At 44.2% G+C, this 72089-nt stretch overlaps 1 protein-coding gene across 2 annotated transcripts; it reads right to left on the bottom strand.

Annotated features, from left to right (window-relative positions):
• Positions 1 to 13746: 13746 nt before the first annotated feature.
• Positions 13747 to 66770, bottom strand: TRANK1 (tetratricopeptide repeat and ankyrin repeat containing 1). Of its 2 annotated transcripts, XM_074150464.1 has the most exons (24): positions 66637 to 66770; positions 64574 to 64697; positions 63052 to 63202; positions 61952 to 62070; positions 59000 to 59083; positions 54192 to 54330; positions 52749 to 52880; positions 49595 to 49762; positions 47385 to 47394; positions 45856 to 46001; positions 45231 to 45482; positions 43804 to 43980; positions 39205 to 42084; positions 38410 to 38609; positions 37782 to 37919; positions 33958 to 34098; positions 33095 to 33251; positions 32477 to 32565; positions 27559 to 27662; positions 24755 to 24887; positions 23702 to 23847; positions 18862 to 21938; positions 16248 to 16346; positions 13747 to 14649 (listed from the first exon to the last, which is right to left on the bottom strand). In XM_074150464.1, the coding sequence occupies exons 1-24, from the start codon at positions 66768 to 66770 to the stop codon at positions 14540 to 14542; spliced, it is 8910 nt and encodes a 2969-aa protein (XP_074006565.1). In that variant the 3' UTR covers positions 13747 to 14539. The 2 variants fall into 2 exon arrangements, with proteins under 2 accessions (XP_074006565.1, XP_074006564.1); XM_074150463.1 differs by lacking the exon at positions 47385 to 47394 and having other exon boundaries at positions 45856 to 46014.
• Between the last annotated feature and the right edge of the window lie 5319 nt (positions 66771 to 72089).

Genomic DNA, 72089 nt, shown 5'->3' with positions numbered 1-72089 from the left:
GCAATATTCAGGTAATAAGCTGTTAACACATTTTAGCAGAAAATATCATAGAATCATCGAATGGTTTGGGTTGGAAGGGACCTTCAAGATCATTGAGTTCCAACTCCCCTGCCATGGGCAGGGACACCTCCCACCAGACCAGGTTGCTCAAAGCCCCATCCAGCCTGGCCTTGAACCCCTCCAGGGATGGGGCAGCCACAGCTTCTCTGGGCAACCTGTTCCAGTGTCTCACCACCCTCACACTAAAGAATTTCTTCCCAGTATCTAATCTAAATCTCCCCTCTTTCAGTTTAAAACCGTCACCCCTCATCCTATGGCTCCATTCCCTTACAAAGAGTTCCTCTCCGGTTCTCCTGTAGGCTCCCTTCAAATATTGGAAGGCTGCTGTGAGGTCTCCCCGGCGCCTTCGCTTCTCCAGGCTGAACAACCCCAGCTCTCTCAGCCTGTCTTCATAGGGGAGGTGCTCCATCTCTCTGATCATCTTCGTGGCCCTCCGCTGGACCCGCTCCAACAGGTCCATGTCCTTCCTGTGTTGAGGACTCCAGAGCTGGACACAGTACTCCAGGTGGGGTCATGCATGACAATGGGCCCAGTTGCACATCTTTTTTGAAACCATCATTGTTTTATTCTGTCTTTTCACACCAAGGCAGAAAAAATAAACCCTCAAACTTACATTTTAGTTTCTTTTTTAATCTAATCCTAAATTAGTTTGGAAATGGGTCAGTTGATGGTCTTTCATCCTGCTTAAGATAATTTTTTTTTTTTTAGAAAACCCTTTTGCTTCATTTATTATCTCTGTTTGTAAAACCATTTTGCTCAAGGCTCTCTCTCTTCATATCAATCAGCCAAGACTAACACGTGTGACAGAAAGTAGGACAGAGATCCTCAAAGAGGGTCAAAAACATGAGATGACAAATAAGCTGGAAAAGATGTAGGGTCACTTCCCTTTCAGCCTCAGTGAAACACCCTGCTTTATGAGTCAGCACTGAGGACACAAAATGTTTGCAATTATAAAAACAGCAAGATGATGAATGCGTTTAAGAGCCGCTTAGATGTGGTCTTGGGGGATATGGTGTAGGGGAGAACTTTGTAGAGTAGGGTTAATGGTTGGACTCGATGATCCCAAGGGTCTCTTCCAACCTAGATGATTCTATGAACATCAGACAGTTATTTGCAGGATGTATTTCGCTACCCCAGTGTAGCAAGGCAGGAAGAAACAGGACTGATTGGTCTGGAGATATCACAGTTAAAAAGCATAAAGGAGCCGAATCCGTGTTTTGGGTACCTCATCAAGCAGCCAGAACACCAAGCCCTTGCGCGACAGAGGCAGAATCACCTCCCAAAGGAAAACAGCCCAGAAGTCTACGCTTCAGAAGCTTCGCTTAAGAAATTCTCGTAGGCACAGAGATACGCTCTCCTAGACGCAGAAATAAACACTTCCTAGAATCCGAGAAAGGAAGCAAAGGGTTCCTTGCCCTGTAGCCTTCACCAGGGGTTCAATTCTATCAGTGTCCAGTCGAACTGCCAAGAGAACATCCCAAGCAGGTCAGAGCGGTTCAGGAGGCCCACCTCAGCTTGTACATTGAGACCGGACTGCCCTGCACTAAGACATGAAGAATCCGACTCCGGTTTTGCTTGTTTTCCTTTTATACCACTGAAATCAATCTGATTTTTTACAGGTTTACTCCACTTTCTCAGAAGCGTAAATAAGATTTAAAAGTGTCTGCATCCTGTGTAACCTGCTCTGGGTGGACCTGCTTTGGCAGGGGGTTGGACTGGATGATCTCCAGAGGTCCCTTCCAAGCCCATGTGCTTCTGTGACTTGTGCTGGGTGGAATTACGCTCCCACAGCTACTTCCAGTGCAGGGAGAGCAGAACACACAGATCCCTTGGAGCTCATATTTCAACATTTCACCAAAATTCCTATCTTGATATAACCACGATTCGAAACTTGCTTTAAAACAGCAGTCCTTGTTTGAGGAAACAGGGAAAGCTAATTAATTTGTACCACAACAGATTATCAGAGATGCTTTTTTGCCCCCATTTAAAACAACTGTTGAGGGTGAAAACCTAAGATTTTGCAGGTGGAAACAGTGATTACAATCTCAATTAGTGATTCTCTCCCTGCCTTTCTCAGATGAGAAAATCCATTTTCCAGGAGAGCTTTAAGGTCATCGGTTCTAATGAAAGCGACAGGTAAATTAAGCCGGATCAAGGAAAGTAACCGACAGTGTATTCCAGGAGAAGGCTGGGTCAGTCACGCGCAGAAGTGTCCATGTCAATGCCAGGCAGCTGGTCCGAGTCTGACCAACACATATAGGGACTGGGAGCAGAAGACGCTGGTAGCACAAGGTCCAGCCCTACAAGTCAATATTCTTGTGCACCTAAAGCTTGTCATATACTCTCTATTCCCAAATTTTTCTCTCTCTAAGTAAGAACGATCGATACATGCCCACTGGGATATCATCAAGCTCAGCTGCCTAATGTTTGTAAAGCATTTTGACAGTCCCAGATGGAAGCTGCTCCATAATTGCTTCTACTTCCTTGATGCTGCTGCACTTTTTAATCCACCCTTTTATCGACTGGTATTTCATGCGCCCTCCCTTGCAGGAGAAGCAGCGAGCGAAGAGAGATGACAAAGTGCACTTCCAAACTTCCCTCCCACTCACCTCTCCTCCATCTGTTGCGAGAGAGGGATTTTATTTGCTGCAGAAGCGCTGTCTGGCTAAAAATGTGAGCACTTTTTACAGCACGATCCCACTCTCTCCTCCACACACACCCACTGCCCAAGTGCTTCATTTTAAAATACGACATCGCTTCTTAGCGAACACCCTGTGGAAGAAGAGGCTTCTGCAGCCCGTTTCATCAGGTGCTGACGGAAAAGCTGCTATAAAATCCCTGTGGTGGTTTGGGCTGGGTTGGTCAATGACGACAGAATCTCCCCCCCCGCACCTCTTGGCTCCAAGGAGAGGAAGAAGAGAGATGAAGAGAGCAACGAGAGAGGAAAAAACTAAAGTAATGAAATATTAATAATAAAATTAAAATGAAATAGAGCTATATATAAATATATACAAAACCTTACTAAGCTCCTGGGGAGATGTCACCAGCAGGCACTGGGGAAGTTCCAGAGCGGACTCAGTGACAAACAGGAACTGGATTCCGGAACACTCTGGTTAGGATCAAAGGTAGACAAACTGACAGGGTCCTCCTCAGACATGAGCCATCAAAGAAAGAGAGCAATTAAACAAGCACCCTTGAAGAGGAGCCAACCTACCCCCCACTTTGGTCCCTCAGCTTTTATACCGAGCATGGCAGATGGGAGGGAACACCCTATTGGTCAGCTTGGGTCATCTGGCCTGTCCCCTCCTCCCCACAGGTGGGACCCCTCCATGGGGTAACCTATCAACTCAGCTGAACCCAATTGGCACGGCAACGAGGATAAGCAAGAGCCCCTCTCACGGAACAGAAAGCTGGTTCTGCTCCACCCCAAACCAGGACATTCCATCCCTTATCCCATACCATTTGCATCACGCTCAGATCACTAATACATCCTACCCATCAAATATATACAGATATACGTGTGTATATATATACAGATCAGCCATTTATGATTTATCTTATACACAAGAGTTCTTTAAGTCCCTTTAGTTCATAATTGCAGAGTCTCATCTATTACAGCAGACCCAGGATTGAGTATTCTCACCCTGACAATCCCACGTGGTGTTCACTGCTGATCATCTCCAGCCTACCTCCTAGGAACGGAAAGGAACAGAGGATATCCAACAATAAAGACTATTTTTCTTTCTCTTTTCCCTGTCGCAAACAGTCCAATCCGGTCGTACGCCTCCCTATTTCCAAATTTTGAGGCTTAATATTGAGTCTTATCACCAATTGGCATTTCACTTTAATACCTGACTCCCGGGAGGAAGTTCTCACTTCAGACTTTCTATTTCTTCAAAAGGAAGAGCAGTGAGTCGAGCACTCTTGGCTGGGGAGGAAAAGTAGGTTTGACTGAAGACACTTGGAATCCACACCTGGAGTATTGTGTCCAGTTTTGGGCACCTCACTACAAGAGAGATATCGAGGTGCTGGAGCGGGTACAGAGGAGGGCAACGAAGCTGGTGAAGGGCCTGGAAAACAAATCCTATCAAGAGTAGTTGAAGGAGCTGGGACTGTTTAGTCTGAGGAAGAGGCGGCTGAGGGGAGACCTCATCACTCTCTACAACTACTTGAAAGGACACTGTAGAGAGGTTGGTGCTGGTCTCTTCTCACAGGTCATTAATGACAGAACGGGAGGGAATGGCTTCAAGCTCCAGCAGGGTAGGTTTAGACTGAACATTAGGAAAGAATTTTTCACAGAAAGAGTGGTCGGGCATTGGAACAGGCTGCCCAGGGAGGGGGTTGAGTCACCATCCCTGGATGTGTTTAAGAGCCGTTTAGATGTGGTGTTGGGGGATATGGTATAGGGGAGAACTTTGTAGAGTAGGGTAGATGGTTGGACTCGATGATCCCAAGGGTCTCTTCCAACCTCGATGATTCTATGATTCTATGAAAAGGTTCAGAAAACAAAGGTATGTAGAAAGCATCAAAATTCCTTAAGCACACAACATAATCCTCTGGGAATAAGCCAGTGTGCAACACTTTGAGATCCGTGGAACTGGCACTATGAGGAGTGAGGAAAGCTTGTGGCCATGAATACAAGATTATCCACCACGTGGAACTAAAGGGAATATAAAAACCTGTGTCCAGACAGTATTCTAGTCCAGATCTCAAGGACTGGGCTTGATGCTGTTGGGCTTGATCCTGTTGAAAAGGAAAGTACAAGAGTAATTAGTTGAAAAAGGGAGATACTGCCTCATTTATCACTGTGGTAAAACTTCCCACCTTCATTCTTAACCCAAATACTGCAGCCTTCATAAAGGAAAAATTTTGTACAGTTTGGGATGTTTTTGAGGTTGTTTGGTCAAATGAATTATCTTTCCCAAATATGTATAATGGTCTATCTATCAGTCGATTTAGGTAAATAGATAATTTTATCCCACATTTTCACATATTTTTTTAGTAAACTTTTCAGCATGAATAGAAAGTGGGGATGGTTGGAAGATGAGCATCAGACAAGAAGTGGCATTTTCTCTTCTCTCACCCCAGGTTTGGTTAGAAGGAATATGGAGATGGAGGTCCATACAACAGCTTTGAACCAGGAAAGATTGTGTCCTTTCTTCTATAAGGATGCAGGTTCTTCAGATCATGATCTAGGAATTCCTGCAGGTCCAGAGAAGGGCAACGGAGCTGGTGAGGGGTCTGGAGAACAAGTCTTGTGAGGAGAGGCTGAGGGAGCTGGGGGTGTTCAGCCTGGAGAAAAGGAGGCTGAGGGGAGACCTTCTCGCTCTCTCCAACTCCCTGAAAGGAGGGTGTAGCCAGGGGGGGTCGGTCTCTGCTCCCAAGTCCCAGGCCATGGGACAAGAGGAAACGGCCTCGAGTTGCACCAGGGGAGGTTCAGATTGGATATTAGGAGAAATGTTTCCACGGAAAGGGTTATTGCACATTGGACTGGGCTGCCCAGGGAAGCGGTTGAGGCACCATCCCTGGAGGTATTGAAAAGATGGGTAGACGTGGTGCCGAGGGACATGGTTTAGTGATGGTTTGGATCAGAGTTAGGTTGATGGTTGGACTAGATGATCTGAAAGGTCCCTTCCAACCTGGACAATTCTATAAAATTCTATTAAAAGGCTTCAACCAGAAAAGCAGAAGGCCCACACTACATTACCAGGTGATTACAGTTCATATTAAAAGCTCATTACTCCTAGAAGGTAACATTTTCCAGTTGGGGAATACGTGCCCATAAGCCTTGGACAAGCTTGAGTCAATCCTAACAGTTGCTCAACAGAGTTATAGGTCCTCCTGGCCACTGGGGGTTCTCTAACCTTGGTCCCCAGAACACTACTTACTGAAGATTCGGCATCTTTATCCTGATGATTCACAAGCCACACGAGTTTCAGAAAGAGCCTCCTGCAAAAATAGGCAGAGAAAGCTATTTCTGAACCAGGCAACACAAAAAGGGCAAGGTGAAGGGATGAAGAAGGACTGAAGTCCTTAGGGCTGGTGGTGGAAATAGGCAAAATTCTCCTCTCTCCATACGTGTATTCACAGTTCAGTAACAAACAGCGATCTAGTTTTAATTCCCAAGACAAAAAATTTTCCACACAACCGAAGTCTTTTTCTTCCCCCCGCCCCTACAACAAGGCTGCTGCAGAGCACGGGGCTATAAATATCCCAGCCGTAGGTACAGTTTATTGTACTGCAAGTTTGTTCCTATTTTAGACATCAATGACACCTCCAGCCAAAGTAAAGAGCGGTGAGAAACTGTGAATGTAACACTGGGAAGTTCCTTCCTATTAGCTGGTGTTGAAGCTCGTCTGAACAGCATCGGATTGAAGAGCAGACACATTTGAAGTGACAGGGTCAAGAAAAAGTGAGAGTTGCCCACGCATATTATTTTCAGAGACAAGCAGGGTGACTTGGAAGCTGACAGTTTGTTTCATTACTTAGAATCATAGAATCATAGAACTGTCCAGGTTGGAAGGGACCTTTGAGATCATCTAGTCCAACCATCAACCTAACTCTGATCCAAACTATCACTAAACCATGTCCCTCGGCACCACGTCTACCCATCTTTTCAATACCTCCAGGGATGGTGCCTCAACCGCTTCCCTGGGCAGCCCAGTCCAATGTGCAATAACCCTTTCTGTGGGAACATTTTTCCTAATATCCAATCTGAACCTCCCCTGGCGCAACTTGAGGCCGTTTCCTCTTGTCCCATGGCCTGTGACTTGGGAGCAGAGACCGACCCCCCCTGGCTACACCCTCCTTTCAGGGAGTTGGAGAGAGCGAGAAGGTCTCCCCTCAGCCTCCTTTCCTCCAGGATGAACAACCCTTATTTACTCACTTAATCCCTTTGTTTTTATGCAGGTCTCCAGCCAAGAGTTCCTTGTTAATTGCTAAAGTCCATTGTTAAGGAAGCTTGACCATGTTTTTTCTAGGAACGGTGGAAAATGCAGTTCTGCATGATTCGTTAAAACAAGTATTTAATGCTTTATATCTGCCCAATAATCATGGTTCAAATAAATTCAACAGCGCTGATAACCTACTCGAGGACTTTTCAGTGAATATAAGATTGCAAAGAACCAGCCGTCCCACAATCTCCCAAATCTAAAAATTAATGGAGTCACGTAAGCAATATTAATATTGTCCATTTACTCGACACACGGGCAGGAGTAGCCTCATCCCCATGGGAATGGTCCGTCAAACAGCCTTCCTTGCCTTGAAGGTAATGCTTGACGCTGTGAAGGAGCGGACTGGCTGGGGGAAGGGAAAGGGCTTCAGAAGGATTATTTCAGAAGGAAATGGGTGGGATTAGCAACCCAAGATATCTGGCTGCACCACCCTTGGTCGGGCTCAGTACCTCCGTTACACACCCAGAACTGCTGTATTTTGACAAAGTTGAGCAGCTCAGCATGGTACCCACCTGTAAGTCCAACCACGATCCAGAAAATCAGCAGTTCTTTCTCATCTTCTACCTTTGTCCAGTAAAGTACTCCCCAAGGTTCTTGCACACCATGGGCATCCCCATAAAACATAGAGTAGTCGAGATTAACGAGTCTCTGAATCAAAGCGTTCTCCCAGGAAACAGGAGATCCAGGTTGACAGAATCACACAATGATAAGGGACCTCTGGAGATCATCTAGTCCAACCACCTGCCAAAGCACGTCCAACCAGAGCAGGCCCCACAGGAACGTGTCCAGGCAGGTTTGGAATGTCTCCAGAGAAGGAGACTCCACCACCTCTTTGGGCAGCCTGTTCCAGGGCTCTGCCACCCTCACAGGAAAGAAGTTCCTCCTCATGTTTAGGTGGAATGACCTACGTTCAAGTTTGTGCCCGTTCCCTCTTGTCCTGTCACTGGGCACCACTGAAAAAAGACTGGCCCCATCCTCCTGACACCCACCCTTTAAGTATTTATAGATGGTGATCAGATCCCCCCCTCAGTCTTCTCTTCTCCAGACTAAAAAGACCCAAGTCCCTCAGCCTTTCCTCATAAGTGAGGTGCTCAAGGCCCCTCATCATCTTTGCGGTCCACATCACCTAGAGTTTAACTCGATGTCAAGCCGGAGTTTAGTGGAGGATGAGCCTGGCTACCGGGCTGCTGGCATTTTCACCTCTCCTGCTGCAGCTGTTTCACGGGGCAGTGAATTCAGCAGTCACTTATCAGAGAAAGGGGACTCAAACCTGCTCTGGTGACCAAGCACCACGAGCACTGGAGCTACAGGTCCCCTTCCAAGGGCTGGTTGTTTTTTACACATAGGGCTACTAGCGTTGACACCCGCAACTGCAACGCATGTCTTCCCTTCCCGAATGTTTCCATCCCTCTTCCACCCTCTTTCTGGTCCCCAAAAAAACCTGAATTAAGTCACCTTCAGCAGCAGCTGCAGTGAATGCTGCTCTAGGCAAATCAGCACCTGGCTCACAGCATCCTCCTGGGAGGGATGAGTTTGAAACCTGGCCATCTCAGCAGCCTGGAGAAGTACTCCAGCCACCTGGCTGTCACACAAGCGCTCATCACCACGTCCTCCTCCAAGTAAACCTTTTCTGGCTGGCTGTCTTGCTGGTGAAAATAAAGAACTCCAATCCGTTCTTTTGACGGAGAGACTACTGAACGTTTCCAGACTGCCCACTTCACTCTCCTGCTCCCAGATTCCCCCAGTCAAAGCTCCAACAACACAGAGGGTCTGAAACTCACCTCTATTCAGCGTTTTCCTTTTCTGAGTGTCTTCTGTCATCTGAGACGCCATTTCAGATCGCCAGCACCTCTCAGCTCAGTGCGCTTTTGCTCGGTGCACCACACTGAGGTACCCAGCCTTCTCCAGGAAGAAACAGGCACCTCATCCACTTCTGCTTCAGGGTCCTTTTTGGCAGCTCCATGTTCAAGGGCTTGTCTCGTTTTGGGGACCCTGTCCAAGACTGCTAGAAACGTAAACCTCCTCAGAGAAAGGCTGTATCATAGAATCACAGAATGGTTAGAGTTGGAAGGGACCTTAAAGATCATCGAGTTCCAACCCCCCCTGCCATGGGCAGGGACACCTCCCACCAGACCAGGTTGCTCAAAGCCCCATCCAGCCTGGTCTTGAACACTTCCAGGGATGGGGCAGCCACAACTTCCCTGGGCAACCTGTTCCAGTGCCTCACCACCCTCACAGGAAAGAATTTCCTCCTAATATCTAATCTAAATCTCCCCTCTTCCAATTTAAAACCATTACCCCTTGTCCTGTCACTACATTTCCTGACAAAGAGTCCCTCTCCGGCTCTCCTGTAGGCTCCCTTCAGATATTGGAAGGCTGCTATGAGGTCTCCCCGGAGCCTTCTCTTCTCCAGGCTGAGCAACCCCGGCACGTAGAGTGCTCCAAAGCCCACGGACACTGACTTTGACTGGGACGTCACTAATACTGGAGTAACTCGAAGCTCAGCATCGCTAAGCCGACGAGGCAAGTGGGCAGCAGATCTCCCTGTAGCATTTTGTTTTAACCCGTCCATTTCTCAGGAAGCGGCCAACTTTTGAAAAAGCTTGAATGTTCCATCTCTGATTGTTTGAAGGTAAAAAAGCTCATCCCGTGATTTCATAAAGCACATCTAGCACAAGACAAGCAAATGTTACAATGAATGGTTTGCAGAGAGAGGCATACGCGCTGCCCCGGCGTAACGCAGCTTCAGGAAAGACCGACTCACCCCTTCACAAAATGGATTTGCAAGCATTTAGTTCTACAAGATTTAACGAAAACTGCTTTCTGGCATCACTATTATCTATTTTCCTACAGAAAGTCTCAGAGTTAAACCTAATTCTGTCACTTGTTTGCTATTTCAGCACTGGCATACACAGGACTATTTAGAAACCAGTTGATCAGAAGCCCAATGAAAGTAACTTATAGACTCATAGAATTGTCCAGGTTGGAAGGGACCTTCAGGATCATCTAGTCCAACCATCAACCTAACTCTGATCAAAACCATCACTAAACCATGTCTCTAAGCACTATGTCAACCCGGCTTTGAAATACCTCCAGGGATGGGGCCTCAGCCACTTCCCTGGGCAGCCCATTCCAATGTGCAATAACCCTTTCCATGGAAACATTTCTCCTAATATCCAATCTGAACCTCCCCTGGGGCAACTTGAGGCCATTTCCTCTTGTCCCATGGCCTGGGACTTGGGAGAAGAGACTGACCCCCCCTGGCTACACCCTCCTTTCAGGGAGTTGGAGAGAGCGAGAAGGTCTCCCCTCAGCCTCCTTGTCTCCAGGCTGAACACCCCCACTCCCTGCCACACCAGCTCTTATAAACGGGCATCAGGGAAAACACTCGAAATTCCTGACATCTACGACACCAAGATAAAGAAGTAAAGAGTACGGGTGTTGCCTGGAACTTCGCTAACGCCTTTCCGAGTTGCACGCTAATTAAAAACCTGAATGATAGATGGTGCCATAAATCTAACTCACAGCAAGACCCGGAGATGCTTCAGTGATTGGGGCGTGAAGGTTCTCATGAAAACTGAATACTCCAGCAGCAAAGGCGGACGCTCAGCAGCAACGGCCGTGGTCCCCTTTCATATAAGGAAGGGTGCTTTTATAATCACTATTTTCAGCAAATAACGCCACGGGGATGGCTGGCAGGAAATCCTTTCATTTTATTTACACTGAGGTAAGACAATTTCTTGCCTCCTACGTTTTCAGAGAGCATAAAGGCAAAAAGGCTTCCCTTTTGCCGTTTAGGAATGGAAGCAAATACTTAAAAACCAGCAAGTATTTACATGTTTTGCCGAGACAGAGTTTGTAACAGCTGATTATTAGGGAAGTATGATGGAGTAAAACTGTGGGCAATATTATGAAGCGATGCTTTGAAGAGGAATAAAGGAAAAAAGCGGAAAGTACCCACCACTTACCACCCAGTTCCTTTGTATCCATAGGAGGTTCAAGGCAACAAGAGAATTTTCTTGAGGAGTTTGAAATCTGGAGAATTACTATCTTTCAGTCCACACCCCTGTCTTCCAGCTACAGGAAACTGATGGTTCTTCTTCTCCATGTAGATGCCATTTTTGTATCGGCAGGGAGAGAGATTTTAAGTCACCAGTTCCTGCGCTTTTGAAGCCTTTTCTCAAATTCTTTTCAATTCAACATGGCTTCAATTCAACCGGCAGAAGTGGGTGGATAAGCCCGACAGCCTGCATCCACTGCTTGGTTCCAAGGTTTCGGTGCAATACGCATCTCGCACGTATCCAGGCACCTGTCGTGGCTCTTAAGCCCTTTGAGTCAAAGGCATCAGCCGGTGCCAGAACACTGGAGCTTCCTTCAGAGGGAGAAAGATTTTTAAATAAACAAAAAAACCCACCCAAGGGTATAGCTGGACAACCCTTTTTTTTGCTAATTAAACACTGAAATAGGATTAATGCACAAAGATCATTATTATCTGAAGAGACTGCCACGGAAAAGAAAGGTCTGTGTTTATTTATACACACCATCATAGGGGAAAAAAACCCTTTAAGTACTGGTACTGGACTGGAGATCCAACTAGATTTCCCATCTCTGCTTGAACATTATTGAAATCTTGGCTTAATATAGCTCTGAAACCATGAGCCCTGAACTTTGAATTGCCATTAATTTTGGCTAGCAGTCAGTCTTCCACATGCTGTTGAAGTAAGTTATACCTGGGAGTGCTGATTCCCAGAATCACAGACTGATATGGGGCTGGAAGGGACCTCTGGAGATCATCTAGTCCAACCCCCTGCCAAAGCAGGTCCACCCAGAGCAGGTTGCACAGGAATGTGTCCAGGCAGGTTTGGAATGTCTCCAGAGAAGGAGACCCCACCACCTCTCTGGGCAGCCTCTTCTAGGGCTCTGCCACCCTCACAGGAAAGAAGTTCCTCCTCATGTTTAGGTGGAACTTCTTATGTTCAAGTTTGTGCCCGTTTCCTCTTGTCCTGTCCCTGGGCACCACTGAAAAAAGACTGGTCCCATCCTCCTGACACCCACCCTTTAAGTATTTATAGGTGTTGATCAGATCCCCCCTCAGCCTTCTCTTCTCCAGACTAAAAAGACCCAAGTCCCTCAGCCTTTTCTCGTAAGAGAGATGCTCCAGGCCCTTCATCATCTTTGAAGCCCTCTGCTGTGCCCTCTCCAGCAGTTCCTTGTCCTTCTTGAACTGGGGAGCCCAGAACTGCACACAGTGCTCCAGATGGGGCCTCCCCAGGGCAGAGTAGAGGGGGAGGATGACCTCCCTCCACCTGCTGGCCACACTCTTCCTGATGCACCCCAGGATGCCATTGGCCTTCTTGGCCACAAGGGCCCATTGCTGGCTCGTGGTCATCCTATTGTCCACCAGAACTCCCAGATCTTTTTCCTCAGAGCTGCTCTCCAGCAGGTCAGCCCCCAACCTGTCCTGGTGCAGGGGGTTATTCCTCCTCAGGGGCAGCACCCTACACTTGCCCTTGTTGAACTTTTTCAGGTCTCTCCTCCTGGTTCAACTCTCCAGACTGTCCAGGTCTCGCTGGATGGTGGCACAGCCCTCTGGTGTGTCAGCCACCCCTCCCAGTGTTGTGTCATCAGCAAACTTGCTGAGGGTACACTCCATCCCTTCATCCAGGTCATTGATGGATATATTGAAGAGGACTGGGCCCAGCACTGAACCCTGGGGAGCACCACTTGCTGCAGACCTCCAACTAGACTCTGTGCCACATTTGGAGTCAAGAGAATGACCAGTGGTTTGTACTGAACCATAACAAAGATGATAGGCCCCTGCACCATTGGAAACGTACCCAAGATGAGGTTCTTGATGTAATACAACTTCTGCTATTACTTCTCCTTCTTTATTTTCTCCTTGCTCGTTGTTTTGCAATAATGTTTTTAAAACTTCATTTTTCCCACAGAGAGAAAGAAGTATGATCAGTAGATCTTTAAACTGTGGACAGCTAGGATTTTTAAATTGTAATTTTCCTTAGAAAGCTTAGGTAGCATTCACCACCACAAATATAAATAATTAAGCCGAGAAACTAATCAGAAAAGTTTCTTGGAGTCATCTCAAATGCAAAACACACACCGTTATAGAAAACGAAGCCAAAGAAGTTACATTAATGATCCAACTTTCTTCATTCTTGATTTTTATACAGTGCAGGTGACTAGCGTTACATTTCCTCAATGTATGTTGTTAAACTATCTTCTAGATGCTGGCTTAAGCCAGGTTTCTTTAAGAAGCACTACTTAGTAAAGAGTCCTCTGGCAGCCAAGGGCAATTCCAAGGCAACAGGTAACTATTACTGCTACCCACGTTGCTCCGTTCTACAGTAGTATCTCGTTGTTACCCATGTACAATGTCCCACTTCCCCGACATTGAGCATAATAACAAGTTATCAAGGTTTTGGCAAAAGGTAATTACAGAAGCAATTTGTTACGTATACAAAGAGGCTCCCTTTTCAAGACAAAATACTTCAACGACTAAATAACACTCTAACTAATTACGTTTACCGTGCAAATACGCTAATGTAAAATCTTACTAAAGGAGACCACAGCGCGTTGGAGACACTGAAATCCCAGAAGTAAAACGGCATCGGTGCGAAGCGATACTCTGGACTCAACCTGTAAATCTCACTCGTGCAGTCAGTCCCAGACGGCTTTCAGAAAGCATTCCAAAAATAAGACAGGATCAAGGGATTTTAAAAATCTTACAGGTTTTATAAAAACATTATTATACATTACAAAAAGCCTTTTATCGATTAAAACTTACAAAACGCTTAAAATTTAACACGCTTTTATAGAAAGATTATCTATATTTCCATATGTACAGGTAACGGTTTATATCAAAACTCGATCAAATAGAAAGCAATTCATAACCTTCATATCTATCTAATCACAAGTACGTACGCTGTCAAAAATATGAATGTGTTTAGAAATTACTGTTCTTGTCTATAAAAATAGAAAAGAGAGATACTCTAAGTACCTCACTTGAAGACTCAAAAATTTCCAAAGGTAACGAGACATAAAATACAGCAGGTTTACAATGGTAACCTAAAAACACCAATTAAAACCTCTTAAAATCAGAGAAACTATCCTTCTATTTTTATGAGTATTCCAGCTCAGAAGAATGATGATGTAAATTAACAGGGAAGAAGAAAAAGAAGACCGAGTGGAAAAATACCCCTGAGATAAGGCAGAAACATTATTATTTTTTTTCCCATCTTTGTTTCTTTGGCTTTTTTGTCATTTTCAAGCTATCGCATCGATTTAAAAAGAAATTTGTCCTGTCATAGGTTTTAACAACTACATCATCACCACACAGGAAATCATTCTGATACAAGTGACAAAAAACCAACAGCGTAAGTTGCTATTTTTCTTCAGGTTCTTCCCATTTCTGACCCCATCCCTCTATTTCTCTTTTTAACCCTTTTTTTAAATGATAAAATTCAATTGTTAAGAGGATAGAACAGCCACCTGTACATTTTTTCTAATTACTACTTCCCACGTCTTCCCTTTTTTCTTGAGGGTTTTTTATAGAAAAGTTCTTCAAAAGCCATGCTTTCATCTTCCACTTCATTTTCGAAGTCTCTATCGTGCACACAGCCTGTATTAAAAACAAGAAATTAATGCAGGATAGAAACCCCCCAAACCTTTTCCTCTTAGTAGCACGACAAGCTATGTCATAGAATCATAGAATCACAGAATGGTTAGAGTTGGAAGGGACCTTAAAAGATCATCGAGTTCCAACCCCCCTGCCATGGGCAGGGACACCTCCCACCAGACCAGGTTGCTCAAAGCCCCATCCAGCCTGGCCTTGAACACCTCCAGGGATGGGGCAGCCACAACTTCCCTGGGCAACCTGTTCCAGTGTCTCACCCCCCTCACAGGAAAGAATTTCTTCCCAATATCTAATCTAAATCTCCCCTCTTCCAATTTCAAACCATTACCCCTTGTCCTGTCACTACAATTCCCGACAAAGAGTCCCTCTCCGGCTCTCCTGTAGGCTCCCTTCAGATATTGGAAGGCTGCTATAAGGTCTCCCCGGAGCCTTCTCTTCTCCAGGCTGAACAACCCCAGCTCTCTCAGCCTGTCTTCATAGGAGAGGTGCTCCACCCCTCTGATCATCTTCGTGGCCCTTCGCTGGACCCGTTCCAACAGGTCCATGTCCTTCCTGTGTTGAGGACTCCAAAGCTGGACACAGTACTCCAGGTGGGGTCTCACCAGAGCAGAGGGGTAGAATCACCTCCCGTGACCTGCTGGCCACACTTCTCTTGATGCAGCCCAGGATGTGGTTGGCTTTCTGCTACGTCAGCGACATACCTTCATATGTGTATAATCATGTTTAAGAAGTATTGGGCGTAATATGGCAATGTGCTAAGAAGCAGAGGCTCCTAAGCCACTTGCTGCCCTAGTAGTTCATTTTTACCCTGAAAATCTGTTTCTATTGTCATTGCTTTTAAGAATTACGACTCTCCTCTCCCAAGGTTCAGTTTCAGCAGACAATACTTCTGCTTGTTGACTTCAAAGACAGACTCTAATGTTGCTTGGGAGAACACTCCCATGGGGTCTTATTAACCATATCTTTCTTGGAATAGGAAGGTCTAACACAAGGCTTTATCACAATCAGATTTTCTTAAATAGAGCTACTTTAATGCTTTACATATAATGCAATTCATAAGCCTGATCGCTTAATTGCTGCCTTTTTATGCAACTGTTGCAATCCCACCACCTAAATATGTGCTTAAACCTAACCATACAGGTAGGCACAATGAAGTTCTAAATGTGTCCTCAGAGGTTCGTGATGCAACAGATTGCATCGATGTATGTTACTTTTGGTGTGAAACCAAGTGAACACAGAAGTGGAAACAAAAGAAAACCAACTGCATGTAATATTTTTCCACAGAACTCTTAAAAACAAGCTAAGGATTCATTTCGTTAGGAAGCTGGCTTCCAAGAACTGGAATCCACACCACCCATAAATGCGCTGCTGCAGCAGAGTTAAGAAACAACACTATCTTATTGGTAAAGATAAAGACAGCTTCTTTTCTGACTCATGTCTTCCTGAGTGCCCCTAACTTGTTGCCTCAAGGGTAAGTGAATACCCAAAACGCTGCTGACTTGGAGACTAAAGTGATGCCAAGACACCATCACAGAACAGCGTCCCGCGGGGGACACAGAAACCCGTGTAATTTGAAAGCGTACCTTCTTTTATCCTGTGAGACTCCATCTTCTTCAGCCACTCGTGAGCCTCATCAATGGTGGTAACCAATTTGCTGGCGTGTTTGGTTATTATTTCTTCAGCTGAAACGGAGCACAATTAACATTCTGTAAGAACACTCCCTGGGAGACGGACAGCCGCTAAAAGCCAAGCACAAGATGAAGTTACACAGGGTTGTGTTGTATGGTGATGCTGCAAAGCCAGAGGTCTCAGTCACCAGAGATCTCCTGTGCAGTCAAATTCACTACTGGGGATGAAGATGCTGTATGCATTATTCCCCATTCCAACCAACATTACTAGCACTATCAGGGGTGCAGCTCCCCAGCCTTGTACTATCCCTTTCAAGGTATACCTGAAACTCCTGAAAATATTCTGGTTTATCTGTTTTGGGGTATTGAAGTCCCTGACTTTCATTATCCTTCTGAAATTAGAGGAGTCAAAGTAAAATATTGACTTGAGATGTTGCAACCCTTGCTTAACTGCACTACTAAGGACTCGAAAAATGCTTGTTACAAAGTGAGGAAAAACTAATCTCAAAGCCAAGTAATTTCTGCAAACGTATTTTCATAGAGTGGAAGAACAAGGTAACATTCATCAAGCAATTGTCATAACAAAACCAACTGTTACCTAATTAAGCCTACCGCATCTATCATATTCATCACTACCATGGTTCATTGAGCAGAAAGCTAACTCAATAATAAGCAAAACTTGATGGACTTCATTCATATGTAAAAGCTTTCCACTAGGAGTTAAGATAAAGCTTACACACGAACACCACAACCTAACATTTAGCCCCAAATTTAACGTATTTCACTGATCAGAGCTGATGAACGTATCAAATATTACAGTTTTTCATTACTGTCAAACATCACAGGTGAAGTGACAACTTGACAGGGTTGGTGGATTTTTACAGTTAGAGCCAGTAACAATGTTGTGATTTAAGATGTCGCTTTCCCACAGCGAGTACCCCAAACAATTTTGCTCCTAGGCCACTCATTCAGTGATTCAATTCTGCTTGCAAAAATCAGCATAGAATAACGCTTCAAGCATAGGAGGGAGAAAAAAAAAAATCGAATATCAAAATACGTATCTCTTAAGTACCATAATTCACTGGACTTCATAACACCAGGGTTGCCTTCGAGTGCCTGACACCCCACGGATTTGTTCAGCCCTAGCAAAATTACAAGTTCAAGGGCAGACTAGTCAGAGAGATCCTTAACCAAAAACTCCGCGTACTCCCTAACACTCTACCCCTGCACATCTGAATTACTATGGTTTCAGAACTAATTAAGTAGGAAAGAGTAGAAAAACTAGTAAAGATTACGTGGTCTAATGTTAACAGGTGGCTGTAAGACTCCACGTTCAGAGAACACAGTTATTTACTTTACTATTTACTGAAACTCACCACAATTCACTTCACCTGGACTATCTGATGTATGACTTTGTGTTTGGAAGAGGTGAGAATGTATTTTTTAATATTGTCAACCGTTTCACTCCTTTTCCTCAGCTACCTGAAATACCTGGAAATACCCGGAAATACCCTTCTCTTCACTGCATTAAGATTTTCAAATGGAGCTTTGTCAGGTCTAGAAGTTTGGCCAAAAATGACACAGAATCATAGAATCACAGAATCATTCAGGTTGGAAAAGGCCCTTGGGATCATAGAGTCCAACCATCTACCCTATTCTACAAAGTTCTTCCCTACACCATATCCCCCAACACAACATCTAAGCGACTCTTAAACTCATCCAAGGATGGTGACTCAACCACCTCCCTGGGCAGCCTGTTCCAGTGTCTGATCACTCTCACTGTGAAGAATTTCTTCCTAATGTTCTGACTAAACCTACCCTGTTGCAGCTTGAAGCCATTCCCTCTCGTTCTATCGCTATTTGCTTGTGAGAAGAGACCAGCACCAACCTCTCTACAATGTCCTTTCAAGTAGTTGTAGAGAGTGATGAGGTCTCCCCTCAGCCTCCTCTTCCTCAGACTAAACAGTCCCAGCTCCTTCAACCGCTCTTCATATGATTTGTTTTCCAGGCCCTTCACCAGCTTCGTTGCCCTCCTCTGCACTCGCTCCAGCACCTCGATATCTCTCTTGTATTGAGGTGCCCAAAACTGGACACAATACTCCAGGTGTGGCCTCACCAGTGCTGAGTACAGGGGCACAATCACCTCCCTACTTCTGCTGGTCACGCTATTTCTAATACAAGCCAGGATGCCGTTGGCTTTCTTGGCCACCTGGGCACACTGCCGGCTCATATTCAGCCGCTTGTCAATTAGAACCCCCAAGTCCTTTTCTGCCAGGCAGCTTTCCAGCCACACTTCCCCAAGCCTGTACCGATGCATGGGGTTGTTGTGGCCCAAGTGCAGGACCTGGCACTTGGTCTTGTTGAAGCTCATACCATTAATGTTGGCCCATCGATCCAACCTATCCAGGTCTCTCTGTAGAGCCTCCCTGTCCACATGCAGATCAACACTCCCGCTTAACTTGGTGTCATCTGCGAACTTACAGATGATACACTCTATGTCATTATCAAGATCGTCAATGAAGATGTTATTCATATTCAACTGTTAAAAAGGAAACTGGAAAGGTTCTACCTTTAGCCCAGGCTTTTCTCTCATAGATTTCCCCTACTGCGTCTGAAATCTTCTTAATATTCTCTTTGATTTTTCTCTGGCATAAGTTGGAACCTTCTTTATAGGCTAAATGGTCTCGGGTGTAAGTCTTTTCTGTAATAGCCTCCACTACTTCCAGTCCATCACATATTATTGGATCTATCTTTCTTCTGAAAAAGTCAGCGTAGTATTTGTAGGCAGCATTATTATTTCTGTGTTCATCCGTGTTTCTGTGGTCTGTGTAAGCCTCACTGACCACAGAAACTGCATTTCCTTCTGCATGCAACTTTTCTTCCCCGCCGATCTCTGTTGGTGTCACAGCTTCAGATGTGTCTGCCTCCATGTTTTCTGACCGGCTGAAGTAGTTCTCGGAGCTCTGGATAAATCTGACTCCACAGAGGTCACACTGGGTTTGGTCAATATCTGCTTTTTTGAAGATCTCTGATAAAAATTCCTCTCCTTCCATTGCAACAGGCTCAGCTTTGGAGCAGGCCTTCCTTTTCCACTTCATGCATAAAGAAACGAAATGGAAGACACGACGCAGCTGGCGTTGAGCAGATGCTTTCTGCTCTTGCTTCTGTTGCTTGTTGAGTGCAATGACTTCCAGGGGATCCTTTTGGTCCTCTAAGCAATGAACACTTTCAAGTTCCTTTTCTAGCTCATCCGTGTATTCTGTCCTATCCAAAGAGGTCATAAACCTGTCAAGGTTGATGGGCTCATACAGGATGCCCCGTATGGGTGGATGCCCCTGAGTGTACACAGAGTCCCACTTCCACCGGCAGTCAACCAAGTGCTCCTCATCTCTCTCTGTCAGCAGCTCTTGCAGGCCTGCAGCGATTTCTCTTACATGCGTAGCATCACTCACTTGTTCCACAACCCTTAGCAATCTTTCAGGCACTTTAGAGGGAGAGTCTTTTCTCATGGATTTCAGCATTGCCTTGATTTCAGGGAAGTGGTGGCATAAGAGGGATCTATACTTAGAATTCTGCACCTGGTCAGCGTTCAGTAACATCACCAAGCACAGCACGACAGTCCGCTCAGCCTCCCCTGAGGTTATGCAGTCGGGATCCTCGAAAGCATCCAGAAGGACATTGAACTTTCCGTGAACTCCACACAAAACCTCTGTTAGATAACAGAGATGAAATTTAAAATTCTGTACAGCTACATAGGGGTCCTTTGGTCTGTACTCCTGTATAATAGAAAATGTGTCTTTAAGTTCTCTGTTATGGTCCTTGCTTCTGAACAAAAACTCCCAGTAATGAATGAGAGCAATGTAACTCTTGGGAAAGCAGAGTGTGATGTTCTTGGAGAGACGCATCAGGACAGCACAACAGAGAATATACTGGAATTCCAACAGCATCACTGTGTTTCCTATGCTTGGAATCAGGTATCTCGTGCATTTCTTGACCAGGACATTCATAAAACGGAAAAAAAACCTTTTACAGTTTTCTGGGTTCTTGTGAACATAGAACTGCTCGAGTGAATTTTCAAGAAGCCGAATGAAGCACAAGTGCGTCCTCCCTGCATTTTCGGCATTTTTGTCAGGTAGCAACATACCATGTCTGCCCTCTATTCCTTTGGCCTTTCCTCCTTGGCCTTTACTCTTTGGGGAGTTTTTTGCCTTTGACAAAGCAAAGTTTAGCTCTCTGTTATAATCCTCCTCTTCTTTAAAAAGAAGTTTCTCAAATTCTTCAGGATATCCCGAAGATAAGATGAAAACTTGCATGGCACTAAGCCACAAGTCAGTTGATTCTCTTCTGGCTGCGGTGTCTTCATTTTTAAACCTAAATGCGATGTACTCCTTCAACACCGCCCTACCGGGTTTGGAAATAACGTTACTGAATTCCAGTATTTCTTTGCATGCCTTTGGGTTCTCAGACAGTATTCTCAAATGAAAATGATTAGGAAAAAACATTTCTAGGAGGGCTTTGCAAGATGAGTATTTGTCAGCAGTCAAAACGTCATCAAAGCTTTTGCACTGATTCGGTAGCTCTTTAGGGAAAGCACGCATGGCTTCCAACAGCAGCCCACTTACTGCCACCAGATGCATTTTACACTGAAATATCGTCTTTGCTTCGTGGCGCAACAAGGGCTTATGGTAATCCTCACAGGTTTTATCTTCACAGTTCAAGCCAGCAATGAACTTCGTACAAATAGCAGGGTAACGCTTCTTCAGCAACTCATGGGCGATAGAGCACAACCTGCTCAACAAGTGCTGTTTCAAAGCTGATTTCACCTCCTCTGTGCTTACTGAGAAATCACCTTTTGTCTTCCTCTCTTTCAGACTTGGCTTGTCTAACAAAAACTTGAGAATGGGTTCAGCTTCGTTTTGTGACACCTGGCAACTGTCACCTGTTGGGACAATCCCAAAATAGGCAAAGCATGACTTCACCATATCTTTCTCTGCATTGGTAGCTGCTTTCTTCAAACCCCTAACCAGACTCAGAAGAGCCATTAAGCCGCGCGTTGCCATAAAAAGGACATTCTGGCTAGGAGCGCTGCAACGAGATAACGCAAAGAGAGCTTCAACTGCACCAGCAGAATGATTCAGAGACAGGAACTGACAGTACGCGCTGCTCAGCTTTTTGAAGTCTCCCTTCAGAGCTCCCTGCAAAAGCACAGCCTCAGCAATGCCAGACTTCTGCTCGGTCTGTTCACAAAGTTCAAGGGCTTCTCTCAGGATGACCTCCAAGTCCACCAGGTCTGACTCTGAACTGCGAGTCACACCGGCACGGGCTGCCGCAAGCAAACATGACGCTCGAAACTCTTTTATAGCTGTGAGGTTGGCTGCTTCCAGAGCAAACCCATGTTGTTTCATTAACTTTGCAGCTTCTTCCTCTCGACCTTCCCTTTTCAGCAAGTCTGCTGTTTGGCGCAAGCATCCACGAGACTTCAGAAACTCAAGCTGATCCTCTATATCAAGTTTCGAGAGGACTCGCATCATTTCCTCAGTTCTGTTCATACTCAGGTACTTTGCGGCTGCTTCCAAATACAATTGGTTTGCTGTACATGAGAGTTTGGAAACCATCTGTCCTTTTGTATTTAACATCTCTTCATATCTGAAAAAATAGATACATCAATTTACTAACATAGATGACTAACCTAGACAAAAAAAACCACTGCATTTTTAAAAAGCCCCTAAAACATTAAACAAATAGCTGCCCCTAGAAGCCCTTCCTTCAGAAAGGCCAACTAATTCAAGTGATATGTGTCTGTCGTGAAAAACAACCACATCATCTTAAAAGATCTACACAAACAATTTAGTTACAACGTAAGGGTGTCTGAAGCAAGATCATAAAAACTTCTGGTTCAAACAAGATCACAAGGTTTACAGTGTTAGTAAATCTTTCTCCACGCTGTCGAATCACTGTACAAATTATGTTAATCACATTTTGCCAGTGATAATCTTCTGTTTCTTAAAGCAAACCTCGATATAGAATGGTTGTTTACATGAACAGAAGCCAGAATGAAATAAATGCAAATTTCAATGAATTCTCCACAGGCCGATACAGATAATATTCTGTAAAATTTACATCAACCAGTCAGATTAGAGAACTCTTTCAATTCTGTCACATGCATCTACATATATTTTGCTGCTTATTGAGTGCCTGAGCAAAGTACTCGGTTGCGTCTTTCAAAATATGCACTTTAAAACACTCAGTTATTAATTATTATTAGCTAATGTGAAAATATTAAGCTATCCCCTAAACCAGTCTTGCAAAAGTATTCTCTCCTGCGTGCTGAGAATGACTAAGTTTTTCCTGATGGGTGAGTAAATCCTCATTAGCCTTTCATTATCATCTTTTTCACGATAAAGGTGGGAGGGCAGATTTTTGTACCTATGCTGATGAATTTGCATGAATGATTTGGGGAGGCTGATTAAAAAAATCGTTAGTTGGTGAGGCGACCTTAATGCTTGAACTTTTTGATCAAACTATCTCTACGTATTAAACAAACTTTAATCTTTCAAAAAGCAGTTGCCATTATTGAAGGTACATCACAGAGGATTTCAGTGAAGGTGTGTAAACTTAAGCCTTGCTAGAATTTTAATCGGTGTATATATTCTTTAGAAGACATCAATCAATTTAGGTGTAATGAACAGGGTGGCCAATAACTGAACCGTTTACACAAGAATGTGCTAACGAGGTCACAGGGATGGTGCCAGATGCAAAGTTCTGTCAAAAAGATACTAATAAAATCAGTTTATCAAGCACAATGCGAGGCTGTTCTAAACTGCCCTGAGCCAGCACAGGGGAGATGGTATGGAAAAGTTCATCTCAGAGACTGGGACCAAGAATGTGACAGAGAGGCAGCGCAAGCTGCTCATTTAAATTACCATTCCTTGCTCTTAAGTTAGAAATTTTGAGAGACAAATAGTTCATTTGCCGCAACACCTGCTGCATTATATACCATACATCCAATGGTTATACTCGTACGGAAGTCAGCGACTGAGTAGCTAACTCTATTACTATTTCACTTTTCAAAGAGAAATATTTAATACTTCTATTAAATGTTTTTGTCATATTTACCACAGGGGGTTCAGAGGACTGGGCGAAGGAAAACTTGCACGACTAGTAATACAGACCGGAAAAAATTCCCAGGAAAATGAAGCCAGTCAGTGCTCCAGCTGCGAATGCAGCAGAATGCTTTCACCGTGTCATCATTACCCAAGTGAGAATTCTGACACGGTTAATTTAATTTCATATAAAACAAAGTCACCAGCCAAAACTCTTGTGAAAGTTTTACGGTGAGCCAGCTGTATTATGTTGAATTTGGAAATGGAAAAGAAGATTATATTGCAATACCATCTTGGAAAACATACCTTTCAACTGCCTTTGCTGCTTCTTCATAGTGTTCTTCCTGACAATACATTTTAATTGCCAGATCAAACTCCTCAATTTGTTCATAACATTCCGATGCTTCTTTGTAGCACTGGCATTTCTGATAGTAAACTGCAGCATCTTTCATCTGCAATGCAGAAGTCAGTGATGAAACTGAAGTGCTCTCAACAGTCAAAACCACATGAACAGAATAAATCAACTAATTCCATCATGTAGGTGTCTCACAGAGAAGCACGCGTTAATAGAATGTAATTAAAGTATCTGAATGTAATCAAATACATATTAAAGTAACCATTATTAAAGCTGATCACATTTTTAAAAAACGTTCAAAATATTTGTGTCTGAAAAACTAGAATGTAAAATTAAAAGTATTATACAGGATTTCCAAAGTAGTTTTTATTAACCCAGCTCTGCCTGTTGTTAAAAACCACCAGACACACTTCTGTCGACCTGCAAATTGCTCAGAATCAACAGGATTAAATGAAAACACTTATGGAAGCAGAAGGTGAACCCTAACCTTGTATCGTAAACTTTAAATATTTGGGAACAATGACTTGACATTCTTTTAGTGGAAATGCACTGCAAATAAAAAACGTGAAATATCCCAATACGTTTAGAAAATTACTGTTAGTTCCTTACTTAACCCTTTCAAGTTTCAAGGTTCCATTTAGATGTCTGGAATCAATGAAGTTTCAGTCTCATCAGAGCAGTGAATGAAGTAACAGCTCAAGTTTCATGAAATCAATCATTAATTAACTTTCGAGTGCAGAGCAGAAATGACTGATGGTAACATTTGAGAAAAGCCAAAGAAATAAACCTAGACTGCCTAATTGCGTCATTGTCCTCTTCATTCTTCTTCTGGCTATTCCGTGACAAATGCTTCCTCTTGAATGGCCCAGCTTAAAGAGCTGGTTTAGTTCCGCTACCGCCATGTCACAAAAAGATACTTATTACCTTCTGAGTAATATGAGGGAAAAAAAAAAGCTGTAGGAAAAGAAAAGTGATAAGGAGAGATAGTTTAGAGGATTTAATACCTTTCCTAGCTTTTTACACAATTCCGCACAAAGCCGGAACTCCTTTGATTGAAACAGACATTTTAGTGATAATTTTGGTTCTCCGCATTCCAAATAAGTTTTAGCCAATGTCATATACTCCGTCTGTTTTTCCCTGTAGAAAGTAAGAGAAAATTACTGCTTACATCCAAATCAAATCCGACATCATGTGTTCTTCTTCATACATAACCTGAGGAGCTATTACCTTACAATTAGTTGTATTTTGGGCTGACAGTGTTCTGTCCAGAGGTCTGCTCCAGAATCTCACTGCTCGGGCAGTAAAAAGCTTTTTTTTTTTTTTTTTTAATTCTAAAACTAAAGTATACTAGTAGTGTGCTGCTTCTCTTTTCTAGCTTAACCTGTTCCTTCCTCCTTTGTGTTGTTTAGCCCCAATGCCATTAAAGGCAACAATCAAATTTGTTCTCAGCTTTTGTCCTATGTAACTAGACCTTCTGGTATCATCGCGGCATGTCTATTTTCTTCCCAGACCTAGTCTGAATTCATCATTCTTGAGCCTGAAGGATCAGAATTGCACAGAGCACTTCTTATTATAGAGCACACAGGAATCTTCCTTATGCTTTGTACGCTGGCATTAATACCTCTACTAAAAAAAAACCAATATGCTGTTTTCACGGCTTCATTATTACACGTTCTGTCAACTTAATCCTCATACATCCCATTTCTTCTCCTCAAATTTTATTCAGCTGACAAACACCCCAGCTTACAGCCATCTGAAAAAAAGTTTTCTCAGCCCCATCAACAAATTTTCTATGATCACAAAATTTTGTGAGTGTCTTTATACTTTTATACTTCCCCCTGGTTTCAGCTGGGAAAGAGTTAATTTTCTTTCTAGTGATTGCTGTGAAAGGAATGCCGATAATACCTATTGTGTTTAGTTGTTGCTAAGTGATGTTTACACTATTCAAGGACTTTTTTCAGCTTCTTGGAGAAGCACAGACAGAAGGATAGAATGGCCAAGGAAATATTCCATACTATAGATGTCATGGCCAGTAGATAAATGGGGGCTAGTGGGGGGGGCGGGAATCCGTGATCACTGCTCAGGATGGTGCCAATTCACCAGGCAGTGAGAGTGACCTGTGTCATCCTTATTATTGTTGTTATTGTTATTTTTCCTTTTCTGTTGTTGCTTCTATTAAACTATCTTTATCTCAACCCATGATGGGTTTTTTTCTCCCTTTCCCCTCCTTTTTTTCCCTCTCCCCCCCACCCTTCTTGGGGGAGAAGGGGAGGAGGGGTGTGAGCAAGCGGCTGCGGGGTTCTACTTGCTGTCTGGGGTTAACAGCAGGTTGACACCAGGGCCACTAATATAAAATAGGTAATTAAAGAAGGTAAAACCTTGATTAATTCCAGCAATAACATTTCTCCAGACCTTCCCCCTTCTCCCTTCAGTGCTAGCTTCCTCTGCTCTAGTCATTCCTTACCCACTCTACTATCACTGCTAGTTTTCAGCCTACCCAGCATGAACAGGAATTAATTCACTTAGGTCTAGAGTCCTCCCCGTGAAGTTTTTTTCTGTCTTATTTGAGACAAATCCCCAAACACTTTTTCAGCCTCTTCAGGAAACTGCACAATTCCTCCTTTGTCAAACCCTTGAGCTATTTTGCCCAGCCGACAGCATGAACTAAATGATGCATCTCAAAATCTGTGGCTTTGAAACTGCCCTTTGCTTCAGATCTAGTTATGCTCCTTGAGTTTAGATGGACTCTAAAACTAATTTTACCTCAAAACTCCCTTTTTGTTAGCAGCTTTTCTTCCCCAATGTACAATACCATTCCTTTTTCTTTGTTAAGTGAATATACAGTGGGATTAACTGGAGTTGAGCGCTGCTGATGGCATATGCTCTTTTATCTGTATCTAAGAATAAAAAGCCTCTCGAGGTAATGCAAATGCAGCTACTTTTCTATCACATAACCAGTAAGCCCCTTCCAAGGCCAAATTCGGTTGGGACAGCCTATGGCATACAACTGCTTTCACTACTCCCCAAAGGGAGCAGTGTCCCAGAACCTGCTGGAGCTGTGCTAGACTCTCCCATTTCTTAAATCTCCTTTGCCACCCACAAAGATGTGAAGACACCTCGCCTGCGTCATTCTTTTATGTGTCCAGTCCAGTCCCACAACTGTGGTGGCCAGTAGGTCGAGGGAGGTTATTCTCCCCCTCTACTCTGCACTGGTGAGGCCACAACTGGAATACTGTGTCCAGTTCTGGGCTCCCCAGTTCAGGAGAGACAGGGAACTACTGGAGAGAGTCCAGCGAAGGGCAACAAAGATGATGGAGGGGTTGGAACATCTCCCTGATGAGGAAAGGCTGAGAGAGCTGGGACTCTTTAGCCTGGAGAAGAGAAGGCTGAGGGGAGACCTTATTAATGCTTCCAAGTATCTAAAGGGTGGGTTGAAGGAGGATGGAGCCGGACTCTTTTCAGTGGTTGCCAGTGACAGGACGAGGGGCAACGGGCACAAGCTGGAACATGGGAAGTTCCATTCAAATCTGAGGAGAAACTTCTTTCCGGTGAGGGTGGCAGAGCCCTGGAAGAGGCTGCCCAGGGACGGTGTGGAGTCCCCTTCTCTGGAGATCTTCAAGACCTGCCTGGATGCAGTCCTGAGTGATGTGCTCTGGGCAACCCTGCTTTAGCAGGGGAGTTGGACTAGATGGTCACTAGAGGTCCCTTCCAACTCTGACAATTCTGTGATTCCGTGAATCTCCCCCTGCACACACCCATGAGGTGCGGCACCGCAGAATGACACTCGCTCATCTGTGTTTACCCTTACCTGGGGCTGCTTTTCTTGGAGTGCACTTTGAGAACAGCATCATGGGCCAGGGCCAGTTTTGACTTCTCAGCTGCTCCTCCCTTTTGGTAACACTTGGCTGCCACCTGGGGTGAAACCATACACAGCATTCACATGTCTGCATCCAGCCCATGGCTTAGCACAGAAAGGCAATACTTAATTTTACAGTCACTGTAATGGAAACCAGAAAGACTGGCAGGGAGACAGGAAGAAGGAAAAGGTAAAACATTGCAGTGTACTTTAGGACAAAAAGAAAAGCTTTAAAGTCGGCCCTCACGGGACTATCACAATTAGAATTTTAATTACAATGTTTTACGTGGAAGTAGTGAAAGTAAAATTCCTGGTACGCTCATAGAACAAATAGCACATGCAATTTGAATGATGGCCTAAACCATTAACCGGTAAGTCACCAGGCATCTACCACATAAATTCTATTAATAAAAGTTAGGAAAACCAATGTGTGCAAAGTTAAATCGAAAAGCACGGAACATTTATTCATGCTTATACCCTACCAGGCCCTTTCTGTGATAAGCTAAAGAGGACCAGCGGGAGTTACAATGCTCCTAGCAAGGTCTGCTTCATTATCACCCCACTCACTCTGCAACACCATTATTTCTTGATGCTATCCATTAATTTAGTAATTGCTTCTGCTGGGAAATCGCGCATTGCAAGCCACTCTTGGAACTGCCAAGTTCACCAGATAATTTCTTCTTAATGTAGCAATGATAAGCAAACATCAGGGTTATAAAGAAAATAAAGCAGCAGATAATAGAGCTAATACATTTCAGATTTCAAGATGAAGTTTTTGCAGCTGTGTGTTTTTTATCTAAACATTTTTCTGTCCATTTAGGAAATTGTTGTGTTTTTGTTCAAGGAGAGATAAAGACTGTGTGTATAGTGGAAGCTGATTATTTTGATTTTTGCCTTGTTATAAATTTCTACTCTCCATACAAAAAAAATTATAGCTTGCTATCAGCAAAAAAAATTGCTTTCATTCTGTCATGATCAAAAAAAGCATCCAAAATTTTATTTCACAGAATCACAGAATATCTCAAATTGGAAGAGATTCATAAAGGTCATTGAGTACAACTCCCTGCTCCTCGCAAGACTACCGAAAACTAAACCATACGACTAAGAGCTTTGTCCAGACGCTCCTTGAGCTCTAACAGGCTTGGTGCTGTGACGTCTTCCACGGGGAGCCTGTTCCAGTGACCAGCCACCTTCCCAGTGAAGAACCTTCCTCTAATGTCCGATATGAACTTCCCCTGACGCAGCTTCATTCCATTTCTTTGTGTCCTATTGCTGGTCACCAGAGAGAGGAGCTCAGCACCTCCCCTTCTGCTGCCCCCCTTGAGGAAGTTTCAGACTGCAATTTAGACCCCTCAGCCTTCTCTTTTCCAAGCTGAACAAACCAAGTGACCTCAGCCACTCCTTGTAAGTCTTGCCCTTGAGACCTTTCACCATCTTGGTTGCCCTCCTCTGGACACACTCTAATAATCTGATGTCCTTCTTATATTGAGGTACCTGAAACTGCACACAGTATTTGAGGAGGAGCCACACCAGGGCAGTGTAGAGTGGGACAATCACCTTCCTCTACTAGCTACCTATGCTGTGCTTGATGCACCTCAGGACACCGTTGGCTTGTTTTGCTGCCGGGGCACACTGTTGACTCATACTCAACTTGCCATCAACCCAAACCCCCAGATCTCTTTCCACGGGACCGCTCTCCAGTCTCTCGTCCCCCAGTTTGTACCTATAACCAGGATTATCCCACCCCAGGTGCAGAATCTGCCGCTTGCTCTTGTTAAATTTCATATGGTTGGTGATTGCTCAGCTCTCTAATCTATCCAAATCTCTCTGTAAGCCCTCTCTACCCTCAATAGCTTCTCCTAATTTAGTATCATCAGCAAACTTACTTAATGTATATTCGATTCCTGCCTCCAGACCATTTATAAAAACACTAAAGAATGCTAGCTCTAAAATTGAGCCCTGGGGAACCCCACCGGTGACTGGCTGCCAGCCTGATACAGTCCCATTTACTGTAACTCTCTCAGCCTGAACCGTCAGCCAATTGCTCACCCAATGTATTATGGACTTGTCTAGCTGTGTGCTGGACATCGTGTCCAGAAGGATACTGTGAGAGACAGTATCAAAAGCTTTGCTAAAATCCCAAACCACCACATTTACTGGCTTCCCTTGATCACCTAGATGGGTGACCTTGTCACAAACGGAAATTAATTGGTTAAGCAGGACGTTCCCCTTGTGAGCCCGTGTTGGCTATGATCAGTGACTGCATTGTTTCTCAGCGGTTTTTCAGTAACTCCCAGAATAACGTTCTCCATAATTTTAGCAGGCACCGAAGTGAGACTGATAGGCTTCAAATTACCAGGGTCTTCCTTTTTACCCTTCTTGAAAACTGGAACATTTGTCATCTTCCAGTGGACTGCAGCCTCTCCAGACTCCCAAGACAGTTGAAAAATAATTGAGAGAGGTCCTGCAACAAAATCGGCCAGCTCTTCCAGTACCCTGGAACGAATCCCATGGAACCCGATAGACTTATGCACATCCAGCTGGAGCAGCAAGTCTCAAACAGATTCAGAGTCAGCTGGGAGTTTAATCATCCCCCATTCATGGTCTTCCAACACAGTGCTCTGGGGGTCCCTGGGCCCATCATCAGTGTTAAAGACAGAGATGAAGGTATTAAACATCTCTGTTTTGTCTGCATCCCTATTTGTGAGGTGATTGACCTCATCGAGCAATGGACTAATGTTATCTCTGATCCTCTTTTTCTAGTTAACATATTTTAAAAAGCCCTTTTTGTTGTCCTTCACAGTGCTGGCCGGCTTGAACTCTAATCAAGCTTCAGCCACACAAATTTTCTCCTTGCAGTGGCAACCAGTGTCTCTGTAGTCCTCCCGTGTTGCCTATTCTTGCTTCCAATTCCCATACACTTCTCTTCTCTGCCTAATTTCTACAAGAAGATCCCTGCTCAGCCAAGCCAGCCTTCTGCCCCACTTGCTTGACTTCCGATTTGGAATTGTCTGCTCCTGCGCTCTTAAGAGATGGCTCTTGAAAAGCAAGCAGCATTCGTGAACCCCAAGATCTTCAAAAGCAGATTCCCAGGTGACCTTACTAACTAGCTCCTTCAGCAGCCCGAAGTCTGCTCTCCCCATACTCAGGGTCAAAGTTTTGCTGGCAGTTTTTCTCCTACCGCCAATGATTTGAAACTCAACTACTTCGTGGTCACTGTGATCAAAACAGCCACCAATCACCACTTTGCCCATGAGTTCCTCTCTGTTTACAAACAACAAATCTAGGAGGGCACCTTTCCTAGTCAGCTCCCTTAGTACCTGCACCAAGAAGCTAACTTCAGCGTGCTCCAGAAATCTCCCGGACCTGTTTGTGTCCACTGTATGATATACCCAGTTGATGTCTGGGAAGTTAAAATCACCTGTAAGGACAAGGGCAGTTGATCTAGAGACAGCCCTTAATTCCTTGTAGAGTAATTCAGTGGTGGTGTCATCCAGGCTGGGTTTAGCTTCCATTCCATTAATTGTCATCCCATATCTGGATTGTATTACCTATCAACTTAGAAAATAAAAGACTGTAAAATCCCCATGTTCTTTAAATAGTAAAGGAATGAAACCACCATTTTGCTACTCTTTCTGCAGTTTTCTTACTACTCCCTTGGTTCTTACATGCTGGTCCCTAATGTGTATTTTGTATCCATCCCTAATTACTGTCCAAAAAAACCAAAAGGGCTCTGAGATCATCACCCAGATCAGTATACTTCCAAGAAATGTTTTCATTTTCCAACAGTAATGTGTAATGATATTGTCAAGCAATTGGTTTAGATTCACAAATTCCAGTTGTAGGTAGTAATTGGCTTTTTTCCAACCACCTTTCATTTGTGTGCATTAAAATGTTTTTCCCTTACTGGACTGCAAATTTCTGAGTAGTGAATTTAAGGTTACAGGCAATAGGCTTGCTCTCCCTGCTTACAAGTCATTTACAAGCTTGGGGCAGTGTGGCTGGAGCTGCCTGGCAGAAAAGGACCTGGGCGTATTGGTCGACTGTGGGCTGAACATGAGCCAGCAGTGTGCCCAGGTGGCCAAGAAGACCAACAGCATCCTGGCCTGTGTCAGGAACAGCGTGGGGAGTAGGACTCAGGAGGTGATGGTCCCCCTGTACTGGGCACTGGTGTGGCCCCACCTCGAGGGCTGTGTCCAGTTTTGGGCCCCTTCCCACAAAAAAAGACATTGAGGGGCTGGAGCGGGTCCAGAGAAGGGCAACGCAGCTAGTGAGGGGTCTGGAGAACAAGTCTTGTGAGGAGAGGCTGAGGGAGCTGGAGGTGTTCAGCCTGGAGAAAAGGAGGGTGAGGGGAGACCTTGTCGCTCTCTCCAACTCCCTGAAAGGAGGGTGTAGCCAGGGGGGGTCGGTCTCTGCTCCCAAGTCCCAGGCCATGGGACAAGAGGAAATGGCCTCAAGTTGCGCCAGGGGAGGTTCAGATTGGATATTAGGAGAAATGTTTCCAGGGAAAGGGTTATTGCACATTGGAATGGGCTGCCCAGGGCAGTGGTTGAGGCCCCATCCCTGGAGGTATTGAAAAGCCGGGTTGACATAGTGCTTAGAGACATGGTTTAGTGATGGTTTTTATCAGAGTTCGGTTGATGGTTGGACTAGATGATCTGAAAGGTCCCTGTCAACCTAGACATTTCTACGATTCTATGATTCTTAGTAATCTGTAGACACCTACACAACCTACACAACTACAAACCACAAACTACGACACACTGCTACAGAGCAACTGAAGGTTTACAGATAATTTTACAGTTGCAAAGGAAAAAAAAGGTTTCAGAATAGACAAGAATTCTTATTTCAGATAAACATACGCTCCTACCTCCCAGAACTGATGTTTGGCGTAGTAGTCTCCCTGTGCAATCCATTCTTCTGGAGTTGAAGTTTTAGCAAACATGCTGTCGTCTAAGTCTAGAAGGTTAAGGGTAATCATTCTATGTTAAAATGGACAAACCACAGAAACCACTTACCATGTACCAAAACTAAGCATTAACATCTCATAATGTTCCAGACTCTGTAACTTGTGCTCACACCAGTAATGATAACTATGAGTTCAATACATTTTATCTCTCTCAATCAGCACTGAAAATCAACAAGTTGAGTTTGGTTTAAAAATCATGCTTGTTTTTTGGACAAAACTTTGAGTAAATCCACTGTCTTTATAGAAATAAAATTCTTTCCTTTTAAAAATCTCTTTTAGCTGGGATGGCTTTCCTTGAACAGCCTTCATTACTATGCAGGAAAAATTATACTAATAAATTAGCAATGAAGTTATGTATTAATGTATACAACTGATCTTTTACAGCCAAAAGAGGTAAGACCCCCTGAAATCAGTGGAAATTTGGAAGGGCCATTGTGAATATCTATGCCTAAAAGCAAGACAGCATGAGTAGGCTGTCCGGTGTCATAGTCTTTTAAGGAAGTTTTAGGATAACTTTACCTTTCTTTTCATCTGCTTTGACAACCTGAACAAATTCTCTTTTGATGAAATACTTGAAAGCTGGAGCCCGTTTATCACTGTCTTCATCGAAAATCCAAAGATTGACCCTGGCTCTTGTAATGGCAGTATACAATTGCTTTAGTTCTCCATTCAGCATCTGAAGCAGAACAAAAAAAAAACCCAACAAAAAGGCAACACACCAAAATAGAATAAAATTAATGAGATGCCAGGTGAGCTACACTGTTAGAAAGGAAAATACTTTGCAGGTATAAGAAAACAGAGAATATATATAGAACAAGTAACAAATAAGAAAGTATCTTTAAGTAAGCAAGTCTAAATATTAAATATGTGATTTTTTCAATCCCATAAGCCACTGTCCAGCTAATTTGCATGCAACTACTGCTACAACAAATCCAGTAGCTGCAGGTGTGACAGCCCATTTTCCTTCTAATCACTTGCACATATAATTATTCATTTTTTACCATAAAATCCTGAAAATAACTGACTCCCTAGATTCTAAGAAGTTTCCTTAATTTTAAGGTAGTGACACCAATCTAAAACCAGCCTAAAGTAATAACAATTATTGACAGGCTGATTTGCTTTTTGCTTTAACCACAGCTGTTCTGTAAATATACCTAAAAGTCTATTACATGTAGTTTTTGTTCTCTTATGAAATTACATTCACAAAAAAACTCTTAAATCAAACTTATATTATACAAATGTGAACAACTACCAAAAAGATAAAGCAACCTTGCTAAACATGGAACTACAGGCTGAAAGGATTTCTTGGAAGAAATTTCCCTGCTTCCAAGATTTAAGAATTTAGTTCACCCTTCCTATTCCCAATGTTACGAAAAACTCACCTTGTACATTTCTATATTAAAAGGAGTTCTTTTCTGCATCCCAGTAGCATCCTCTAAAGGCATTTCAACTAGCAATTTGCTTCCTACTTGCACATCCACATCAGGAGCATAAGAAGAAATGATCTTCCATTCTTTGCTAGCCTAAAATGACAAGAGAATGAGGTTTACTTGTAGGCAGCAATCACTACTGCCCACAAACGCAGAAGATAAGGTCATCTGTTGTCATCGACCAACTGAAGAAGGCTCAGAGAAGACGGGTGGAAAAAAAGAAATTATCTCAGGGAAGAATGTAAAGAATGACCATCACTTTTCATCAAGAAAGCTGAACTTCATCTCAATACAAGTGGTACTGGAGGGTAACCTTTGTTTGAGATACACGGCTGTACCAGGCAGTCATCAGGCTGAATAAACAACCTTCTCTGAAAGAGCTGGTAGAGAGTAATCCACTCCTGAGCCAGCCAGACCAACATGGGGAAGTGAAAACTTGGCTTGGCCCAGAGTGTGTAAAAACTGAGCAACAAACAAAACAAACCTGGCTTCAAACTATGTACTACTTCCTAGGGACTGGGGATGCCCAGCACCATGATGGTGGAGCACACAGGACCACTAACGGGAATCACATTTGTATTGTGTTTCTGCTGCATATTGTCATTGCTGTATTATGCTTCTCTTGTGACTGTGGGATAGAGTGCACCCTCAGCAAGTTTGCCGAAGACACCAAGCTGGGTGGTGCAGTCAACATGCTGGAGGGAAGGGATGCCATCCAGAGGGACCTGGACAGGCGTGAGAGGTGGGCCCATGTGAACCTCATGAAGTTCAACCAGGCCAAGTGCAGGGTCCTGCACCTGGGACGTGGCAATCCCAGGCACAAATACAGGTTGGGCGGAAAATGGATTGAGAGCAGCCCTGAGGAGAAGGACTTGGGAGTGCTCGTGGATGAGAAGCTCAACACGAGCCGGCAATGTGCACTGGCAGCCCAGAAAGCCAACCGCATCCTGGGCTGCATCAAGAGAAGTGTGGCCAGCAGGTCACGGGAGGTGATTCTACCCCTCTACTCTGCTCTGGTGAGACCCCACCTGGAGTACTGTGTCCAGCTTTGGAGTCCTCAACACAGGAAGGACATGGACCTGTTGGAACGGGTCCAGCAAAGGGCCACAAGGATGATCAGAGGGATGGAGCACCTCCCCTATGAAGACAGGCTGAGAGAGCTGGGGTTGTTCAGCCTGGAGAAGAGAAAGCTCTGGGGAGACCTTATAGCAGCCTTCCAATATCTGAAGGGAGCCTACAGGAGAGCCGGAGGAGGAGTCTGTCAGGAAGTGCAGTGACAGGACAAGGGGCAACGATTTTAAATTGGAAGAGGGGAGATTGAGATTATATATTAGGAGGAAATTCTTTCCTGTGAGGGTGGTGAAGCACTGGAACAGGTTGCCCAGGGAAGCTGTAGATGCCCCATCCCTGGAAGTGTTCAAGGCCAGGCTGGGTGGGGCTTTGAGCAACCTGTTCTGGTGGGAGGTGTCCCTGCCCATGGCAGGGGGGTTGGAACTCGATGATCTTTAAGGTCCCTTCCAACTCTAACCATTCTATAATTCTATAATATCTAAAAAAGTCTAGTCAGAGGATATTGGACTTTGACACAGGGACAAGTGCCTACAGATGTGCACAGACATGTTTACATATACGTTAAGTCTGGCAGCAGACCACTGTTGTGCATTCTCATGCTATGTAACAAATGCCAGCTCCTGATCACACCTTTCTGCAGGTTCCTGAACCCCCACAAAACTAACAACCCAGAAAATCATTAAGTATATTAAGTTATGTTCATTTTTTCCTCTCTTAGGTATTTAATTGAAATCTGATTACATAGTGCCACATTTCCGGCACAAAATGAAAAATACTTGTAAAAGCTGAAACAGCTTTTTTTAATGTATGTATATAGTTTAGAGCTTTAAGCAACCTGATACCAGGTAACTGTCTCCCTATGGGAAAAAAAAATGCAGGAAATGATTCTTGCAAAATGTATTTTGAAGTTAAGATCGCAATAACTCGCCAATCAAAACATTCCTAAGCCTATCATGGATTACAAAATGACAACCAGCTAATGGTATCAGTTTGGTCAACAGCTTGCTGGGTTTGGAGATTTGGGTTTTTTTCCTCTTTGATTCTTCATGCAAATCTCCCTCTTGAAACAAGACTCATTTCAAATCTCTTTTTCAAGCCCAATAAAAGGAAAACCCAACAAATTCGCTGTGTTTCCAACAGCTCAGAAGTTCAGCTTTTCAAAACTAGGAAACCCCCAGCTGAGCTGCTTTCTTGCCTCCTTGTTTAGCTGCTCAAATCAACTCAATTATTCCTGACTCGCAGGAAAAGAGAAGAATTGTATGAAAACAGTTCTCCAGGCCTGACATACATTAGTTTAGCTGAGTTAAAATGCTCTATATAGAGCTCAACTCTTAAACTGATTCTGCTAAATTCTGATGAATGGTTCACTGCTTTTCTAAGTACAACTTGCATCGCCAAAACCAAAATCAACTTTGAGAAATCTGCCATGACAGCCACTATCGTACTGTCCCCAAATCTCAGTAAGCCAGATTCAACACTATTTACCTCAAGCTCCTTCACCACGTAATGTCCACAAACCTCTATGAAGAGTCACCAGTAAGTTGCCCTCAGTTTATCTGTGGTTTTCATCTGCTGAAAGCCACTGTTTTGAGGGCTAAAGGACATTTAATTGCAGAGCAACTCCGTCATGGACATTCTTGAGTCTCCTGCCTAGTGCCTGGCTGGGGGCAAGGGGTGGGTGGGAAGTCTCAGTGATGCTCCAGCAACAACAGCGAGGATGCTGTGGTTGATAGCTCTTTGTAAGGAGCCTTGAGCACAGCATCCCTGCCAGGTGTTGAGTTACAGGAAACCCTGGAGAGAAAGGATCTGAGCTTCCCAGACAAGTACAAAGGGAGTACCTAAGAAATACAAACCACAGTACCTCCATAAAAATAAGACTTCTTTATCTGAGACCATTCTATGGATGATGCTGTCTGCTATAGACTGTGAGACCTTCCCAAATTTCCTGACAACTCCTGAGCTAGACCAGGGAGTTTTTTCTGGAGCTATGTTGTGGATGGCTATTCCTCCCCACCCTATCCCAACCACATACACACACTATTTGATTCTAGACATAGTTTACTAAGCTTTCAATTAAAAAAAAAAAAAAAAAAATCATTCTGTTTCCTTTTGTTTGGGGCTGAGAAACGATTTCAAGTCCAGCACAATTTTTTTGGTGTGCTAGCTCATGGACCAGAACATTTTCTGGAGCTAAGCTGTGGACGGCTACAGAGAATGCTCCTCCCTCCCCTCTGAACACATACACACACTATTTGGTTCTAAACATAATTGTTTTATAATTTTGTGGTGATGGTCTAAGGTGCTTTTTTGGGACCCAGAACTCCATTATATACTCCATACTCTTGTATGACAGGGTGATGGAGTGTCCCTCCGCCAACTGCTCTGACCTGAACAGGGAGTAGCCAGAAGGGACTTGCTGTAAGCTAGTGGAGTAGTCTTGGTATGCAGAAGTGTGTGTGTGTGTGTGTGTGCACTGCTGTGTGAACCCCAAAGCCCTCCCTTAAATTGCAACAGCCAACCAAGGAAAACGCAGCACTAAGGAAGACGGTCTCAATTCATAAACCTACGAGCCATGTTTTCTACTGTGATGAAACCACCCACCTGCAACGGAAACAGGGAATCCTTCCCCAGATGCAAAGCCAATTAGACCACATGTGAAATCAAGATGTAAGAAAAAATTCAGAAAATCAGTAAGAACTAAATACCTCTGAGTCTGTGAAAAAGTTGTAAAGGAGTACATCATCAAATTCCAAGCCCTTTGCTTCATAAACTGTCAGTACAAGTGCTAAACTAAGTTCCTCGGGTATCTTCTCCTTTGCAGTTTCATTTGCCACTAATACCACCTGCCACAAAATACATGAATAAAAAGAACATATTAGGAAGAAAAAAAAAAAAAGGTAACAGCTGCATAGAGAAAGCATACAAAAACGATAACGCATACAAATCATGATAATGCAAGAGCCTTCTCAAAACCAGACAACATTTAACACAGACATTCCAGCACACTCTGCAAAAAAGGTCGCAAAGCTGCTGCTAGAAGAGTGGCAAATGCGTGGTGTGTGCAGACACTTGTCTATCTAGTGTAAGAAAATTTGGTGTTAGAAAGGAACAGGACAGGCAACGCCTGATACAAAAAAGAACAGAAAGAGCCAGACATATATTAAGAAGAAACAGAAACCAACGCAATAAAGATTTCTAAGTTTAAAAAGCATAATTTATCAGTGACATACAAGGGCTTAAAAAAGAAAGTTGTGGGCAGTCCATATAGAATGATGATTTAGCAACCAGAGCTGGAAGAATCTGCAAAAAGCGGTATACCTAAGAAATGCAAACCTGATGTGCTCCAAATTCAATGGGTTGTGTTTTCCTTTTGTTGCCCCTCAGCAGAATTGCTAAGTCACTAACACTGCAGGACTCCAAGACTGTAGGTTTTGGTCCATCAAAGAGACCACGGTCCTTAGGAAGCCGATCAAAAGATTCTGGGAAATAATGCTGAAGCAAATCAACCACTCCAGATGCTAAACGGAGAATACCTGTAATAAGCAGAATACCGATTTTAAACTTCAGACTGACTGTCTCACACTCTTTCGCAAACACACTTTTAAAAGATTGTTAGAATTCTGAAATCAAGAAATACTATGACAAAAACACTAGTCAGAGAAGGGAGAAGCTGTAAGGTCCGCTGTATGTTTCTCACATTTTGAGTGGACCCCATTCTTGGGCCTGTAAAGATCAGAAAGCGTGCTACAAAGGCTCAGCAGCATCCTCACAAAGCGAAGGTCATAAACGAGAAACAATTAATAAAAGCAGAAGTAGCATGCTGCGAAGTCTAGCGATTTGGGGATGAGACAACAGAAACAGGTCTGATTATTCGTTAAGTTTTCCTTCAAATAAAATAAATTCAAAACATGCAGTAAAGCATGAGTGTTCAAAAATTGACAATTTAAAAAATGTTCATTCTTGGTTTTCCAGTTGAGGTGTTAATATACAAAATCTGCACGTCAGGAAAACGCTGACCTCTGATCTCTTAGAAAAAATGATGCTTTTGAATCGGCCAGTAGAAAACTGGAACCATTAGTGACATATGAAGAGCACAGGCTCAGATCATAAATAAATTTGTTACTCTACCTGAATGGGACCTGTAGTTCTGGTACAACTGATATATCCTTTTTGGTTTTCTAACACGTTGCTTCTTGTTCATGGAGTTCTTACTTGCGTAATGAAACAGTGACCTCAGATCACTAAAACGAAAAGCAACTCCTTTCATTATGCTCTGGGCAGTGTCACCAGTTAGGAACATGGCATTAGGGTCATTGATGCATTTCATTAACAGCGCTAGCTCGGCTTGGGTGAAATCCTGTATCTCATCACCATAAAACTCATGGATGGACCACGGCAGGTCCCTGAGCTTTGAGAGTCTTTGAGATAAATTATACAGCAAATCTTCTTCATCAAAGTAACCTCTCTGAGATCGTATCTGCTGATAATGACAAAAGAGGTGATAGATTTCACTCCTGTCTTCTGTGAAGTTCGGTGATCTCTTTCGGCCTAGCTTTTTGTACTGCTCCTCAGTAAGTTCACCCCCAAAGCAACTCAGTGCCTCGAAAGAGCCTTTCAGAAATGATTTTATTTCTTTCCAAACCAGTGCTGGATTGTACAAGCTTTTACCTTTTATCATTTTTGGCCATATTTCATTTGCAAATACACCGTAAGTCACAAAAGTCCGAGGATCACTTTCCCTAGAATATGCATCTGCAGCTCTTTCATCATCACCATGTTCTGCTTCAACATTACCTTCTTCATCCTCATCTTGCCAATTTGGTACAACCAAGTCTTCCCGAGGACTCCAACCAACAATGGTTCTTTTAAGACTTCCATCTTCATTTCTCAGAAAAAAGGGGTCAGGCATGGATGCATCCAGTAACAGCAACAACTGCTTGGAGGTGACAAACAATGGAAAATTTTCATCTTTAATGTCTTGTAGCTTGTGGACATTTGGCTCCAGAGGCTTGAAGTGACTGGTTACCTTGGAAGACTTGCTAAGTTCAATGAAATTCTTCTGAACTTCTTGGCACAAGACAGGATTTTTGGTCACAAAAATCTGGTGCAGGTGCTCCAGACTGTTTGATGCTTCTGCGCTACCCATTTGGTCTTCTTTGTGGTCATGACATAAATTCCCTCCTGCATCGGCTGTGCCCACAGGAACCTTTTCATCCTCGCTGTCCTGCTCTTGATCATCGCTCACCTGCTCCTCACTCGAATCATCACTGTCCTGGTTTAGTTCACTCTCTTCCTCCTCTAACCTCGCTTTTTCAACCTCACTGCACTGTCTTTGCTGCCACGTTTGCCTCTCCAGCAGAGGACCGTTTGCCAAGGTGGATTTTTCCCAGTACGAATAGAATTTCTTCCAAAGCCTGTACAAGCAGCAAGTTGTCTTCCCCGTCCCACTTCGCCCAATTAAAATGATGGGTTCCATGGGCTTTGGATTGAGATCAATTACTGCATACTCCAACTCCCCAACTCGGAAAGGGTATTCAACAGAAGAATGTACATCATTTATAATGTTAAGCGCCATGTTAGTACTGAAGCTGTGAAATTTCATTATATTGTATTCTAATTCTGCTGCACTGGCTGGAGGGAAATACTCAGGTATGGGACGTTCTTTTGATTTTTCTGCCTCTAGGTCTTCAACGTAACAACGTGGAACGCGCTTCTGTGTTGTCACATTGTGGTTCTGATGCCCTTCATTTATGCCCTTTAGCTTTTTCCTCAAGATGCAGGATAAACCACGATTGTAGGAAATACATATATTATCTAAGACACGGTCCAGCTTGCAGTGGTCGAGAACAATAGCCCAAATTCTGATTATTTCTGTATAAACTCTACCCGATTTTTCTGGAAGACTTGTTGCCTGTTCCGTCTCCATAATCTTTTCCGCACTCTCGCTGCAACGAGGAGAAAAGTCAATCGCAAGTTCCCATAGCATTCTTGCACCTTTGCCCAACTTGGCTTCATACAGCTGGATATCAGCTTTCAAGTGTTTCAGTGGCTTCTGAAGGCCCCTAGTCCATTCTCCGTTGCCAAGCTGCTTAATTGTCTTTATAGTTTTAGTTTTCAGGTAACGAGGCACAGCTTTGCTGCCCAACGTCTTCAGCATTTCAGGAGTGCACTCTATTTCCCAGGTCATGTTATCAAACTCCTGCACATATGCCTCAATATCCAGAATCTTCCCCTTCTCTTCCTCTGCTTCTTCCTTCTCTCCATTAGGCAGGGCCATACTAAACTCCCCTGCTCTTTTCTTTTTCTCCCAATCATCCCCTTTTCTTTCAGGGGAAGAGATGCTTCCACAAGGTTGTGAGGACTCGCTTCTTCCCTCTTCCAAATTAGTCTGGATTGAAGATGGCTTTTGTACCAGAGGATGCTCCTTTCTCAGAGTGTCACCCAATTTCAATTGCTGAATTAAAGCTGTGATTGCCTGCACTAAACTTTCTCGCAACGTTAATGGGCTATTTATGCTTTCTGTTTCTTGCTTTGCCGACTGACCTTTTTTTGTCTTTACAGAAGATGAAGTTTTTAAATCATTATGTGCTGCGTTGCCAGATGGCACCTTTAATGAGGACGCAGATGAAGAACGCCCTGTGCTCTTTGGCTGTGGAATCTCAGAGGCTGGAATGGGCTTAGATGTTTTAACCGACTGCCCTGCTATATCCTGCCGGTACTTCCTTTTCTCCAGTGCAGCATTATTCCAGGCAAGTAGCAGTGGGTCATTTTTTTTAATTCTATGCCTCACATCTCTTCCACATTTGTTTTTTATATTAAAGTTAACATCAAATTTTGCCAATGACTCCATTATTTTCTTAGCCTGTTTTGAAAATCCTTTCTGAAAAACAACATGCATCACTGTATTTCCATCCTCGTCTTGTACATTTGGATTAAGATATGGGAAGTCAGAAGGTCTTGAAGCAAAGAGGTCAAGTAGATAGTTCAGGATATTTAAACCAGTACCACCTGAAAGGAAGAGAACAAATACAATAAAAAAAATCACTTGCTTTACAAGGCTGCTTTGTGAGCCAACAGTTTTTAATACTTTTTTTATTCTGCAGCTATTAAATGAAAATCAATTTCCTTTCAAAAGAAAAAATAATCTGCATTTCATGTTTGTAAAACACGCTTATTTGAAATGGCTCAAAACTGAGCTTTTCTAACATTGAGGGAAAACAATACAACAGCAGCAAAGCTTTAGAGATCCCTAGTGCTGCAATTGTTCCTCTAGCATCAGCCAATTTCATTCCTTTTTTAGCCTCTGGGTGCAGGCAAATTCGCTCATCTTCCAACATCAGCCCCAACTGCTACCCAGGGTAGGCTGGTGACTCTGGTCATCTGGACAAGCAGAAGCTCTGAGTACTGCTCTGGGGTCATTTGGTTCACTTTAATATGCCAACCTGAAGTATTCTGCCGCAGAGAACTTTGGTTTTCTAAAATCATCTGTGGCGAATCCCAATTATTTCCTGGTATCTGAGGTCCCTGAAGCCATTTCTTACAAAGTAACATCAGTCCAATACCTCCCAGAGGAGAAGAGGGAAAGTGGAAGTGGAAGTGGAAGTGGGAGAGGAGAGGAGAGGAGAGGAGAGGAGAGGAGAGGAGAGGAGAGGAGAGGAGAGGAGAGGAGAGGAGAGGAGAGGAGAGGAGAGGAGAGGAGAGGAGAGGAGAGGAGAGGAGAGGAGAGGAGAGGAGAGGAGAGGCGAGGAGAGGCGAGGAGAGGCGAGGAGAGGCGAGGAGAGGCGAGGAGAGGAGAGGAGAGGAGAGGAGAGGAGAGGAGAGGAGAGGAGAGGAGAGGAGAGGAGAGGAGAGGAGAGGAGAGGAGAGGAGAGGAGAGGAGAGGAGAGGAGGGGAGAAATAATTGTAAAGAAATTCCACCTCAAAAACTTTACACAGCGGAAAATACTTAAGGGAAGATATTGTCATTGGACTTCTTAATCTTTTGATTTAAAATTTACAACTGGCCGTATCTATGCTTTTAATCTCTTTAAAGCTACTACATAAAGTTTTTGTGCTTTAAAAATGAATAAATTCAGTATTTTTAATTATTTTAATCCTTCAACTCAAAAATGCATTTTTAGTTAATTTAAAATCAAACCTGACTTTGGGGCTTAATTTGATAGTCTATCTTAATTTCTTACATAAAAAGGTAAGCCCTACAGTCCTTTCACTCACTTCTGTGAACAAAACTTAAATCTTGATTTACAACTGAAAAAAACCTGGGAAACACATTTCACATGTCTCTTTAGGATTTCCTTCAAAGTCTGCTGCTATTGCTCTGCCTCTACCTTTGTTTCTTCCTAGATCCTTCCCATTTACTTCTTTCCCACCTAGTGCACATTTCACAGGGTTTCAGAGAAGAGCCCTCCTTTCTAAATCAGGTTGATTAAACAAGAACATGTTCACAAAACAGTAACTGATGGAGATGTTACAGCTGCTTAACTCCCCCTGGTCACCTGAGCTGCCATTAACTCTCCTCAACCACAAAGCAGAACACATCAGCTTAACGAAGATTGGCGGGTATCTTCTGGCCTGCAGACTTTGGGGCTGAGACACAGTCAAACATCCTTCTCACATCAGCAGACAGCAGAAGGGGCAGTGGGCTGGACAGGTAAGAAATGGGGCTGTTTGCAACATTGCTGCGAAAATGAACGGTGCACATCTGGCTAGAGCCCTCAAAAGCCTTACCTCTATTATTTAAACAGATGGAAACCGCAGCATGCAAAGGAGTATCTCCTGGTGCAATGGAGACATTTCGAGGATCGGCACCTTTGGTCAGCAGCAAATACACCAGCTCGAAGTAATTCTTTTTGAGGCATATTTGCAGTGGTATTTCAGAGTTGGTTCCAATCCCATCTGGCAGAGCTGGTGTGAAGGACATGAAAATATGAGGGGTTAAATCTGATACACCAGATCTGCAAACTACAGAAAATTCTAAACAGATGAAGGTACACGCTGATTACTGAGCTTTTTTCTTCATCGGCTTTTTACATGTTAAATGTACATCTGTTAAATGAGTTATTAACTATTAACCCCGGAGAAGGCTCCGGGGAGACCTTATAACAGCCTATCAATACCTGAAGGGAGCCTACAGAAGAGCTGAAGAGGGACTCTTTGTCAGGAAGAGTGGTGACAGGACAAGGGGCAATGGTTTTAAATTGGAAGAGAAGAGCTTTAGATTAGATATAAGGAAGAAATTCTTTACAGTGAGGGTGGTGAGGCACTGGAACAGGTTGCCCAGGGAAGTTGTGGATGCCCCATCCCTGGAAGTGTTCAAGGCCAGGCTGGATGGGGCTTTAAGCAACCTGCTCTAGTGAGAGGTGTCCCTGCCCATGGCAGGGGGGTTGGAACTAGATGATCTTTAAGGTCCTTTCCAACTCTAGCCATTCTATGATTCTATGATTCTAAAATCTTCAGAGTGTCCTGTGATCTTCTATTAAGCAGAGCAACTAGTCCTCCTGCTGTGATGGGACAGAAAGGCCAGCCCACATCTTCTTCAAGTAGGTCAGCCACTGACTGAAACAAGCAGCCTCCCTGCACCTCTGGCACTCACAAGGCTGAAGCAGGACTGTGAGTCCATAGTTTATAGCTAAGATCAAGTTATAAGACGAAATGAAAAATGCCAGAGTAATCCTAGGAATAAATCTCATGCAAAGCAAGAAAAATTATGATGTCCGCACTAGCTGAAAAAAAGACAGACATCTGGTCACACCTTTGAAATCACTGCAGTAGTCAACTACTTGTAACGTAACAACAGGCTGAACCCAAAGACTGTGACTTACAGTTTCTATCAATCAAGATAATATTGTGGCTGGAGACAAATTAAAAACCAAAGAAACTACAAGCCAAGGAGCAACAAAAATCTTTGGTCTTTTACCTTTACCAACCCTGGCAGCCAAATTTCATTTGAAAAACATCTTCCACCCCACGTAGCCTTACGAGCTTCCCTATATTGATCACAATGGAACCAGACGATGGACTGCTCTCCAACCAGCTGCTGCACTTATACAGAGCCACAAAACAGATGCCCTGGTGTATCTGACACTATGGTGCTCCAAACAGCCAAATAAAATATCAGATCTATTAGAACACATCAATATTGCATAGTTTTTCACCTCCTCGTTCAATCAAGCATCTTATGAGGTTCACTTGCTTATCCCATCTGTCACACTGTTGGATAACATTGCCGATGTCAACATCTGAAAGATTGCAGTTTTTGAAGAGTCCTCCACCCGATGGCTCTTCCCCACTGGCTTTCCCCGTTAGCAGCAGCAAAACTCTCTGCCACATTTGCTTCTCCAGCAACTGTTTTACGAAGCTGTTGGCGCAGGCATGGGAGATGTTGCAAACCACCCCTTCGGGGATTTCTGCAAGACAGTCAAGACAACATAACTCACTTAAACCACATAATAAAATCACTCTCACTGTGAGCTAATTTCAGAATAATGAACCCATTACAGAACAGAAAAATGCAACACTTGCATCTTTTTGTTCTGATGCTGACAGCCAAATAAGTCTGAACATTTTGATTCATCATACTGATATTCCGTGCATATTTCGGTGGTTCTAAGTGCAAAACACAACAGTACAAGTAAGTAAAAGCACATTACTCCAGTAATATCAGTTGCAGAAACAGGAAAAGGAAGGAAAGGTAAGAGAGCAAAAACTGTATGTTAGCAATGACCATGTTTTTCACAACTATTAAGTTTCGTGAAGGGGAGAAATGGGAACTTGCTGTACCTTTCACAGAAGACAGCAGTTTCAGAAATTGCTTAACTGCATCTTCCTTCAATACATTTTTATGATGTGCTCCATTCTCAAATTTGTAGAACCGGACGAACTGCTCAAGAACATCCAGGAGAGAATCTGTATCAGCTAGGTCTCTGCTTTCATTCCCCCCTGCAAAACATCACAGAAATTGAAAAGCCAGTTCCTTGCTGGCATGTTTTCAGGGCAGGACTGTAATACATTACATCTCAGGGCTCTGAGCAATGTGCAGCGGCAGGATAAAATCAGATGGCTGAAACTCTTACTGCCAAAGCCAGTCCTGTGATGGACTTCATATCCCAAAGGATATTTGAAACACTCATTGAATACGTTCTTTACCATAATACGCTAAGCTGAAAAGCGTAATAGTTCACAAGTTGATCTGCATGAAGGCAGGGCACTGCTGCCTCACAATGATACCAGTGTTCAGACTTTTTAGAGTAGATGACTAAAAGCAGTAATGTTTTCAGCATAGTTTTCAGCTGTCCTGAGCTTGTCTGATTCCTCAGTGGCATTTAAGAAATATCACCATAAAATAATTTGTCCTCCTAAAATAAATAAAACAAACCCCAAAACAACAAAACAAATAAAACCCTAACACATCAAAATCATACCTACAAGTTTAAGAGATACTTAGGTAATGGGCAATGGCAGATTATAAATTGTGATCTAATAAATACCCTTAAATGAAAGCTGAAAGACTTGGCCTGAGTTTCCTAAAAGCTTTGAGGAATTCAACTACATCAAATACCAAACAAAACAGTAGCTTTATTCTTTAGGACAAAGAGACAGACAAAGTTGGTCATCTTTTTAGCAAGGAGGACTAGCCTCAGGCTGTTACCTGTAAAGCAGAGGCTTATTCTCCAGCCTCTCATTTTGCACTAAGCCTAGAAAACTCTTTGGCTGTGCATTGCCAAAACAAACAAACAAACAAAAAATCTAACCACGAAAGACAGGTTGTGCTACCTGGAACACCAACCAAAGCGATTACCACCACAGGGGGATTGATGTTAACCTCCTAAATGAGAACCACCGGGCTAAGAACTTCTCCAGATCAGAGATCTCTACAGTAAAGAAAGAGAAACTGTGGAAATCTGCTTGCCAGGAGCCATAGGATGCAAGTGCAATGAAACCCAGTGCTTTCCAGTAAACTTATATGGAATACACACCTGAAAATAGAGATGCAGCCTATAAACTTTTCTTTTTGCCAAGTTTGATCTGCCTCTGCAATCTTTTGCTCCATCTGCGCTTTGAGATTTGCACAACACAAGCAAGTTCTGGTTTCAATAGGTTATGCTTTGGCCTAACACCTCTAGCACCTGTATTGCTAACACAAGTTCTGGTTGGTTAGTGCCAGGGCAAACAAGCAGATCAGGCACCAAGCCATCGCAGAAAGGCTGTACTGAAGAAATGCTTTCAAGATCAACAATTTCCACGCTCAGGACTCATTTTTGAAGAGCAGACTAAACCATGGCTTGGAAAGATCAGTTGCAGCATCCAGCTCCTCAGTTTCTGAATCTCAAAGTCCTGCAGGAATCACAGAATCATACAGAAACACAGAATGATATGGGGTTGGAAGGGACCTCTGGAGATCATCTAGTCCAACCCCCTGCCAAAGCAGGTCCACCCAGAGCAGGTTGCACAGGAACGTGTCCAGGCGGGTTTTGAATGTCTCCAGAGAAGGAGACTCCATACATCTCTCTACATCGCCCTCTACAACTACCTGAAAGGAAACTGTAGAGAGGCAGGGGTTGGCCTCTTCTCCCAAGGGACAGGACCAGAGGAAATGGTATGAAGCTGCGGCAAGGGAGGTTTAGATTAGATATTAGGAAGAATTACTTTACTGAAAGAGTGGTCAAGCACTGGAACAGCCTGCCCAGGGAGGTGGTGGAGTCACCATCCCTGGAGGTATTTAAGAAACGTGTAGACGTGGCTCTTCAGGGCTTGCTCTAGTGCCCGGGATTGTGGTTTGTGGTGGGGTGTTGTGTGTGAGGTTGTGGGTGTGGGGTTTAGTTGGTGGGTGCTTTTTTTTTTTTTTCTTTTTTTTCTTTTTTGGGGGGAGTTGTTGTTTGTTTGGTTTTGTGTGTTGTGATTTTTTGTTTGTTTGTGGTTTTGTTTTTTTGTTTTTTTTTTAATGTGGTTGGACTCGATGATCTCAAGGGTCCCTTCCAACCACTAAGATTCTGTGATTCTGTGATTCTCTGGGCAGCCTCTTCTAGGGCTCTGCCACCCTCACAGGAAAGAAGTTCCTCCTCATGTTTAGGTGGAACTTCTTATGTTCAACTTTGTGCCCATTGCCTCTTGTCCTGTCCCTGGGCACCACTGAAAAAAGACTGGCCCCATCCTCCTGACACCCACCCTTTAAGTATTTATAGGCGTTGATCAGATCCCCCCTCAGTCTTCTCTTCTCCAGACTAAAAAGACCCAAGTCCCTCAGCCTTTTCTCATAAGAGAGGTGCTCCAGGCCCCTCATCATGTTTGTAGCCCCCTGCTGTACCCTCTCCAGCAGTTCCTTGTCCTTCTTGAACTGGGGAGCTCAGAACTGGACACAGTGCTCCAGATGGGGCCTCCCCAAGGCAGAGTAGAGGAGGAGGATGACCTCCCTCCACCTGCTGGTCAGAAACATCTTGCCGAACGAGTCAATCTGTCAGTTCTCATGTGGATACTCACAAGAGCTTCTCTGAATGGTCACCTACGACTAGATCCTTGGCTGGAATCAGTTCATAAAATTTCGTATTAGCACTGGGACAATTAAGATTTGTGTCTTTCTGAATGACAACAGGTCGTCTGCAAACCGCCTAGAGATATCGTTAATAATTTTTAAAACGTTCTGTGAAGATCCCCTGTACCCCGAGAGTGTAATTAAATTTTAGCTCCCTTGCTTTGGTTATAAGAGTTTCTCATAGTTTTAGTCTGATAGTCTGCTCTGCTACTCTTTTGCCTTAATATTTGCAGATGTTAAAATTTTCCAAGTAATACAGGAATTTTAGCTGCGTATCACCCACATAGAACAAAGATGGCTAAAATTTTGTGAATTAAGAGCTCTTACTAAAATGTTACTTTGTTTTTAAAAACGTCAGCAACTTTTCACTCACGTTTTCATCATTTATTCATGCTTGGGAATATGGATTAGTGTTGGGTGGTGTGGTGGTGTGCGTGGTTTGTTTGTGGGTGTTGTGTGTTTTTTGGTTGTTTGGTTTTTTTTTTTTTTTTTTTTTCATCGGTTGGACTAGATGATCTTAAAAGGTCCCTTCCAACCTAGGTGATTCTGTGATTCTGTGATTTCAGAGCTTCCCTTTTTTGTCAATATTTTTTTGTTAGTAAAAGCATTTTAAATAGGCCAGCAGTACTTGAACAAAATGTTTCATTTCCAAAAACTGAAGTGAAGGTAAAAGGTTAAAACTAAAAAAGCACCGAAAAGAAGCAGTTTCTATGACAGGGGTTCAGGGTGAGAAAAAAACCCAACAACAGTGGCTTACAGTAATTCAGACCAACTTGTAGTTACTTATTGCATGATATATGAAGAACATCAGTTGGACAGCACTCACCTTCAGGCAGGGACCAAACATTCCTCGACAGACAGGAGATGAGGGTGACAACTCATAAGAAAAGTTACATAAACCCCACCTACTATTACCAATTAGAAATAAAACCCTTTTGTATCTAAAGGAGATCATTTTAAAACTGGAAAAGCACACAGTCCATGTAGTACCTGTCCATTTCTCAGAGGAAGCGTGTTTCTCAATGTGATTGCTGACTGCTTTTACAGCGTCGAAGTTTTTGTTCTTTTTCAAGAGATCTATGACGTATCTTGACCGCGCATCTGGAACAGTGGGATCAACCCCAAAATTCAGGAGCATGATCACATCTTCTGTTTGGCCTAAAACATTACATAAATAAACATTAGAGGAAGAAAAATTCTCATTCTTCAGGGGTTTTGTTCTGTTTTCCTTTGTATTTTTAATTTCCTGGCACAATTTCTAGCATAACTTTAGTTTAAAAAAAGGAAAAAAAAAAATGTCCAGTGTCATAAGAATGAAGTACTGTTAGGTATTTCTTTGGTTAGGTAACAGGTTAGTACTGTTAGGCAAAGAAACCCTTTACAAAAAAAATTAAAATTCCATCTTCATTATTATTAACTGGGAAATGAGAGCACAGAAACACAAAGTGACTGGGTGCCTCATGAGCATCTCACCAGGCACAGATGTGGAACAGATGTGGGCACAGATGTGGGCACAGATGTGTTGTGTGCCCCAACCCTGTTCTCCAGCCTCTAGGCAAACTGCTCTGTATATAAAGAAAAAGAAAAAAAAAAAAAACAAAACCAAGGGATTTTGCTACTGTTTGGAAGGTGACTCGATAAACCAGAATATTTCACAGACTCAGGCATGAATACACCTGGGCCGAAACAATCCTCGGTATAAATACAGACTGGGGGATGAGGTGTTAGAAAGCAGCCCTGAGGAAAGGGACTTGGGGGTGCTGATGGACGAGAAGCTGGACATGAGCAGGCAATGTGCTCTCGCAGCCCAAAAGGCCAATCACATCCTGGGCTGCATCAAGAGAAGTGTTGCCAGCAGATCCAGAGAGGTGATTCTGCCACTTTACTCTGCTCTGGTGAGACCTCACCTGGAGTACTGTGTGCAGGTCTGGAGCCCTCAATATAGAAAGGACATGGACCTGATGGAGAGGGTCCAGAGGAGAGCCACTAAAATGATCAGGGGGTTGGAGCACCTCTGCTATGAGGACAGGCTGAGGGAGCCGGGGTTGTTCAGCCTGGAGAAAAGGAGGCTCCGGGGAGACCTCATAGCGGCCTTCCAGTACCTGAGGGGGGCCTACAGGAAGGCTGGGGAGGGTCTGTTTACAAAGGCCTGCAGTGACAGGACAAGGGGCAATGGTTTTAAGTTGGAGAAGGGGAGATTTAGATTGGATATTAGGAACAAGTTCTTTACTATGAGGGTGGTGGAACACTGGAACGGGTTGCCCAGGGAGGTGGTTGAGGCCCCTTCTCTTGAGATATTCAAGGTGAAGCTCGATGAGGCCCTGGGCAACCTGGTCTAGTTGGGGGTGTCCCTGCTGACTGCGGGAAGGTCGGACTAGATGACCTTTGGAGGATCCTTCTGGCCTGGACCAATCTATGAACACACACAGCTAGGCACTGCGTTCCTTTCCTATGCAACATAGAACACAGGATTTTCTTGGTAATAAGCCTTATAACAAAGGTGTCTAGTTAGACTAACAGTAGATACCACTGCTTTTAACTGAAACAAATATCCTCTATAGCATTCCACAACAATTATTACAGATCCCACATAACCACAATAAATATAACGGTGATTTAAAGCCTTGACACAGGATCTAATATGTTGGAAGATGACATGCTCGTTTCTTAGTGTGTCCCACTGCCCTACCAGGGGAAAACTTACAGCCCTGCCAGCAGCCGCCCGCATTCCTCTTGCTTCGAAGAGGCGCATTTGCTACAAGCCATGCCCTCAGAACAGCTGGGAGAGCGCAAGAGCACCAAAGTCACGCAGGAGAAGACTGAGCAACGGTGACCAAATAAGTGTCAGACCAGTGTTAGGCTTCCCCCGGGCACACCACCACACCACACAGCCTCTGTTACTGGCACGTGCCAAAGGCAAAACCTAGAGGAGGGGAAAATGATGCAGGCTAACACAAATCTCTTGCTTTGTTTCTCTCAGCCTTACCATTCGAGCTATTTTAGGGATTATTTTTTGTTAACAGATGGGTGCAAGGTTTTGTTTTTATAGAAATATTTATAAACATACTGTCTATATAATATACATACATTATATAACTATAAAAAACCCCTTTATTAAATAAATATATATACTCTATAAACAATCTCATGCTAGGTAAATATAAATATAACTTCTCTTTGCGCAGAGAAGCTGTGGCTGCCCCATCCCTGGAGGGGTTCAAGGCCAGGCTGGATGGGGCTTTGAGCAGCCTGGTCTGGTGGGAGGTGTCCCTGCCCATGGCAGGGGGGTTGGAACTAGGTTATCTTGAAGGTCCCTTCCCAACCCAAACCATTCTATGAAACAAACACATATAAAATATATATACTCTCTCTATAATATATATTATGTAAATGTAATTATAAATAAATAATCTTTAATAAATAAATAAAAATATATACACACACAGTCTCTTCTGCAAATGGGAGTCATTTAGCAACAGATGGAACTCCCGCAAAAGACATGTTACACCTTTCCAGAAAAGGAAATTATTTAGATATAGGCTGCGGGCGTTTCACTCATATTATTAACGAGAACTGCCAGAATGTCATCGCTTTTAATGACCTAAAAGTCTGGTGTTACCTTGGCATTGACGCTTATTTCTTGTTGCCACCTAGTGGGCACAATGAGAAATATAAGAAAAAAAAAGCCAGGCTAAGTTAACATTTAAGAAATGCGACAGAAAATGTAAAGGAAAGCATTTCATTTTCCTCCTCTGCCAAGGTACACCACTACTTAGGTTTTACATCTTCACCTGTTTAGAAGAACAGGATAGGCCTTCGGGTGGTCCAATAGGATTTTAAGGGCACATCAAACTTTAAGAGGTAATTTCTATTATTCTAAAAACTGCAGCATACTTGTGGGGGAAATCATAGCCAGTCAAACCAAAGAGCAAAGACATTGGTCACAAATCAGGTATACAATTTTAAAAAGGAATTGTTGAAAAGTTTAAATTTTAGTAAGTCCACATTCAGACAAAAGGACTTTCTCATTTTCTTCCTTGGCATGAAACAGTGAACACCAGGCTCTGAAATTTTCTTCCATTATTCATTTTTCCAATTGAAAACAAAACGCCACAAAAAAACAACAACAAAAAAATGTATTTACTGCGTTTCTGGGAATATTCATTGGAAGAAGCCACAACATGCAGAAGGGTGCATCCCTCTCTGTCTTGCTGGTTGATCCTATCCTTCAAGTCTGGCCTCTGAGTCAGTAACCACCTGAAGAGATGGTTCTTTCCTGAAATGATAAAAAAACCCACTTGCTATAAATGTTAAACAGAGATACAGCAGAAACAGATCCTGGGTTTTTTTCCCCTATGGAGGGGTAAAATGCATCTGCATGAAACCTTTTCTCAAACACAGGGAGTAGGAGAGGGAATCAAAGAATGATGAATGAATGCTATGGGGTTGGAAGGACCTCTGGAGATCATCTAGTCCAACCCCCTGCCAAAGCAGGTCCACCCAGAGCAGGTTGCACAGGAACGTGTCCAGGTGGGTTTGGAATGTCTCCAGAGAAGGAGACTCCACCACCTCTCTGGGCAGCCTGTTCCAGGGCTCTGCCACTCTCAAAGTGAAGAAGTTCCTCCTCATGTTAAGATGGCATTTCTTACATTATATGGAAGAAATATATAAACCAAATCATATTAAGGTATTTAATTTTGCGGGAGACGTGATGTCATATGTGCAACTCTGAGATTGACTCATGACTCTTTAGCACGTATAGAAACTGTTGCTCCATGCTGAGGTCGCAGGATGAAGTACTGTATTTTCATCAAAGCTGATGTATTCAGGTTCTGAAAGACCCACATCAATCACACTTTTCCTTCAAGCCATGGAAGAGAACAACCACATTAAGTTTGTACCGCTATCAGGCATGGATGAACAAAGAGCGTTTACAACAGTTTTAAAGAAGTGTCTTACTGGCACATGCACGGTTATACCTAGATATTCTGATCTCATTATCCAGTTCTGGGCTCCCCAGTTCAAGAGAGACAGGGAACTACTGGAGAGAGTCCGACATAGGGCAACAAAGATGACTGAGAGATTGGGGCATCTCCCTGATGAGGAAAGGTTGAAAGAGGATGGAGTCAGACTCTTTTCAGTTCCCAGTGACAGGATGAGGGGCAACGGGCACAAGCTGGAACATGGGAAGTTCCTTTCAAATATGAGGAAAAACTTCTTTCCGGTGAGGGTGGCAGAGCCCTGGAAGAGGCTGCCCAGGGAGAATGTGGAGTCCCCTTTTCTGGAGATCTTCAAGACCCGCCTGGATGCAGTCCTGTCCAGCCTACTCTGGGTGAACCTGCTTTGGCAAGGATTTGGGCTAGATGATCTCCGAAGCTCCCTTCCAACCCCTACAAGATCCGCCTGGATGCAGTCCTGAGTAACGTGCTCCCCTTTAGCAGGGGAGTTGGACTAGATGATCCCTAGAGGTCCCTTCCGACTCTGACAATTCCGTTATTAGTTTTAAAAAAACAATTTAAAAAGCTCTAGCTGTCAGTTCTCTGAAAAAGGCCATCGTTGTTTTGTTTTAGCTGCGGATGTCACTCACTTGCTCTGATACACAGTCTGATCACAGCATGAAGCAGATACACTCCAATGGTTTCAGCTTTTGCCCCCATGGAAATCAGCCACTTGACTAACTCCGCTACCTCTTGCATCTTCTCACCATGCCCATACAACTCAGAAGTCTGATAATAAAGAGAACAATTGCAACACATTATTACACATCCTCAAAAAGCATTTCTTTTTTAATCCCATTTCCATGTTTTTTATGACAAGAAACAGTGGAAAAATAACAATCAAGCCACTGTAAAATGAAACATTTATTATACATGTAACAACTTTCGGACAAGCTCAAAACAAATACTTTTCTCCTACGAGATATTCATGAATCTTAAAAGAATCTTGTCCTGCTCTGAAGAGTACTGAAACTGATGTCTCTTTTATAATATTTCTATATTTCTTCTCTGTAATTGACTGCAACTTTCTGCCTTACACTTGTCTATTAAATGTTACTATACGGCAGTGCAAATATTGCCATAACCAGATATTGCGCCTTTTAAGCTTGGATGAGGCATCTCATGCAGGCAGTTACCCCAAAGCAAGAAAAGGCTGGAGAAATATTTGAATTTGGGAAACGGGAGTTAAAGACTGGGGGAAAGGGGTTTAGGGAACTCAGGTAACCAGTCATTTTACAGCTCAGGAAGCCTGTGGCTCGAAAGCAGGGCAAAGCCCTACTCTCATCCAGCTCAGCAAGCATCTGGCATTATTAAGACAACAATGGTAATACGACAGCTTACACAAAGGTGACATATTTTTAGGCAGATAAATTCCTATAAGGTGATCTGATAAAAGCACGGAATTTACAGGGAAGTTTACAGACCAAGATTGAAAGCGCATAGCCTGAGCAGAAGGCAGCTCAACTGAAAAAGGATGTTCCAGCAAGGACTTAATGAACATGAAGCACAGTCCACAAGGGGTACAGCAATATGGGCAACTCGAGGAGGGCAGAGGAAGCTCAGATGGGAATTGAGACACAGTGTCAAGGGATCAGGACATGAGGGGGTGCTCGGAAACAGTGTTCAGACGTAATTTCTCCATTTGTGCCAGTCATCTTTTTAAATAGCAGTCTTCACACATGCTTCCAACATCCACAAATACATCTTTTTTTCTAACACCTCATGCCAAATTTTGACTGGCAAGAATTACTGTTTGTGCACAGTTACAAAATCAAAATACAACAAATGACAGGGAGTCTGGAGTGGCAGCAGGGGAAGTCTGAGTTGTCAGAAAGCCACATTTTCTAATTTCTGCAAAAGAGAAGCAACGCTTAGGGATCTTGCATTTCGATCCTTTCAGCCTTCCACATGTACAACAAAGCCACTAGAATAGGTAGGACTGGCGGGGCCAATTCAGCAACGAAGGACGTACTATTTTGCCACTTTTATCCTCCTCTCTCCATGAAGCCTGTTGATTTGCTTGTCTAGGAAGGAAGATATTTTTGTTAAGACAACCTACATGTGCCCTCTACTGCCCTGCCATGCTTTACTGTCAGCGTGAGGAGTATGTTCACCACTCGCAGGACTGTTCTGCTGCTGTGCTCTACGACAAGGTGCCACTGAGAGCTGCAACCCACGGCAGCAGCAGTGCGCACCTTTGCTTGGGAGCTGCTTTAATCCGAGTGTGTCGTGCCTTGTTCCCACCACAGCTACGCTACTCCAGCACCACAGCCCTGCTGCTGCCTGGCCACGGGCCTGGCAGACCAGTTCTGATCCAGTTCTGATCCAGAACTGAACACCGACCCACACTCCCTTCTCACCAAAAACTCAGCAAACACACACAGGATGATGGAAGGTAGCATAAAGTACCCATATGGGCTACTCTGCTGGCACTAACACAGCAGACTCATCTAATGGTAAGCTAACCAAGGCACGCTTCTGCGTACCCATCCACTCATTCTTCTGCTATCGCAATAAACAAGCCCAGGAATAGATGTTTCACAGAATGACAGAATCTTCATGGTTGGAAAGGACCTTTTAGATCACCAAGTCCAGCCAAACACACACACAAAAAACCTCTACAATCTCGGGCACTAGAGCATGCCCTGAAGTGCCACATCTACACGTTTCTTAAATACCTCCAGGGATGGCGACTCCACCACCTCCCTGGGCAGGCTGCTCCAGGGCCTGACCACCCTCTCAGTAAAGTCATTCTTCCCAATATCTAATCTAAACCTCCCCTGCCACAACTTCAGACCATTTCCTCTGCTCCTGTCATTATTCCCTTGGGAGAGGAGGCCAACACCCACCTCTCTACACCCTCCTTTCAGGGAGTTGTAGAGGGCAATGAGGTCCCCCCTCAGCCTCCTCTTCTCCAAACTAAACATGCCCAGTTCCCTCAGCCTCTCCTCGTATGACTTGTTCTCCAGACCCCTCACCAGCTTGGTGGCTCTCCTCTGGACACGCTCCAGCAGCTCAATGTCCTTCCTGTAGTGAGGGGCCCAGAACCGAACACAGCACTTGAGGTGAGGCCTCACCAAGGCCCAGTCCAGAGGCACCATCACTGCCCTATTCCTGCTGGCCACGCTGTTCCTGACACAGGCCAGGATGCCGTTGGCCTTCTTGGCCACCTGGGCACACTGCTGGCTCGTGTTAAGCCGGCTGTCCACCAACACCCCCAGGTCCTTTTCTGCCAGTCAGCTCCAGCCACTCTGCCCCAAGCCTGTAGCGTTGCAGGGGGTTGTTGTGACCGAAATGCAGGACCCAGCACTTGGCCTTACTTCTTTACCTTCTCCTTCTTTTTCAGAATTACTCTCGCTCACTCTGTCAGACACCCAACTGAAACGTGTTTACGGAAAAAGCTCCAACTTGAAATTATTATGGCAAAGGTAGCACAAGCACTATTAACAGCCAAATGGCAAAGTCTGCTATATTCCATCAGTATACCCAAAAACTGCTAATTTGCCAGCCAGTAAATGCCAAGAACATGTACTGTGTAGCCTACAGTTAACATTTTCTAAAGCTTCCATCAGGAAAATTACAGTGCTGTTAAGAAATCTAGTATACTTCAGCACACAGCCTGATCGACTTTCTCAATGAATGTGTAACTGTATCTTTTAAAAGCAGGTTACATACAGCAGAACTATAATTAACTTATACACACAAAGAAACGGAAGAATAAAACAAAACAAAAAAATTGCATACAGAAAGGCATTTTTTAATGGCCCGTAGGAAATGCTTTAAGTCACTACAGTTGAAACAGGCTGGGCATCCACTGCATAGTAATGCACGTACGCTGTGAGATGCCTTTAGAAAGCTGGTGTGTTACTGCTGTGGACACCGGCTGTCCCTGAGTGGCAGAGGTTGCGGAACTACCAGCAGCTCCTGGCTCACAGTCAGTCTCCAGCTACACCCTGGCTCCCAAGGGGCCAGAAGCGATGGTTGTGCACCCCTTCACACATTCCAAGCGTTCTGGTGGGATACCCCTGCACAAAGGGTGCAGTGAGCCCTACAAGGCCACCTAGCTCACAGGTGGACAGAGCCTTTGGGATGTACCGGTGTGCTTGGCACGGCACAGCCACCAGAGGCACAGCCGGCCAGCAGAAAAGTATGAGGCTGAGTAAAGGCTGAGGGAGCTGGGGGTGTCAGCCTGGAGAAAAGGAGGCTGAGGGGAGACCTTCTCGCTCTCTCCAACTCCCTGAAAGGAGGGTGTAGCCAGGGGGGGTCGGTCTCTTCTCCCAAGGAACAGGCCATGGGACAAGAGGAAATGGCCTCGAGTTGCACCAGGGGAGGTTCAGCTGGATATTAGGAGAAATGTTTCCACGGAAAGGGTTATTGCACATTGGACTGGGCTGCCCAGGGCAGTGGTTGAGGCACCATCCCTGGAGGTATTCAAAAGAAAAGCTGACATAGTGCTTAGTGACATGGTTTAGTGATGGTTTTTATCAGGGTTAGGTTGATGGTTGGACTAGATGATCTGAAAGGTCCCTTCCAACCTGGCAAGTTCTATGATTCTATGATTCTATGCGTGAGCAGGGCAGTTTCTGACCGCTGGAAGATTTTATTTTATCCTGCCAGCACAGAAAGCTTTGGAGGTTCCCAAATGCTGCATAACATGAGGAATCCCAAGATGAAGAAAGGACAATTTCAAAAGAGCAATATTAAGATTAAATTCTGCTGTCTGCGCGTGCTATCATCCCAGTCAAAGGCACTAGAAATTGTGGCTACTTGGTCTATAGGTACATGTATCCACCTTGCCAAAATCCTCTAAGTCATTTGAAAAGTGCCAAAGCCTTTAGGGAGAAAGATTGGCAGTTGCTGCCTAGGTATAAAGCAACCTACAAAAACTTGGGGCGTTGAGAGAAGGGAAAATTCCAGTACTGCACCCAGCTGAACTCCCTGTAATCATACTCGGCACCATGAAGCAGTCGAGAGACAGGCTAGCAAAGTATAATAACACCCTATCCCAAGGATGTCAATAAATTGTCCCGGTGGGAAAACATACCCAACTTAACCCACATCAAACATTTTTCAGCATTGAATTCTCAGGTTCCAAGCATGACATGAATAATTTGCTGTACCTGACAGGAAAACGATTCCTTTTGATCAAATTAAAGGAAACATTGAATTACATACAGAAGTTATGCAAATTAAGGATTTTTTAATGTTCAAATGAAAAGGGACAAAATAAACGACTTAATATAATCTGATACAAAGTCCATGTTTGATTTTCCATTTTATTTTTCTTTGATCTGTTTCAGCCTTGCACACAAGATGGAAAATCTTTCACTAAAGAGAAAGAAAAGAACCAGACACAAGAAAAAGAAGGAAAAAAAAAAAAAAAAGGATGCTACTTTACCTCAAAGAGATTCCTCAGTGATAACTGGTTGACCCTGAGATTGGCGGGCAATGCTTTCTTCTCAGATAGCAACAGAAGACAAGACTGGAAAAAAAAAACCCACATCAGTGATTTTATAAGCACACTTAGAAACTTTGTTTTTCACTGCCTCATCAGATCTTGTAGGAAAACAAACAAGGGCTGACAACATTTCACATTTTTTTTTACGATCATAACAGATTACTGAATCTCCCCATCCATTTATCAACTGAATTAACGTAATATACAGTGGACTGGGGAAAGCTATGGCCAATTAAATTTTCCTCAGAAATAAAAAAACATGTAGAAAGGTCAAGCCCTAAAAGTCTCTCCAGTACACCTTGGAAGTGACCCTTTGCTTTAGAAATGGACCTTTACATTCATGAGGATGAGACTCCCCAGCTACACCACCATCCTGAGCAGAAGGCAAGAAATGCATACTGCATCTTTTTCCGTTTTTTCAGTTCCCCCAAAAAGTCTACCTCGCTTCTTGAAAACCCACCTAACTTTTCCAGAGGACAAGGGAAGAACTATGGATATCATCTATCCGGACTTCTGTAAGGCCTCTGATACAGTCCCCCACAACATTCTTAACTCTAAATTGGAGAAATAAGGGTTTGATGGACTGTTGGATGGATAAGAAATTGCCTTGATGGCTGCATCTATAGTCAACGGTTCAGTGTGCAAGTGGAAACCAGTAACAAGTTGTGTCCCTGAAGGGTCTGTACTGGGACCAGTACTATTTAAATCTTCATCAAAGATGTAGACATTGTGATTTGTGTGGTGCATTCAATCACTCAGCAAGTTTGCAGATGGTACCAAGGCTGAGTGATGCAGTTGATACGCTTGAGGAATGGGATGCCATCCAGAGGGACCTTGACAGGCTCAAGGAGCGGGCCCATGTGAATCTCATGAAGTTCAACAAGGCCAAGAGCAAGGTCAGGGCAATCCCCAGTATCAATATAGAATGGGGGATGAATGGATTGAGAGCAGCCCTGTGGAGGAGGACTTGCGGGAACTGGTGGATGAAAAATTGAATACGAGTCAGCAATTCGTACTTCTAGCCCAGAAAGGCAACTGTACCTTGGGGTGCCTAAAAAGTGTGGCCAGCAGGTAGAGGGAGGTGACTCTCACCCTGTACTCTACTCTAGTGAGACCCCACCTGGAATACTGCATTCAGCTCTAGGGTGCCCAGCACAGAAAAGACATGGACCTGTTGGAGCAAGTCCAGAGAAGGGCCAAGAAGATGATCAGAGGGATGGGACACCTCCCCTGTAAAGAAAGGCTGAGAGAGTTGGCATTGTTCAGCCCAGAGAAGAGAAGGCTCCAGGGAGATCTTATTGCGGCCTTTCAATATATAAAGGACACTTTTAAACAAGGCCTGTAGCGACAGGGCAACAGTTTTAATCTGAAAGAGGGTAGGTTTAAATTGGACATAAGGAAGGAATTTTTTACAGGTGGTGATACACTGGAACAGGTTGTCCAGAGAAGGTGTGGATGCCCCATCCCTGGAAGTGTTCAAGGCCAGGTTGGATGGGGCTTTGAGCAACCTGATCTAATGAAAGATGTCCCTGCCCATGGCAGGGGGGCTGGACAGGGAACGGTGGGACTGTGGTCAGTCCATAGCTCCCTCCTCCTAATGTGTCTCTTCTGCTCCAGCATGGGTTCTCCATGGGCTGTGGTTCCCATCAGGAGCCTGCTCCTGCACGGCCCCTCCACAGGCCGCAAGGGGCCTGCAGCACCTCCTCCCCTTCCTTCCTCTCTTTCTCTGACCCTGCTGCTCACAGGGCTGTTTCTCTCACTTTTTTCCGCCTCACTCTGCCAGGCAGGGTTTTACCCTTTTTAAAACCCGCTTTCCCCGAGGTGCCGCCGTGGTGGCTGCGGGGCTGCGCTGTGCCCTGTGGTGGGGCCATTGGAGCCGGCTGGGCCTGCCTGGCCCAGTGCAGCCCCGGCCTCCCCTCACAGAGACCCCTGCAGCCCCCGCTGTGCCGCAGTCGCCACTGACACCCAGGATGGGTGTAACCGTGACAACGATCAATTTTATTTTTTTTTTTTTTTTTTTCCACACAGTCACTACAGAAAAGAGGATTAAAATAATTTCAGGTGATTCCCCTTTTGGTTTTCCTAAATGATCTGGTTTTGCTTAACAACCATGTGCTTCCACCGAGACGATCCTTTATTTGCAGGTCTTTCACAGAAGGCTTTTCCTTCTGTCAGACAGAAGGAAAAGTAAAAGGGACCACAAATCACAGAATCACAGAATGGTTCGAGTTGGAAGGGACCTCAGAGATCATCCAGTTCCAACCCCCCTGCCATGGGCAGGGACACCTCCCACCAGACCAGGTTGCTCAAAGCCCCATCCAGCCTGGCCTTGAACCCCTCCAGGGATGGGGCAGCCACAACTTCCCTGGGCAACCTGTTCCAGTGCCTCACCACCCTCACAGTAAAGAATTTCTTCCTAATATCTAATCTGAATCTCCCCTCTTTCAGTTTAAAACCATTATTCCTTGTCTTATTGCTACACTCCATGATAAAGAGTTCCTCCCTACCTTTCCTGTAGGCCCCCTTTAGGTATTGGAAGGCTGCTGTAAGGTCTCCCTAATGAAATATAAGGTCTCCCTTATATAAAAAAATACATAAACATGTATTTCCCACTCCCCCAAATTCTTTCAAGAAAAATGACTCTAGATGACACTGTAATTATAACAGAGACAATAGCAAGACACAAGCGGAATTTCAAGTTCATTGTATCCCTTTGAGAAGCAAATTTCAGAAATTATTTATCACTGGAGGTATTTTTCAAGTCTTTGGAAAAATCCAGACGTTTGATGCAGGGAACGATAAATACCGACTGGTTTGGACTGTGGAGGTAAGGGGAGCTCACCCTGAGGAGGTAAGACATGAGTGGCCACTGCGCCGCAGCCACAGACTCACCCGCCACTTCCCTTTCTGGGCCAGCCTTTCTATCACGGCTTGCCAGATGAGGGCATCGAACCTCGCGCTGAAAATATAATCGTATGCAGGGGGAAAAGTTGGTGGAAAGACTCGCTCATCTGCAAGAATAAGCAATCGAGAAAACTGTTTAGTATACACAGAATTTTAAAGTTGGGGGTCTCCAACAAAATTACTTCTTAATGCCAAATGTTGGCTTAAATATCCCTGGCCACCCAACTGATACTGGTGATACCCAACTGATACTGCCACCCAACTGCCCGTCATTAGCAGCCAGTCTTCATTAAACAAGGGGAGAAAAAAAAATGAATCCCTCTCCTCAAGAAACACCTCTAAGCCCCAAGACGTTGTGAACCTCACGGCAGTTCTTCTACTTGCGGGTGAGCCCAGCTATGGATGCTGCTAAAGATAATCAAGGTCCTTAACACAGGGCTATGAGTTCAAGTAAATGCAGCAGGGGCACAACCTGGAATCTCCTGGCACACCCGCAGGCCCCACCAGATGAAGCCTGTGAACTGGACCAAAAAGCATGTAGAAGGGGAGAGGGCAGGGAGACATAGGGTGAACATAGGGTGAAAAAAACACAGAAAGGCCAAATTTCCTCTTTTCATTGCCACCCATTACTAGCTGAGGGAAAGTCCCCAACACTGGAACACACTGCACTGTAAACTCAAGTTTAAGCTGATTATCTTCTAATTATTTTCAAATTTACCTAGCTGAAAGAAAAGCACAGTCGTTTGGACAAAAACCACTAAAGCCTTAGGGGTCTGGAGCTCCAAATCTCCAACGCTGTCTCCCTGAATCTGAATTTCAACCTTTTCTAACTATTCCACAACTGACATGCTCCTGTGAGACAACACAATCCCCTGCAGAGTGTTTTGGGACTGTTGACATCTGCTGTACACAAAGTGGACCAAGTTCCCCACATCCTTTTGATTAGGCCACTCAACATATTCACAATCCTCCAACGCCTGTGGCACTAATGACCAAATGAATGATCTCAGGAAGAGAACACCCTACCAAGTACTTGGGTTGTCATCATTACTGAAAGGTTCTTAGAAAAATTAAGGTCTTGAGATTACCGTTGACACTTATGAAGATTCCTGCTACAAAGTCAGCGATTTGAGTTCGATCAGCAGAAGCACTCAGGAGAATCAAACCTTTATGAAACATAGAAATCGCTTCACAAGAGTCTGATAACATGATCAGTGAGTGGCCAGCTCGATAATAAGCCTGGAAAAAAAAGGAGACAAAAAAAGACCATTGTTGGGAAAATGTTCAGAGATCTTTAATGTTACCATTTTTTCCTAAATTTTCTAATTACAGTATAAAAATGACATATAGTACTATTTTTACAACTTCTTACACATAGATCCAAAAAAAGTGCAATAAGCATCCCTTGAAATTCACAGTGTGCTACTCATGTCATCACAGACACTAAAAGTGATAATTTCTGGAATACAAGGTTGGAAAATAACTAGACGATGAAAGACATATTGTTAGCAACTATACTTTAACCTCCTCTGGACAGGATTTTTTTTTTCTTGTCACAAGGTCCAGAATATATGCTTATGTTCCCATGTCACTGCATTTTGTAGTATTTACCACAATGTGTATATTCTTCAGCCAGTGGCAGCTGAACAGATTTGTATTCACCACTGAACTAGGCTGTACTGGCTCACAGTCACAGTGGACTTGATTTGTTCAAACCAGATAACCAGCTTGCTGCAATAAAAAACAAGTTAAATTGATATTTCCATGCAATTTTATCATATCTAAATCAAATACCTTCTACTAAAGTATCTTGGAGGCTGCAGTGGTTGGTCCAGGAGACTATTTATTGTACAAAAGAATCAATCCAAGTGTATGTCTCCACATCGTAAATATCGTACAACCACTGCTAAATCCTAGCAGACAAGTATTTGAGTCAATGTGTACTTAATCAACGTGTACTTCATCACAAGTGTCTGTGTAGCATATTGTTCTGTCCACTGGAAATACAATACGACCTCAACCACCATGTACTGTTCCCAGGAACTGCAGGCCTATTAATATGTAAAGAATATCAGGGCACGCTGCCCCAGGGAGCCTTCAAAGCTAAGTCCCCATGCCAGACCTGATGCTGTCAGTGACTGGTGAATCTGAACCCTGGGCCAGGCTCTGTAAGACCACAATGAACACAGAGATGACGAACCTCACCATGGTCGGGATCTGCACCACACGTCGTGGCCTGACCAGAGACCTGGCTAGAGCTGCATCACCCCCGGGGTCTCCAGCATCACAAGGGCACGTAAGATTTTTATTACTTGCTATCACCTTGTCTGGGATATTAATAAAACAGCTGTCTTTCTTGAAAGCATCCGTGCCTCTCTTGTTGGGACCCAGAAGGAACCAGCTGGCGCAAAAGAGAGCTGCTTCATTTTATTAAAAGTACTATTACGGTAGTAATTCTGACGCTCAGGTACAGAGTCAGACACCGATTCTGGAATGTGATGCTAGATTTGCTTATCACACCTCAAAACCAACACACAATAAAAAGCAGACATTGACACCCATTTTAAAAAGCAAGGCGTGCAAAAACTGCCAGCTTCAACACCTGAATACCTTGACATATTCCGGATCCCAGCGTAAACTCTGGTAGGCTGAAAACACTGCTTCTGTCCATTTACCAAGGTTGTACAAGGCAGTTGATTTGTTGCAGTGTAACACAGCTATGTCCCTGGAACACCTGAAAATACGTTTTTAGCATAAGTGTTTATTCACTTGAAAAAGGACACATCGTACTTTATGGTTAGCAACAAGAAAAAAAGAAAAAAGTCCACCTAACACCCACCCAACAAAATCAGAGGTAAAAATGGAGCTGTAGAAAATAAAGATCGTTTATTTTTTTATCATTTTTATCATTTATTGTTTATTATCATCATCAGCTATAAAATCTCTTAGTGACATCTTAACTGATACCTTAGTGATACCCTTAGTGATATCCTGGTCTCTCCTGAAGATGAAAGCCAACTCACTGGAATAACGCAATATGAAGATTTAGAAAGACTTTAGGACCACCTCGACACTCCTAGATATGGCCCAGTGAAAGCCAGTGGCCAAGAATGGGAGAAAACAGACCCAGGAATGGAAGCTGCTAGATGGAAAGGATGCTGAACTCATTTTGGTCACCAAAAACCAACCTACACGCATTTTACTGTATCACCAGTTGATGAAGTCAATAGAATTGTCTACATTCACACCAGCTGAAACAAAGAAATGAAACAAAGAAACAAAGAAATGCATTTTAGAGAACAGAATATACTAAAGTATATATAGCATCTGCTGGATCCAAGAGAGTTTCTGGAAAGAGCTGCACACAAATTACAGGACTACAGTCCAGAGGGTACCGGGGAGTCTGGAAAGCCTGTCTTGCCTGTGCTTGCAGAATCAGAGAATCACAGAATGCTACGGGGTTGGAAGGGACCTCTGGAGATCATCTAGTCCAACCACCTGCCAAAGCAGGTCCACCCAGAGCAGGTTGCACAGGAACTTGTCCAGGTGGGTTTGGAATGTCTCCAGAGAAGGAGACTCCACCACCTCTCTGGGCAGCCTCTTCCAAGGCTCTGCCACCCTCACAGGAAAGAAGTTCCTCCTCATGTTTAGATGGAACTTCTTATGTTCAAGTTTGTGCCCGTTCCCTCTTGTCCTGTCACTGGGCACCACTGAAAAAAGACTGGCCCCATCCTCCTGACACCCACCCTTTTTATAGGGCGTTGATCAGATCCCCCCTCAGTCTTCTCTTCTCCAGACTGAAAAGACCCAAGTCCCTCAGCCTCTCCTCATAAGAGAGATGCTCCAGGCCCCTCACCATCTTTGTAGCCCTCTGCTGTGCCCTCTCCAGCAGTTCCCTGTCCTTCTTGAACTGGGGAGCCCAGAACTGCTCGAAGCACATGCCGCACAGCTGCATCCTTGAACTTGCTCCTATCTACTAATTTCCACTGAAGAAAGTTCTTTCAATCACACTGAATGTGTTCGGAGCACACTCTTCCACGCAAGCACATCCTGCCTAGGCAACCTATGGCAAGGGGAAAGGAGATGCTCGGGAGTAGCCTGCTGAGCTCTGTCCTCGCTCGGTCCTACTCCCTGTACACGCCCCAGACTTATTTTACTACTTAGATGAAATGGCTAATAGTCAAAATAAATGAATGGCTGGTGTTAAATTAGGTCAACAGCAGTGTTAATATACAGTAGTAATTAATAGTTAATAGTTAACATAAAACTCAACTATTTAATCATTAGTAACATTTGCGACTGATGTTAACTGATGAAAACAAGCACTTAATCTTTGGGAAGAAATACCCAAAGAACTCTTCCGCTGAAAGATTATTTTTAACAAATATGAGAATGCTAAGAAAGACTAAGAACAAAGAACAAAGTAACTTGTGTGAATCATTTTAAAGGTAATCAGATGACCCATGTAACGACAGGCCATAGACATGACAAGGAAGTGGCAGAATCACAGCAAGATTAATCCCCAGCGTATCAGCTAAGAAACAGAAGTAATTTAACCAAAACCAACACAGTTTATGAAAAATTAATTTGAGCAAAAATTCATTTAACTGTAGTACTATGCAAATTTCAGACCTGTCTTACGGTTTTACAACTTGTAATTCAAGAATACTTACGGGACCCATTGTATTAAACAGTTGAGCATATATAGAGCTTGATCGTACTTTCTGATGGCCAAAGAGTAATTTCCATTTTTAAAGTCCTGGTTCCCAGCTTGTCTCATGAGCTGTGCATATTCCATGGTATCCATGCTAATTAAGAGGGAAAAAAAAAATCAAACAAAAGCATTGATTTATGAGACACTTCTTCCCCTAAAATCCACTTAGATTTTCACCATAGTTTTTGTATATTTGAACAGGAGGACAAAAGAGCACATCTTTTGTCATCCCACATGACACACTTGTCTCTAAACTGGAGAGACACGGATTTGATGGATGGACCACTCGGTGGATCAGGAACTGGCTGAATGGCCGCACTCAAAGGGTTGTGGTCAATGGCCCAATGTCCAAGCGGAAGCCAGTGACGAGTGGAGTTCCTCAGGGGCCGGATCTGGGACCAGTGCTGTTCAACATCTTTGTTGGAGACATGGACAGTGGGATAGAGTGCACCCTCAGCAAGTTTGCCGAAGACACCAAGCTGGGTGGTGCGGTCAACATGCTGGAGGAAAGGGATGCCATCCAGAGGGACCTGGACAGGCGTGAGAGGTGGGCCCGTGTGAACCTCATGAAGTTCAGCAGGCCAAGTGCAGGGTCCTGCACCTGGGATGTGGCAATCCCAGGCAGAAATCCAGGTTGGGCAGAAAATGGATTGAGAGCAGCCCTCAGGAGAAGGACTTGGAAGTGCTCGTGGATGAGAAGATCAACACGAGCTGGCAGTGAGCACTGACAGCCCAGAAAGCCAACCGCATCCTGGGCTGCATCAAGAGAAGTGTGGCCAGCAGGTCACGGGAGGTGATTCTGCCCCTCTACTCTGCTCTGATGAGACCCCACCTGGAGTACTGTGTCCAGCTTTGGAGTCCTCAACACAGGAAGGCCATGGACCTGTTGGAACGGGCCCAGAGGGCCATGAAGATGATCAGAGGGCTGGAGCACCTCTGCTATGGGGACAGGCTGAGAGAGCTGGGGTTGTTCAGCCTGGAGAAGAGAAGGCTCCGGGGAGACTTTATAACGGCCTTCCAGTACCTGACACGGGCTACAGGAGAGATGGGGAGGGACTCTTTATCAGGGAGTGGAGCCATAGGATGAGGGGGAACGCTTGTCAACTGAAAGAGGGGGGATTTAGGTTAGATACTAGAAAGAAATTCTTTACTGTGAGGGTGGTGAGGCACTGGAACAGGTTGCCCAGAGAAGCTGTGGCTGCCCCATCCCTGGAGGGGTTCAAGGCCATGCTGGATGGGGCTTTGAGCAACCTCTAGTTGGAGGTCTAGTGGGTCTAGTGGAAGGTGTCCCTGCCCACGGCAGGGGAGTTGGAACTCGATGATCTTTAAGGTCCCTTCCAACTCTAACCATTCTATGATTCTATGATCTTGCCAGTGCAAAGCACATCTCAGTCTTGAGACAGGATTTGTACCGGCACTGGGTCTAGTGTGCAAGGGCTGCATCTGTACTTTGGAAGTCAGATGTGAGACTTCTCAGTTCTGGCTGTGCTTTCAAGAGATATCAAATGGGCACTGGTGCACCAAGCGAGACAGAACATCCCACGCTGCTCTCGATTTCATACCGAGCTTCCCCCAGAAATGTTCTCTGTCATAAACTGGTGACTGTAGGGCACAGACATTGTCAGAAACAAGACACACATCCTCATCAACGTTTGGTAAATGCACCCCAGGATATGATTAGCATAGACGTCTCAATGGCCTGTGCAAGGTCTGGCTGAAACAAGGGGCACAGGCAGAATGTAAACATCAGAAAACTCGAGCTCTGGCCTAGGACCCTGCTTTGGGCAGGGCTGGCCTGAATGACCTGAGGTCCTCCTTCTCCAGATTACCACCATACATTGGTTTCTATTTATCCAAACTGTTATGAAGCAATTACTACTAATAACAAAGTCCAGCTGCCTGATGTCCCCAGCTAGCCGCATACCAAACTCATGTAGCCGACCCTGCTTAGCAGCTCAGTTCCTCTTCAGACACATGACAAGACCACAGAAACAGGACCCAAACCCAGCCAGAATTAGTACAACACCAGCACTGCCTCGTACTTGTAGTAACCCAAGCAAAACCTCAAGACAAGGATGCTATTAAAATGTTACACATAAATCCCCAAGAGAAGGGATTTGTGGTTGAAAGGTACTAGACCAGGAAGCAACACAGCAAGGAAATGAAAACCAAAAACACGCCACCAAGAACAAGAGGACACTTTCCAGTTCCTGTCCCAGGAAATGAGATGGGTGCACACACCTCCAGGACAGCAGCTCTGTACCTGCTTCCTACCACCAGCGCTCCCTGTGAAACTGGAGTTTTACATCCATGAACAGGGCAACAGAAACCTGACAGGCTGGCTCCTACAGACCACTTGGGATGGCCTGAGCCTGTCCATGGTCCACAGTCCCTAAGCCCCTTAGGAAAATTACGAGGAAAAATAACACTACCAAAAGACCAAAAAAACAATCACAGCACTCTCAGTTTACAGGGAAGAACTCAACGCATTGACCATGACCATGGGGGCTTATGACCTTATGGACATGTGAGCATAAGCCTCCCATAAGGCCATGTCACTGAAATTACACCCCATTTTGGGAAGCCCCCTAGAAAAACTACAGGGAAAAATAACACTACTGAAATACCCAAAAAAAACCCCCACAGCCCTCTCAGCTTACAGGCAAGAACTCAACGCATTGCTGATCAATTTGGCAACACAGGTCCTCTCGCAAGGCCCTAACACATCATCCTGGATTTCAGGTGGCATCTGGGAACATCCTTCCTCCTTTCCTCACAAGCTGAACTCATGCCAAGCACACGTGGACTAGCTTTCATTGAAGACTGCTCCACAGCTTGCACCAGCAACGGGTTTGGCCTTGTTCCCCAGCACATCCTGTTTTGCGAAGTGAAGCCAAACAGTCTTTTTTTTGCTTTTGGTTTCAAATAATTCCTCCCCTCCTTGTAACCTACCGGTAACAAGTTACACCTTGATATAAGAGAAGATACGGTTAAGGCGAGTGTCGAGGTTTAGGCTGGGCTGGCCACTAAAGGAACCAGATGCTGTCTAGTAGCCCCTCTCCCTTCACAGAAGGAAGGGAGAGAGAATAAGGTTGGAAAAAAAAAAACCAAAACCAAAACCAAACCAGCTTTAATGAAATATTAACAATAAAAAGAAAAGATAATACTATTAGTAAGAAAATAAACGAAGATGATCAGAGGGATGGAGCACCTCCCCTATGAAGACAGGCTGAGAGAGCTGGAGTTGTTCAGCCTGGAGAAGAGAAGGCTCCAGGGAGACCTCACAGCAGCCTTCCAATATCTGAAGGGAGCCTACAGGAGAGCTGGAGAGGGACTCTTTGTCAGGAAGTGTAGTGACAGGACAAGGGGTAATGGTTTTAAATTGGAAGAGGGGAGATTTAGATTAGATATTAGCAGGAAATTCTTTCCTGTGAGGGTGGTGAGGCACTGGAACAGGTTGCCCAGGGAAGTTGTGGATGCCCCATCCCTGGAAGTGTTTAAGGCCAGGCTGGATGGGGCTTTGAGCAACCTGCTCTAGTGGAGGTGTCCCTGCCCACGGCAGGGGGGTTGGAACTAGATGATCTTTAAGGTCCCTTCCAACTCTAACCATTCTATGTTTCTATGTTTCTATATACAAAACCAGTATTGAGCTCCCAGGATGACAATCACATCACCGAAAGGCACTGGGACAGGACTCAATAGCAGAAAGGAAGAGGATTCGAGAACTGCATTCAGGAACATATGGATCAGGACCAAAAGGCAGAAGAAAAGACAGGGTTCTCCTCAGACACCGGCCGTTGAAGAAGATGGGAGCTGATCCCTTGATCTCTCAGTTTTTATCTTGAGCATGAGGCAGGTGGGACGGAATACCCTGTTGGTCAGTTTTGGGTCGCTTGTCCTGTCTGCTCCTCCCCACAGGTGGGACCCCTCCACGCTCTTCTGCTTCCAACCCTCTGACAGGGCACATAAGGAAATTAGCTGACCTTGGTTGCTATAGGAATAAGTATGAGCAAGAGCCTCTCTGCATACCATTCTTCAGTATTGACTATAAACATCAGACGTTATCACTGCTAGAAGCAGCGACAGTATGAAAAACATACCGTGACCCTCAGAGAGTGTGGTTCGTTGGAGTAGACCTCACTGAAAAGTAAAATTACTCAAAAGAAAAATTGGTCGTGTTCCATCTCAAACCAGGACAGAAACAAAACAAGGGGTTTTTTTGCTTTTTTTTTTCCTTTCGGTTTCATACGATTCTCCCTTCTTTGTAACCTACCAGTAACAAGTCACACCTAAGAGAACGTATGGAGTTGCATTTTCAAGAAAAAACTCCGTGTATCCATACTGTCGAGGTTTAACCCCAGCCGACAGCTAGGATCACCCAGCCACTTGCTCACTTCTTCCCCTCACCCTCCAGAAGGGTAGGGGAGAAGTGGGAGAAAAGGAGGAAAAAGGGAAAAAAATATACCGTTGGCCAGCTGTTCTGTCTGTGCTCCCTCTCAGCTTCTATGGGAAGCTGAAATGAAGTCCTCGACTAATATAAACATAACCTGGCAACAACTGAAAACAATATGCATTACCCACATTCCTTTCATAGCAAATCTGAAACGCAGCAGCCACCAGAAAGAAAATCAAGTCTGGCCCAGCTGAAATGAGGACACACACCTATGATTTCCAGTAAACTAAGGACGGACTTGCATCTCCCATTTTACATCCAGAAAACCTGACGCAAAACCTTCTCCAATATTCTATCTCCACGGCGTCATTACTGTTCTACAGGGCAAGAAAACTCCAAAAGCTCACAGAGCAGGGGAAAGGGTTAACCCTGATTCCCATGCTCTGAAACAACAATCTTGAAATCCCTAAGTCCAGCTCATGCAAGAGCTAACCCTCTCCAAGAGGGAGGTGTGTTGACACCGCCCGCAGTTGTTTGCTCAGCCCCGTCATCAAACAGAGCTGACCGGGGCGAGAAAGCAAGGGCAACAAACAGCCTGGATATCTCCTCAATATTTTTGTATAGATTGCCTCAAGACGGTTTAGATTGCCTCAGGTCCTGCATTTCGGTCACAACAATCCCAGGCAACGCTCCAGGCTTGGGGCAGAGTGGCTGGAAAGCTGCCCAGCAGAAAAGGACCTGGGGGTGTTGGTGGACAGCCGGCTTAACACGAGCCAGCAGTGTGCCCAGGTGGCCAAGAAGGCCACCAGCATCCTGGCCTGTGTCAGGAACAGCGTGGCCAGCAGGAGCAGGGCAGTGATGGTGCCTCTGGACTGGGCACTGGTGAGGCCTCACCTCGAGTGCTGTGTTCGGTTCTGGGCCCTTCACTACAGGAAGGACATTGAGCTGCTGGAGCGTGTCCAGAGGAGAGCCACCAAGCTGGTGAGGGGTCTGGAGAACAAGTCATAGGAGGAGAGGCT

The sequence above is a fragment of the Numenius arquata genome, chromosome 7, assembly GCF_964106895.1.
Source record: "Numenius arquata chromosome 7, bNumArq3.hap1.1, whole genome shotgun sequence".
Taxonomy (NCBI): Eukaryota; Metazoa; Chordata; class Aves; order Charadriiformes; family Scolopacidae; genus Numenius; species Numenius arquata.
Note: the sequence above shows the minus strand (reverse complement) of the source record. Positions and strands in the feature narration are given on the sequence as shown.

Bases quoted from the DNA above. Each gene is read 5' to 3' on its own strand.
- TRANK1 (XM_074150463.1), bottom strand. From the start codon at position 66,770: ATGGATACCATGGAATATGCACAGCTCATGAGACAAGCTGGGAACCAG. The intron at 59,084-61,951 runs GTGAGTCTGTGG...TTTTTTTTCCAG, and splicing joins CCCAGAAAGGGAAGTGGCGG to TCTTGTCTTCTGTTGCTATC. The intron at 14,650-16,247 runs GTACGCTTTCAA...TTTTTAATACAG, and splicing joins GTCTCACAGGATAAAAGAAG to GCTGTGTGCACGATAGAGAC.